Genomic DNA, 72,089 nt, shown 5'->3' with positions numbered 1-72,089 from the left:
AGGAAGGTACTGGAAACAGACAGGAGGGGTATGTAAATTATAATGGGAGGTCAAAGAAAGCCTACCAGAAGCGATATATGAACTGAGCTTTGAAGAATGAACAGACATTAGCTAGTTAACAAGGAAAAGACATTCCAGGTAGAGAAAATAGCATATTAGAATGGGGGAAAGAAATGTGAAGTGGCATTATACATTCAGGGATTCCTTAGGACTCAGTATGTCTGGGGGAGAATGTATGCGACAATAAATAACTGAAGGTAACGTTACAGACATGCACAGGAATCACATCATCAAAGACTATGTCTGAACTTTATCTTGGAAGCAATGGGACTCTTCGGAGGTTCTAATCATGCTGTGATTTCTTTTCATCAAATTTCATCAGATTTTAGAAGCTTCTCTGTGAAGTAGGGTAGAGGCTAGGTTAGACTCAGTTCTGACAGTGCAGAGAGATGCCAACTACCAAGCCGGTTAAGAGCTTGGACACTGATGCATTTACTGATCCAACATGAAATCCTGCGTTTGCCACTTACTTGACAAACTTACTTGTGTTATCTTGGACCAAGTACATAACTTCTTTGAGGCTCAGCTTTTTTATTTTGGACAACAGAAATAGTAATAGTACCTACACCATAAGGTTATCATGAAACTTAAAGAAAATAATACATGTAAAGTTTTCCAAATACAGTTCTTGTTCACTAAATATCATTGTTATTATGAGAGTATTATTAATAATGTGAGCAGCAGGAAGACAGTGGCAGTGGGAATGGAACGAGATTAAGAATGTAGAATCAAAATGGCTTGGTGACCCTCTGGATTTGGTTGAATGGGGTTCAGGATTACCATCAGTGTTCTCTCTTGGGTAGTTGGTACAGCTCCACATCATTCACCAAGACAGGGAATACAAAGAGATGAGCAAGTTTAGAAGGAGAATAATAAGTTCAGTTTGGGATATGAGAAATTTGAGACACCAGAGGGATGATCATATGTAGATATTCAAAAAGCAGCTGAGTGGAGGTCTGCTGTTCTAGATTGCAGACATAAATATAGGACTCAGCATCAAGTAGCAAGTCACTAGGAGCATGAGTATTCCAAATGAGGCCACACAGGAAGAGTACATGGATTCAAAGGAGCATAATGCCAGGGACAGAGGCCACAAGAATACAGACACTTAAAAGGATGATTTTTGTAAAAGATACAAAGAATACTAAAAAGGAATTATGAGACAAGTATTATTTTAAAAAACAGTTACACAAAAGCTGAGGGGGAAGAGAGTTTCAATGAATTAGTAGTAAAATTTGCCAGCTGTCACAGAATGATCTGGTAAGAAAAGGATGAACACAAATGCACTGCCTTTGGCAGTGTGGAGGTGACTGATGATCTCCTTAGTGGGAAATAAATTGCTTTACAATATCCATTCTCACATTTGCTCCTCTATAAATTGAAAATTAAAAGTCCTATCTTACAAGTATTTTCCAAGGATCAGAATTTAACAATATATAAATCTGAACTCCTGCGAGACAGTTATTATACAAACAAAATAAATAAATGTATATTTACATCATTTAACAGCATTATTTATTTACTTCTAATTCACAGCCACCTTCCCAAAGGCATTATAAAAATGTCCCCATATTTTTCAAGGTGCAATTAAGCTTTAGCTTAGAGGTAGTTCTTTTAAAATTAGGAATGAGAGAAGCTTATATTTAGTCCATAAATCAAGATCACTGGTAATGAAAATCATTTAAATGCACTAATTTGACTCAACACAAAAAAGGCACCTTAACACAATACCATATTTTAAGCACAGTCTGTGAAGAATTGTGGGAAATTGCCTATTGATGACTTCATGTGTGGAACTGGAAAATCTCCCACTGTATCACCAGGAAACACATGCAGATTGATTTCCATTATCCCACTATTCAGCATGCACAAAAAGGATACACAGAAAATAACAAGAGTAAGATTTCAATTACAAACAAGATTTTTAAGCTTTTCTCTGTATCCTACCCACATATGTATACCTCTTTTAAATATTCCTCATGACTAAGTAGGAAGTATGTATAAGGCACTTCTACTACACACCAAAGTATAATGTTGGCCTTAAGAAAAAGTACCTGTGTGACTGTTTGAGTTGTGAACTGAATTATTGTTCTTTTCATGGAACAAATAGTAACAACAGTTATTCTGACTTCAGTATCTGGCAGACATCTTCTCAAAAGTGAACCAAGTAAACCTTCACTTCAAGAAAAACAACAGTATCAGGACTTCCCTGGTGGTCCAGGGGTTAACAATCCACGCTCCCAATGCAGGGGGACTGGGTTCAATCCCTGGTCAGGGAACTAGATCTCACATGCCGCAACTAAGAACCCGCACGCAGCAACGAAGATCCTACATGCTGCAACTAAGACCAGGTGCAGCCAAGAAAAACAACAGTATTTGTTATCAATAATAAAATACAGGATTTCAAGCGAAAGTTAGATTCCTAATAATCTGACAAGATTAGTAGTGATAGTAATAAATCAATTTTGGACATCTTATAATTAATAGATCAACATTTGGGAGACCCACATTTTTCGGGTCTCCGTGTACCAATATTTTGCAAGTGATCAATAAATTCTGTCACAAAATCACGCACTGGGCAAAAGACCAATTCTACGTGCAAGATAAATCAATGAATTTTAATAAAATAACGTACAAAATGTTCTTTAGTACGGTTTCATATTTCACAAAACAACTGACCTTTAAGAAACTACATTGTCAAGTTTTGGTACAGTATTAAAAGTAATATCAAAAATTATCTGAAAATACTATGCAAATACACCACCCTTTTGCAACTACATATCTGTGTGAAACCAGACTTTCTTCAGATGCTTCAACTAAACTGATATATGGCAGCATATTGAATGCAAAATGAAATCAAAGAATCCAGCTGTCTTTTATTAAGCCAAATATTAAATAAATTTGCAAAAATATAAAACAATGCTACTCTCAATAATTTTTATTTGTCTGTTTTGAAAATATAGTTACTTTTTGTTAAAATGCTAACATATAATTTATTTTTAAATGAACTAATAATTGTTTAAATTCCCATTTAAATTTCTAATATGGTAAGTACATATAAATAAAATAGAAACCACATAAACAAAAACTTTTTGGAGCCTTGAATATTTTTTAGAATGTAAAGCAATTGTGAGACCAAAGATGTGAGAACCACTGCTATAAATAAATTTAAGAGCCAGGTTAGAACTTGGAAAAAAGATATTTGTAATATCTGAAACTGACAAGAATTTACTGTTTAGAACAAACAAAGAATGCCTATAAATTGGCATTAACAGAAAACCCAACTAGAAAAAGTAGGCCAAATATACAAACTGGAAACTCACAGAAGGAAGGATTCAAAAAGTTAAGCAGACTATGAAAAGATAGTAACTAGGTATCAGAAAATGCAAATTAAAATGACAAAAGACATATTATACCCAACAAATGCAAAAAATTCAGTGGGAATCTTATGCTTATTTAGACATTTTTTTTTTAAGAAATGTAGTGGAATGTATTGAAGTTAAGCAATTTATTCACTGCAATTCCCAGATACACAGAGAAACCTTCACACAGATCCATTAAAGTGAGGAGTTGAGCAGTGACTCCCACTCTTATGCTAACTCTTCAAGTGCAGTGGTTAAAATTCCACCTTCACATGCCTGCTGTGCCACATGCAAAATGTCTCCTCCTGGGCAATTCCCCTCTATTTCCTCATTTGTAAAAATAATAATCACAGTATCTACCTCAGGTGCTTATGTTAAGATTAAGCCAAATAATTTGTACTAAGTACTTAGTGCAAGGTATGGTGCACTGAAAGTATTAATAGGAAATCCCAATTAATGTTCTAACTCCAATAAACAAAATGTAAATATTTGAAAGTAAGAAACAAGGTGGTCATTATTTGTATTTGAAACATAAATGAAAAACAACTAAGGTAAATTAAAAAACTGATACATACTCAACACACAAAAACTGATAGCTGCCTTCTATTCCATGAATAATACGCAATTAGAAAGGATCATGGGAAAAGCATTCCATGGCTAACCTCAATCAAAACTAAAGAATAACTAGGAAACCTGATTAGAATTGTATAAGATCTACCTAAATCAATCTATAAAACTTTACTTATGGTCAAAAAAGAAGGCCTCAATAAATAAAGCAGTATATTTATTGAATGGGAAAACTTTTCATTGTGAAGCTGTCAATTACTGTAACTGAATTTATCAATTCAATGTAATCTAATCAAAATTTCATCTTTCTTTTAGGTGAACATATGGTTGCCTGATATAAGAATATATATCCTTCCATTCTTCTGAAAATTAATCAAGTCAATTCCAAAATTTATGAAAAGAATATTCACAAGTCTAGCCAAAGACATATTGAGAAAGAATATTATGTGAATTTTATCTTACCAGATACCAAAAACAAAACAAAACAAAACATGCTGTAAGTATAAAGGATCTTAAACAGTATCAGATTTGGGAAGACATTTACAGAATTATGAATGTAACAGTATAGGAAGTTCAGAAACTACACCATATATATACACAGTAGAGTTTAGTATAATAAAACAATTCTTTTGTTTTGCTTTGTTTTGTTTTTAGTCATTACACACAGGCTAGAGTGTCAGCTTAGGTTTGACTGTAAGTGACAAAACCCAAAACAACAGTGGCTTTCATAAGATAAAATCTAATTTTTCTTACACATAAAAGGAATTTAGAGGCAGACAATCAGAAACTTACACAAGATCTTATCAAATCAGCAGAGATCCAGGCTTTTGTATCTTGCTGCTCTGGTGTGCTCAGCACATGTTTCTCACTTATGGCCCAAGACTGATACTAAAGCTCCAAAAACACATGCGCATTTCTGTCAGCACAAAAGAGGAATGAACAAAGAAGGGTGCATGCCTACTACTTTAAGTAAAAGTCTAAAGAATTTTAATCCAAAGACTGAGAACTGTAGTCTTACTCTAAGCAGCTATATATTCAACTAAAAATAACGCTCCTACTACTAAAGAAAAAAAGGGATAAAGAAATTAGAAAATAACTTGAAATGTCCACAAAAGACAGCTCTTCATTATAAGGTGTTGAGTCAATTGGCTCTCTATAGAAAAGAAAAGTTAAAATCACAACATTGAAAATTTGGTTTAAAGAGCTAAATGTAAACATAAAATTATAAAAGTGAGATTTGACTTTCATTTACGGAAAGATGGAGTAGATTTTCAGACAATCCACATTATTTGCCAATTCTCTATTTATGAATTGGCTTACTCTCTAAAATTTATTTGTAATCCCAAAATCAATACTCATGGTACTCTTGCAGTCATTTGCAGACATGTGCAGAGCAGCCAAAAATTTGAGCCACCCAGTGTGCACATTCCCAGCTGAGATCAAACAAGATGATGCTCTGCCTTCTTGTCTCAGCTCTCATACTATAAACAAATGCCTTTCTCACAGACTATTTAGTGACACTCTTTTTGCATTTTTATGCTTTTTGTTGATTATTTTACTACTTAAAATGGCCACCGGGTATAGTGCTGGTACTATCTAGTGCTCCTAAGTTCAAGGAAGCCATGATGTGCCCCTTATGGAGAAAACACATGTGTTAGATAAGCTCTATTCAGACCTGAGTTATAGTGCTGTTGGCCCTGAGCTGAATGTTAAGAATCAATAATATGTATTAAGTAATCTGACTTTAAACACCAAACTAGTTTGTGTATAGATCACTTGATGAAAATAATGAGACCAGAGGCTCACAGGATCCTAACCCTGAATTTCCTGTAGGTACAATGGTTGAGTATTTTCTATTTCAGTGTTCATGGTGACTTAATAGAAATAACCACCACAAATAACAAGAAACAACTGTACTTTTTTCTATTCCTCCCACTATTAACAGCTATATCCCCTGGACATAATGTATAAAACAAACATGAGATGGGGAAAGGTGAAAAGAAGACAGATGGGTTAGGGGCCTCAGGACCCAAAAAGAGACATGGCAGTGACTTTCCTGGGTTTTGTTCTCTTTTGTGTCTCATATATCCCAGACTGAGGAACCTGGAAACACCAGCAGGCATAGATTAAAAGAGCCCCAGAAAAGCCACTCTCTCTTGCTGAAAGGCCAGGAAAGGGGCAGCTGAGCAAGATAGAAAAATTTTAGCCAATACCCACTCTATAATGTTGGCCTCAACAAGAATATACAATGGGGAAAAGACAGTCTCTTCACCAAGTGGTGTTGGGAAAGTTAGACAGCCACATGTAAATCAATGAAGTTAGAACACACCCTCACACCATACACAAAAATAAACTCAAAATGGCTTAAAGACATAAACATAAGACATGACACCATAAAACTCCTAGAAGAGAACACAGGCAAAACATTCTCTGACATAAATCATACCAATGTTTTCTTAGGTCAGTCTCCAAGGGAACAGAAATAAAAACGAAAATTTAAAAATGGGACCTAATCAAACTTACAAGCTTTTGCACAGCAAAGGAAACCATAAACAAAATGAAAAGACAACATACAGGATGGGAGAAAATATTTGCAAATGATGCAACCAACAAGTGCTTAATTTCTAAAATATACAAACAGCTCATACAACTCAACAACCAAAAAATAAACCCAATCCAAAAATGGGCAGAAGACCTAAATAGACGTTTCTCCAAAGAAGACATACAGATGGCCAATAGGTATATGAAAAGATGCTCAACATTGCTAATTGTAAGAGAAATGCAAATCAAAACTACAATGAGGTATCACCTCGCACTGGTCAGAAGGGCCATCATTAAAAAGTCTACAAATAAGGAATGCTGGAGAGGGTGTGAAGAAAAGGGAACCCTTCTACATTGTTGGTGGGAATGTAAGTTCGTGCAGCCACTCTGGAAAACAGTATGGAGGTTCTTCAGAAAACTAAAAATAGAATTACCATATGATCCAGCAATCCCACTCCTGGGTATATATCCAGACGAAACTATAATTCAAAAAGATACATGCACACCTATGTAAATAGCAGCTCTATTCACAATATCCAAGACACGGAAACAACCTAAGCGTTCATCAACAGATGAATGGATAAAGAAGATGTGGTACATTTGTACAATGGAATACTACTCAGCCATAAAAAAGAATGAAATAATGCCATTGCAGCACCATGGATGCAACTAGAGATTATCATACTAAGTGAAGTAAGTCAGAAAGAGAAAGGCAAACACCATATGATATCACTTATATGTGGAATCTAAAATATGACACAAATGAACCTATCTATGAAACAGAAACAGAATCATGGACATAGAGAACAGACTGATAGCTGCCAAGGGGGAGGGGGTTGGGGGAGGAATGGAGTGGGAGGTTGGGGTTAGCAGATGTAAGCGCTTACATATAGAATGGATGAACAACCAGGTCCTACTGTAGAGCACAGGGAACTATATTCAATATCCTATAATAAACCATAATGGAAAAGAATATAAAAAAAGAATGTATATATATATATATATATATATACATACACAAAATATATATGTATAACTGAATCACTTTGCTGTATAGCAGCAATTAACACAACATTGTAAATCAACTATACTTCAATAAACAATATAATGTTGGCCTCGAGAAAAAGCACTTGTGTGACTGAGCTGTGAGCTGAATTATTGTTCTTTTCATGGAACAAATAGTAACTATAGTTATTCTGACTTCAGAGAACAAGAATGCTCATCTTTTCGTTTGAAAATGCTGCTTTTAATAATTATACATAAGAACACACCTTCAAGCCAAGGTGGGTGGGTGGGGATTGTGACAATAAATATTTCATTTCATATAGTCAAATTTTAGGAAGATTTTCAAGTGCATCCCCCCCCCAAAAAAAACTACCTAAGGTCAATCACAATTACTCAAAAAGATTGAAATTTGTGCCAAATATCTGTGATGTAACAAAAGACAGAGGAAGATGGTCCAAAATTACTTCAAAACGCCGGATACTTTGAGGTATGAACTATCGGTGATATAGGACTTAGGTTAACTAAGGATTTTACTAAAATTTTCACAGCTATGAGCTATATATGTTTCAAGGGACTGGAACAGGTGATGTATACCTCTTCTTTTCTAAGGGACTGAGAAAGTTCAAAGGTGAGCAGTTGATGAGAGGTAGGCTATGATGACACTTTTGAAATTAGAGATCAGTTTGCTTTAACTTCAATATCTTTCCTGATATTGGAACAAATCCCCCAGCAAGCAATTTGCAAAGCTCTAGAAAGTACAGGAGGCAGAGTAATAACCAACATGACTTGGTGGACAACAAATCATGTCAGTCCAATTGAATTCCCTTTTACCCAGTGACAGCCTTATAAATGTGGGGGAACAAATGAAGTCATATATCTTGGCTTCACAAGGCTTTGGACTGTAATGCTCAGAGGATACTCATACACAGGGTAGTAAACTACGGTTTACAGCATAATCTTGGAGGAGTAATTAGTTTTTGCTCATTTTTCAGAGATTACTCTTTGCAGTGATGTATATCAAGGAAATTACCCAGGTATATCCCTAGGAAATATTTTTATTAATGACTTAAATATTAAAATACATGGCATTTTCATAAAATTCACATGTTAAAAAGCAGCATGTATAAAGAAAAATTCAAGTTATTACATTTAGAATACTTGTAAGAAGTCATTTCCATCTGGTGCCCCTTAGAGCCTATTTCTGAATCATTCGCATGGGATATAATATTCATAGAATGTGCAGGTTTTCCCATTTTCCATTCTATCTCCATTGCAGTTATACTACGTAGTGAAATTCAAGATAAAGGCACTGTTCTTGGATCAGTGGGAAGCTGTGGAATTGCCTTCTGGGAAAGATCATTTTCCCTTTGTTTTTACATTTCCCTTTTGTGTTATGTCTTCAAGTGCCATACTTTTATCATGAATTGACCATAGCTACTGTTAAGAAGGGCACCGCAAAATATCAAGGTGGATTACATTTCAGAAATGTAAGCAGATGATCTTAAAACTGGAAATCTACTTAATACAGAATAATAAGAAAATAAAATAAGACTGACATAACCTAGATAGAGGAGAGAAAGTGTAACATTTGGTACTGGCAATTCATTTAAATGTAAAGTTGAACATAATTTGAAAATATTTCATTTAGGACACTTGTGGCTACATTCATAAAACAGTCTATCATTGTTATATGATATCAGCTTTGAACAGCCGGATTATGGTAACATAACATAAATTAAGTGGCTTTGTGAATGGATTATCTGTTTTCTATAATAACTCACTAATAAAATCATCTGATTCCATAGTCTTTTTGGAAGTAATATTTTAGTAACTTCAAATTTCACAATTATTAGTCTAAGTTCTCCTTTCCTCTTGAATTGATTTTGGCAATATAAATAATCCAAGAACATTTCTCAATTCACCAAGAATTTTAGAGTATTTTTGTTAAATTACACATAATAAAATATGGGTTCTGTTGCCATGACATACATGAGTAACTACACTTCTTTTTGCCTCATAATCTTCATTATTCATGAAATAAGCATTAAAATGGTGCTTACTTTATACTGTTTTTTTAAAAGGCAAAAAGAGTTAAAACACACAAAACTCTTAGAACAGCAAGCACAGTATGCACTTAAACTTTTTTATTATTATTGCTATTATTATCCTTTCCTAAGATACAAATGCCTCTGCATTTATCATATCACCTTTACTATTTTTCTCATTTTTTGTTGATTTACATTATGGTTGATTAGTTGGTTGGTTGATTGATTGATCGATTGATTTTCCCTTAAGTAGCCATAACTATGCCCAACCTTTTATTTCAACCTTTTCGGGTCATTTTTTAAAGCTGTGTCTATCTATTAGAATGCTTTCTCGGGGCTTCCCTGGTGGCACAGTGGTTGAGAATCTGCCTGCCAATGCAGGGGACACGGGTTCGAGCCCTGGTCTGGGAAGACCCCACATGCCATGGAGCAACTAGGCCCGTGAGCCACAACTACTGAGCCTGCGCGTCTGGAGCTTGTGCTCTACAACAAGAGAGGCCGTGACAGTGAGAGGCCCGTGCACCACGATGAAGAGTGGCCCCCGCTTGCCGCAACTAGAGAAAGCCCTCACACAGAAACGAAGACCCAACACAGCCAAAACTAAATAAATAAAAAAATAAATAAAATTTTTTTTGTAATTTATTTATTTATTTTTTTTACACACACACACACACACACACACACACACACACACTGTATTTTATTTTTACAAGAGATAAATAGACTGACACCAAGCATTGTACATGGATGACCACAACAAAAGCAACAATGATTGCAATTACCAAACATGAAACACACTCATACTATGTCATAATATTGACATTCAGTCCAGTAATCCTCCACTGTAACAGCTCCTTTACTTTGCAGTGAAAATTGATTTGTATGTTCTTTTCCTCTGAGTCCTTGTGGGATTTTTTTTTTTTTAATTCAGACACAAAGTCACAAAAATTATACTCATCATCATCAGTTCACTCAGTCCCATGTAATTTTTTTTTTTTTCATCTTGATCTTTTGTTAGCACTTTTATGAGTTCATCAGTTTTTCATTAGAGTTCTGAAAATGCTTATTCATTCAGTTCAGCAGTACAGCCAGTTACCAGAAACCTGTACTTGTCAGAGTCTTTTCCATGAATTTCTTGAAGATGAAACACTTTTATAGGAACATATTTGCAAAAGCATCAGAGTACACCCAGAACTGTCTGTCAATGACAAAAGACTTCAAAATGACCACAGTTAAAGATTTGATGAAAGTTCATAATAATGCAGTTGACAAGAAAATTAGTTATTTCTGAGATATACATTTTAAAGTAATAACTAGGATTATGACTTATAACATTATACCAGAACATATAAGATTTTTAGAAATTTCATGTAATGTCTGAAACATTTATATTAACATATTTCCATACAAATAACCCAATGAAAGATTAGTATTAGTTGTTTTGTTTGTTTGTTTTTTTTATACTGCATGTTCTTATTAGGCATCAATTTTATACACATCAGTGTATACATGTCAATCCCAATCGCCCAATTCAGCACACCACCATCCCCAGCTCACCGCAGTTTTCCCCCCTTGGTGTCCATATGTCTGTTCTCTACATCTGTGTCTCAACTTCTGCCCTGCAAACCGGCTCATCTGTACCATTTTTCTAGGTTCCACATACATGCGTTAATATACGATATTTGTTTTTCTCTTTCTGACTTACTTCACTCTGTATGACAGTCTCTAGATCCATCCACGTCTCAACAAATGACTCAATTTCGTTCCCTTTTATGGCTGAGTAATATTCCATTGTATATATGTACCACAACTTCTTTAGCCATTCGTCTGTTGATGGGCATTTAGGTTGCTTCCATGACCTGGCTATTGTAAATAGTGCTGCAATGAACATTCGGGTGCATGTGTCTTTTTGAATTATGGTTTTCTCTGGGTAAATGCCCAGTAGTGGGATTGCTGGGTCATATGGTAATTCTATTTTTAGCTTTTTAAGGAACCTCCATATTGTTCTCCATAGTGGCTGTATCAATTTACATTCCCACCAACAGTGCAAGAGGGTTCCCTTTTCTCCACACCCTCTCCAGCATTTGCTGTTTGTAGATTTTCTGATGATGCCCATTCTAACTGGTGTGAGGTGACACCTCATTGTAGTTTTGATTTGCATTTCTCTAATAATTAGTGATGTTGAGCATCTTTTCATGTGCTTCGTGGCCCTCTATATGTCTTCTTTGGAGAAATGTCTGTTTAGGTCTTCTGCCCATTTTTGGATTGGGGTGTTTGTTTCTTTAATATTGAGCTGCATGAGATGTTTATATATTTTGGAGATTAATCCTTTGTCCGTTGATTCGTTTGCAAATATTTTCCCCCATTCTGAGGGTTGTCTTTTCGTCTTGTTTATGGTTTCCTTTGCTGTGCAAAAGCTTTTAAGTTTCATTAGGTCCCATTTGTTTATTTTTGTTTTTATTTCCATTACTCTAGGAGGTGGATCAAAAAAGATCTTGCTGTGATTTATGTCAAAGAGTGTTCTTCCTATGTTTTCCTCTAAGAGTTTTATAGTGTCCAGTCTTACATTTAGGTCTCTAATCCATTTTGAGTTTATTTTTGTGTACGGTGTTAGGGAGTATTCTAATTTCATTCTTTTACATGTAGCTGTCCAGTTTTCCCAGCACCACTTATTGAAGAGACTGTCTTTTCTCCATTGTATATCTTTGCCTCCTTTGTCATAGATTAGTTGACCATAGGTGCATGGGTTTATCTCTGGGCTTTCTATCTTGTTCCATTGATCTATGTTTCTGTTTTTGTGCCACTACCATATTGTCTTGATTACTGTAGCTTTGTAGTATAGTCTGAAGTCAGGGAGTCTGATTCCTCCAGCTCCGTTTTTTTCCCTCAAGACTGCTTTGGCTATTCGGGGCCTTTTGTGTCTCCATACAAATTTTAAGATGATTTGTTCTAGCTCCATAAAAAATGCCATTGGTAATTTGATAGGGATTGCATTGAATCTGTAGATTGCTTTGGGTAGTATACTCATTTTCACAATGTTGATTCTTCCAATCCAAGAACATGGTATATCTCTCCATCTGTTGGTATCATCTTTAATTTCTTTCATCAGTGTCTTATAGTTTTCTGCATACAGGTCTTTTGTCTCCCTAGGTAGGTTTATTCCTAGGTATTTTATTCTTTTTGTTGCAATGGTAAATGGGAGTGTTTCCATAATTTCTCTTTCAGATTTTTCATCATTAGTGTATAGGAATGCAAGAGATTTCTGTGCATTAATTTTGTATCCTGCTACTTTACCATATTAATTAATTAGCTCTAGCAGTTTTCTGGTGGCAGTTTTAGGATTCTCTATGTAAAGTATCATGTCATCTGCAAACAGTGACAGTTTTACTTCTTCTTTTCCAATTTGTATTCCTTTTATTTCTTTTTCTTCTCTGATTGCCATGGCTAGGACTTCCAGAACTATGTTGAATAATAGTGGTGAGAGTGGACATCCTTGTCTCGTTCCTGATCTTAGAGGAAATGCTTTCAGTTTTTCACCATTGAGAATGATGTTTGCTGTGGGTTTGTCATATATGGCCTTTATTATGTTGAGGTAGGTTCCCTCTAAGCCCACTTTCTGGAGAGTTTTTATCAGAAATGGGTGTTGAATTTTGTCAAAAGCTTTTTCTGCATCTATTGAGATGATCATATGGTTTTTATTCTTCAATTTGTTAATATGGTGTATCACATTGATTGATTTGCATATATTGAAGAATCCTTGCATCCCTGGGATAAATCCCACTTGATCGTGGTGTATGATCCTTTTAATGTGTTGTTGGATTCTGTTTGCTAGTATTTTGTTGAGGATTTTTGCATCTATATTCATCAGTGATATTGGTCTGTAATTTTCTTTTTTTGTAGCGTCTTTGTCTGGTTTCGGTATCAGGGTGATGGTAGCCTCATAGAATGAGTTTGGGAGTGTTCCTTCCTCTGCAATTGTTTGGAAGAGTTTGAGAAGGATAGGTGTTAGCTCTTCTCTAAATGTTTGATAGAATTCACCTGTGAAGCCATCAGGTCCTGGACTTTTGTTTGTTGGAAGATTTTTAATCACAGTTTCAATTTCATTACTTGTGATTGGTCTGTTCATATTTTCTGTTTCTTCCTGGTTCAGTCTTGGAAGGTTATACCTTTCTAAGAATTTGTCCATTTCTTCCAGGTTGTCCATTTTATTGGCATAAAGTTGCTTGTAGTAGTCTCTTAGGATGCTTTGTATTTCTGCGGTGTCTGTTGTAACTTCTCCTTTTTCATTTCTGATTTTATTGATTTGAGTCCTCTCCCTCTTTTTCTTGATGAGTCTGGCTAATGGCTTATCAATTTTGTTTATCTTCTCAAAGAACCAGCTTTTAGTTTTATTGATCTTTGCTATTGTTTTCTTTGTTTCTATTTCATTTATTTCCGCTCTGATCTTTATGATTTCTTTCCTTCTGTTAACTTTGGGTTTTGTTTGTTCTTCTTTCTCTAGTTTCTTTAGGTGTAAGGTTAGATTGTTTACTTGAGATTTTTCTTGTTTCTTTAGGTAGGCTTGTATAGCTATAAACTTCCCTCTTAGAACTGCTTTTGCTGCATCCCATAGGTTTTGGGTCATCGTGTTTTCATTGTCATTTGTCTCTAGGTATTTTTTGATTTCCTCTTTGATTTCTTCAGTGATCTCTTGGTTATTTAGTAACGTATTGTTTAGCCTCCATGTGTTTGTGCTTCTTACGTTTTTTTCCCTGTAATTGATTTCTAATCTCATAGCATTATGGTCAGAAAAGATGCTTGATATGATTTCAATTTTCTTAAATTTACTGAGGCTTGATTTGTGACCCAAGATGTGATCTATCCTGGAGAATGTTCCATGCGCACTTGAGAAGAACGTGTAATCTGCTGTTTTTGGATGGAATGTCCTATAAATATCAATTAAATCTATCTGGTCTACTGTGTCATTTAAAGCTTCTGTTTCCTTATTTATTTTCATTTTGGATGATCTGTCCATTGGTGTTAAGTGAGGTGTTAAAGTCCCCCACTCTTATTGTGTTACTGTCAATTTCCTCTTTTATAGCTGTTAGCAGTTGCCTTATGTATTGAGGTGCTCCTATGTTGGGTGCATATACATTTATAATTGTTATATCTTCTTCTTGGATTGATCCCTTGATCATTATGTAGTGTCCTTCCTTGTCTCTTGTAACATTCTTTATTTTAAAGTCTATTTTATCTGATATGAGTATAGCTACTCCAGCTTTCTTTTGATTTCCATTTGCATGGAATATCTTTTTCCATCCCCTCACTTTCAGTCTGTATGTGTCCCTAGGTCTAAAGTGGGTCTCCTGTAGACAGCATATATATGGGTCTTGTTTCTGTATCCATTCAGCAAGCCTGTGTCTTTTGGTTGCAGCATTTAATCCATTCACGTTTAAGGTAATTATCGATATGTATGTTCCTATGACCATTTTCTCAATTGTTTTGTGTTTGTTTTTGTAGGTCCTTTTCTTCTCTTGTGTTTCCCACTTAGAGAAGTTCCTTTAGCATTTGTTGTAGAGCTGGTTTGGTGGTGCTGAATTCTCTTAGCTTTTGCTTGTCTGTAAAGCTTTTGATTTCTCCATCAAATCTAAATGAGATCCTTGCCGGGTAGAGTAATCTTGGTTGTAGGTTCTTCCCTTTCATCACTTTAAGTATATCATGCCACTCCCTTCTGGCTTGTAGAGTTTCTGCTGAGAAATCAGCTGTTAACCTTATGGGAGTTCCCTTGTATGTTGTTTGTCGTTTTTCCCTTGCTGCTTTCAATAATTTTTCTTTGTCTTTAATTTTTGCCACTTTGATTACTATGTGTCTCAGCGTGTTTCTCCTTGGGTTTATCCTGTATGGGACTCTCTGCGCTTCCTGGACTTGGGTGGCTATTTCCTTTCCCATGTTAGGAAGCTTTCGACTATAATCTCTTCAAATATTTTCTCTGGTCCTTTCTCTCTCTCTTCTCCTTCTGGGACCCCTATAATGCCAATGTTGTTGCGTTTAATGTTGTCCCAGAGGTCTCTTAGGCTGTCTTCATTTCTTTTCATTCTTTTTCTTTAGTCTGTTCCACAGCAGTGAATTCTACCATTCTGTCTTCCAGGTCACTTATCCGTTCTTCTGCCTCAGTTATTCTGCTATTGATTCCTTCTAGTGTAGTTTTCATTTCAGTTATTGTATTGTTCATCTCTGTTTGTTTGTTCTTTAATTCTTCTAGATCCTTGTTAAACATTTCTTGCATCTTCTCCATCTTTGCCTCCATTCTTTTTCCAAGGTCCTGGATCATCTTCACTATCATTATTCTGAATTCTTTTTCTGGAAGATTGCCTATCTCCACTTCATTTAGTTGTTTTTCTGGGGTTTTATCTTGTTCCTTCATCTGGTATATAGCCCTCTGCCTTTTCATCTTGTCTATCTTTCTGTGAATGTGGTTTTTGTTCCACAGGCTGCAGGACTGTAGTTCTTCTTGCTTCTGCTGTCTGCCCTCTGGTGGATGAGGCTATCTAAGAGGCTTATGCAAGTTTCCTGATGGGAGGGACTGGTGGTGGGTAGAGCTGACCGTTGCTCTGGTGGGCAGAGCTCAGTAAAACTTTAATCCGCTAGAGTGTTGATGGGTGAGGCCGGGTTCCCTCCCTATCGGTTGTTTGGCCTGAGGCAACCCACCACTGGAGCCTACCTGAGCTCTTTGGTGGGGCTAATGGCAGACTCTGGGAGGGCTCACGCCAAGGAGTACTTCCCAGAACTTCTGCTGAAAAAAAGAATGCTTTCTCTTGCAAGTGTCAGAAAATCTAACCCACACTAGTTTAAACAAATGAGTGGGTTTAGTGGCTCATTTTTGTTCCTGAAATGTTTAGAGATAGGGGAGATTCAGGCAATGTTTGATCAGGGCTCCAGCTTCATTTCTCTGTAGTTCCTTCAGCTCTACACTTGTCTCTTGTTTGGCTCCCTACTTAGACTGGCTTCCCTAGTGACTGAGATGTTTAGGATCACCAAACAAAGGCTCCAAAGAAAGGTATAGCAGATTGTTTCCTACAACCATCAAATAAAAGTACTCAGAGTCACTTTTATTAAACCATCCCTCAACTAGTCACCATGATCAATGGGGAAGCCATGAACTAACTGGCTCAGGCTTAAACCAATCACTGGCAAGGGAGAAAGGCCCTCCCAGGAAGCCAGGAGTGGGATCAAGCCACCAAATTCGTAGAATTACTATACAGGCAGGGAGAAAGTAGTTAGCATAGATTGCCAAGCATGTGAGTGAACCATCTTCAATGTTCAAGCCCAGTCAAGCCCCTAGATGGAGTCAGCCCCAGACAACACACAGGGTGCAGAGTCTAGTCAACAATAGATCACAAGAAATAATAAAATTGTGGTTTTTTAAGTTACTAAGCTTTGGGAGTGGTTTGTTATACAGCAATACATAACCAAACCAGTTGTCAGTACATTTTTATGTGCCCTTGAATGAGGAGACTTCCATTTATATTCAGGGTTTGCTAATGAAGAGTGTGCACATTGTCTCTGGCCCTAATCATTGATAATTTGAGGTATGGTTGAATCCTACTTCACAAATCTACAGCAGGATGACAGATTGATATGCTCAGCTTTCAACCTAAGTCCCACTATCTCTTGGAGTATTCACCGAGAGTGGTGATGTAGCTCTAAACTGGGATCATCTCTTATACCCACCTACCGGTTATCCAGTACTTAGAATAAACAGGGCATATACAAAGACACAATTCCAAACCTCAGCTCCCACCTACACCACATTACTTGAGGAGACTTCATCTCCAGTAAGTCTACAAATCACTGCTGCTCTCACATATCCCAATTTCCTATAGTCTTTCTTGAAACTTTGGTGTCTCTGACAAGATGTAGATTTTTTTTAAAGCATTAATATCAAATGGGGCACCACAGTTTTTAGTTCTCTATCTCAGAAAAATAACATTCATGCAGGAGAAAGAAGTTTTCATTTAATATAAACTTTGGATTTTTCTACCAGTATCAGAAAAAGCATAGTGCCACTTTCCTTTGAACTGGCAGATTTGCTCTGTCCTGGCAGTAAAATACAGATAAGATGGACAAATTCCACTAGTCATGCCATTAATGACAATTGTTCCCAAAATCTTGTCATAGGTTTACTGTAAATTTTGGTTTTTCTTTGTATAATGTTTAGTATTATCTGCGACTTCTTAAGTTCTTTCATTGAAGTTGTGAATATTAGACAATTGATCAGATAAAATTTCATCACAGCCTTTACAGATCCATGGCATTTTTAAATTTCCAATTGTCTCTATTCCCTTTTTGTATTTGGCAAAATTAAAAAATAATACATTAATAGAAAAAAAAGTATATGGAAGGAAGGGCAGACAAGAGGAAGAGGGAAGAGGAGGGAAGGAGGAAGAAAAGAAAAGATAACAGGTAAAAAGGAAGAGAGTTTTGAAAAAAACAAAGGATTCCTATTATCATGAGTACCAAAATTTCATATTTCCTTGTCTTCACTATAGTCACCCCTCTATAAGTTACTACTTTAATCTTTCATCAGGCTTGGTTCTGGAAACAAATCTGTAATAGATCTGTTTTCAATAATTTATGGTATTTTTATCTTCCACTCTTCTTTTCAGTTTTCCTGAATCTCTGGAATTATCCTCCTCACTCAACCATCTTCAACTCCACAATATATGGTACTGGCCCCATCTTAAGTTTCTGACATTCACTCCACCTCCCTTGACTGCCTCCTAGGAAAACCCTGACCTCTCAGAAATGGGAACTAGTGAGCCTGTCGTTCTGTTTTGTTCATGCTAGCACATTAACTAGCTAATCCTGAACATGCAGCTAATGAAATTACATTTATAAGAATGTACTTTAAAATGATAAGCATATGTAATTTAATATAAACCAATTAATGGTTTAATACAAACCATTTCCTTTTGATGAAATATAAGGAAAAGTTATCTTCTTTGAACTTTATCACATATTTTTTATTAATAATTTCTAAATTATAAGATACTTATAAGACATTTAAGATGTTTTTAATAAGTTCTAAATCATAAGATACTTATGAGAGTTTTAAGCAACTTGGAGGGACTGAGGAAGAAGATATTTGAGGTTAAAATAGGCATTTCAATATTCTTCCTATAATTGGATACTCCATTATACTTGAGGCCAGTTCTAACTGCAGGTGTCAATGACAGAAAAATGAAACTGAAACTGTGATATTCTTCATATTTCTTTACTCTTCTTCTTGTTTTTACTCCTTTCTATTTCACATGTGTGGATACATATATATATATGTATATCAGTACTGAATACATGTGTATATATTTATGAGTATATGGACACATATACAAAATTTTGTAAAGGTTTAAAGAAAATATATTTTGCCAGTAATACACATCACTCTTTCTCACAGAGAAGAAATAAAAATATCTACAGTCCCATCTAATGAGTCAAATACTCCAAAAACAGAACAACTAAGGATAAAATAGTCAGTATCAAAAGAAGTCTACTATTAGAACAAAATCTGAAAGGTGAATAATAAGCAGGGTCTAGAGAAACGAATCCATATATGTATACATAATCTTGAAAAGTAATAAAGTCAGTTTTATTATTTCAGAAATCAAGATAGTTGTCCCCTCCATTCTGGCACTTGCCTGAGACAGAAATATGGCGGGGGCAACAAAATGTCAAGTGATACTTTATCTTTGGTGACTGTTGGCCCTTCAGAGACAGTCATTTTTCAACTTGCCAAAGGCAGGAAGAAGCCTTGAGTCAGATAATGAAAAAAATTTTTTTGCAAAGAGAGCCAACAAAACGTCTCATTTTTAAATTATTCTACTAAATAATATTCAAAATAAAAAACACCTGAAAAGAGAAATACCAAAACTTTATAGTTTAAATATCTTAGTGTGGGTTTCCAAAAGCAGATCCTTAGATAGGATTTAAGTTGCAAATGGTTTCTTTGGGAAATGATCCCAATGAACAAGGTACAGGAATGGGCAAGTGAGAAAGACAAAGGAGAAAGTTAATAAAGAATGTTAGTTGCTAATGTGACAACTGGGGCTCAGTTCCTGTAGGGACCTCTCTGAGGGCCATGTAGAATGCACCTCAGAATTTGCCTACTGAGATGCTGAGGCTTTTATTCACCAATTCCCATTCCTCTTTGACTACAGTAACTCCTTATCATGACAACTCCCACCTCCTGGGGAGAAGAATGCAGGAAGCAGCAGTATTTAGCATGTTTGTTTCCCTGTGAAATCTCAGGTGGGCTGAAGGGCTTTGAGCAGGGCACTGACAATTTCTGCTACAAATAGGCTTAATTCATTATGGCTTAAAATAGACCTGTTCTAGAAGATATGCATTCTCTATAATATAACAGAGATTTTCAATTTTGACAATGACTATTTGAATATTTGAATATTAGTGTATTACCAATGTTTCAAACAGGTCTCAGCACATACTAAATATTTTTAGATAGTTGCTGGATGAATAATGCATCTTTTGATGGAGAGCACGACTTGAATGAAGAATGCCACAATAAATAGAAAAAAAATGGATTTATATTTTTTAAATAGAAGCCAAAAAAACATATCCAGAATGTTGGCTGAAGAGGGGCCTTTGCAGCAATCCTCTCAAGAGTTTAAAAAAAAAAGGTGCCATGCACTAAATAGCTCAAAGGAAGCACACAAAATGTTGAATTCCATAAGAAGCAACACACAAACAAACAATTAGATAATCCAGCAGAAATAAATATTGCAAAATACTAAAAGAGGAAAAAAGAGAATAGAGTTAGAATTTGTTTTTATACTTCAACTTTGGGTGAGCCAAGTGTGACTAAGCTCAAATAGAACATAAACATGCTGCCCTACAAACAAATAACATCCTCTTCAGATTCATACATTTTGAAATAATATATGCCCATGATGCCAAGGCACTTTAAGCTGTATGAATCAAAGGAATCTCTCCCTCCTTCCCTCTCCCCCACTCCCTCCCTGCCTCCCTACCCTCCCTCTCTCTCTCCCTCTTTATCTCCCTCTCGTTCTCCCTCTCCTCTCTCAATCTCTCTCATCAATTAAAGAAATCTGGTTTCATAATCAAAAAGCACTTATTTCTCTTGGTTTTGAAAGAGGTTTCATTATATTCCCTTCAAATGACTAAGACTCCCAGTTTTAAAATATCGTACCTGTTAAATGTACACATTAAATGTAAGGTCTAAAACATCCCTAATAGACTTCATTATTATTTTGGGAAGGTTGTATACAACATATGGAAATCTAAGTTCTAATCTAAACCATTAAAAACTTGAACAGTACAAGAAATGAATGGAGCTCTGTTTTTCTAACCTCATGTGCATTATGATGCCAACAAACTGGGACCAGTTCCTCCCCTCCAAATAAGAAGATGGCCCAGAAATCTCTTGTTCCCATGAAAATTTATGAAAGAGCAGAATACAACTGGATTCTTATTTTGTATCAGTATCTATAACTGTGAGGAGAAAAAATTCTTTTAAAGAATTCCAGGACTTCCTTGGTGGTCCAGTGGCTAACACTCTGTGCTCCCAATGCAGGAGGCCCAGGTTCGATCCCTGGTCAGGGAACTAGATCCTACATGCTGTAACTAAAGATCCCGCATGCCGCAACTAAGACCTGGCACAGCCAAATAAATAAATACGTGTATTTAAAAAAAAAAAAGAGGGGGGGGAATGTTTTGTCCAGCGACATTGAAGGGACTTCCCTGGTGGCGCAGTGGTTAAGAATCCGCCTGCCAATGCAGGGGACACGGGTTTGATCCCTGGTCCAGGAAGATCCCACATGCCGCAGAACAACCAAGCTCGTGCGCCACAACTACTGTGCCTGTGTGTCACAATTACTGAAGCCCACATGCCTAGAGCCCATGCTCCACAACAAAGAGAAGCCACTACAATGAGAAGCCCACACACTGCAATGAAGAGTAGGCCCCGCTCACCACAACTAGAGAAAGCCTGTGCACAGCAACAAAGACCAAACACAGCCAAAAATAAATAAATAAATTTAATAAATTAGGAGGAAGCCATTTGATGCCTAAAAAAAAAAAAAGGTAAATTAAAAAAAAGAATTCCAATTTGTGTCTGTGGTGTGTGGTCTGCCATCAAAACTTGATCTAAGATAGGACTAACTGCAAGTGGTTTATTCAGGAAGAGATCTCAGTTAGCAAAGAATAGGAATGGTGAAGTGAGAAAGAGAAAGGAGAAAAGCTAATAAAGCATCAGTTAAACAAAAGAAACATTTTAGAAGTGACAATCCTAGTTTCCCTTTCCATGTTTCTTACCTCTCATGATTCATTATCCTCTCACTTCTTTGCATAATCCATGTCTGTTTCTTTTCTTTTTTGTTGTTTTTTTTTTAAACTAAGCTGAAATGTTGCTTTGTTCTGCTGAGAACAAAGCAGAAAGCATTCTTTTTTCTTCAATTTTGAAACATTTTCTTTAAGCTAATTGGAGTTTATTCATTTTGCTGGTTATAGATGATAGATGATAGATAATCTCCCTCAGCATAAAAAAATTGGCCATATTTGAAAATGCAAACTGACACAGCACAAAAACACATATGCACAAGGTTACTCTACTGCAACATTGTTTGACAGTGTGAAATACTGGAAACATACATAGGAGAGTGAATAAGCGGGATGCTATTTTTTGAATCCTAAACACTCCCTTGACTTGACTTTGCTTTTCACCCCAGCTACCACCATTTTTCTGCTCCCTTAAAAGCACAGTTCTTGGAAATATTTGTCTATATTGCCATCTCAAATTCTTATTTTCCATCTTCTTTTAAAACAACTCCAATAACTTTCTACCCGACCAGCCACTGAAATTCAATTCAAAGACGCTGGTGATTCCCCATATGGCTAATTCAATTATCAGTTCCCAGTTCCCTTCTTCCTTGACCTGTGAGCATCATTTGACAGTTAATCACTCCCTCCTCCTGTAAATACTTTATTCATTTGGATTCCGGGTCTTCACACTCCCCTATGTTCCTCTACATCACTAGATGCTCTTCTCCATATCTACTGTGCCTTCATTCTCTTCTCTCTCTTCTTTACATTACAGTCTCCGGGCTCAGTTCTTGGAGCTCTTCCCTATTTCCTTTCATTGCCTTATGATTTCATTTAGTTTCGTAGCTTCAGATCCTGCCTAAACCCCAACAACTTTTAAGCTAGATATCTTCTGTTTACACTTCCAGATTCACTCTATACTTTTCTTGCTTTTTCTGTGCCCTAGAAAGCTGATATTTCCTTTTAACCCCCATCAGGGAATCCTCCTCATAAAACCCTTTCTCCAGGTTCTAGTAACCACTCCCCCCTGGTACCTTTAAAGGCTCACTGCTGCTACTAGCTTCAGGATACTGTACCATACATTGTTGCTTTCTCTAAACCATAAATATTTTCTTTATTACATGTTCCTTAATTATCCAGCCTGAGTGTGGCATCTGTCTAAAGCATAATAATAAAACCCATATTACCTTGAAATGCAAGAGGTAAAGAATGGGAAATAAATCTAGCATCCTCATTACTATTAGCCACATGTGTACCAAACCCAGTGGTTAGAGGCATATGATACAAGGTAAATAGATTCCTGATATAGAAATCCCAGAATCAAACCTTCAAAATCGCCCCTATTTACGGAAATGTAACATAAGCACGAATAGATGCTCTGGTAGGACCTAGAGAATATATTTAAATTTCCAAATATATCAGACTGGTTAAATACTAGAAGAAAAGACACTGATATACTAGAGATGGAGTCCATATTTGTAGAAGTGAATAAACAGTAAGACAAAATAATGATCCAAAAATGAGCCAAATACCCATGATGCCAAAGGATGAGCACCCTAAAGATGCTACTTGAGGGCTTCCTTGGTGGCGCAGTGGTTGAGAATCTGCCTACCAATGCAGGGGACACGGGTTCGAGCCCTGGTCTGGGAAGATCCCACATGCCGCCTGCGCGTCTGGAGCCTGTGCTCGCGGAGCGACTAGGCCCGTGAGTCACAATTGCTGAGCCTGCGCATCTGGAGCCTATGCTCCGCAACAAGAGAGGCCGCGACAGTGAGAGGCCCGCGCACCGCGATGAAGAGTGGCCCCCGCTTGCGGCAACTGGAGAAAGCCCTCGCACAGAAATGAAGACCCAACACAGCCCTAAATAAATAAATAAATAAATAAATAAATGCTACTTGAGTAACTTGGTACATCTTATCTTAGTTGCTATATCTCTGCATGCATTGCTCTGCATGGTTGCCAGAGAATTCCATCTTCATTCCTTTCAAATACAGTTAATTTGAAGACTCCTTAAGTCACAGGGTTCCCTCCTCAATCTGCAACTAGAGGGGAAAAATGCAGAAGGCATAATATTTGATCTTTTGCCTTCATTCAACCAACAACAAATTCTACTTAACATCCATCCACCTACCCCACTACCCAAGAAGACATACATTTAATAGTACAACATAAAATCAATTATGGAAGAATAGCCTACCACTTAGGACTTAACATTTTATAAGTGACAAAACTCAAATCGAGCTGGCTTAAACAATAAGGGACAAATTTTAATTCACATGAATAAAGCTCCAGTAGCAGGTCTGGATTCAGGCTAGTCATGATCCAGTGGCTCAAACAATGTTACCATAAAACCATAAAACCAGTTCCTCTTTCACTCTCTACTCAGCCCTCACTGGTATCCTTAATCCTGAAGCCACACACTGCCTCTTATCACCCACCAACACAAGCTTCAAATTATTCACTTATGATTGATAATGGCTGCCACTGGTCCAGCCCTCACATACTAACAATTCATCATCCAGGGAAATGGAGTCTCTTTTCCTCCCATACAAGGTCCTGGAATTCACTGCCCCTTAATATCCCTAATTATGTCCAATCCAACCACTGTGCCTAATGGAATAGGATTTAACAATAGGGTAAAGCCAACAGAGACCCACCCTTGAATCAACCCACATAAATGAAAATGAAGGTAGTATGAACTCTTCAAAGGAAAATTGGGGCACTACTGGTGAGAAAGAAGGGAATGAGTCCTGGGAAAGAACAAATACATTTCTCCTACAAAGCATAAAATATGAGAATATGGAAAGAGGTGTATGGGAGGATAAAGTCCTTTTCCATCTACACTTCTAAGTTCTCAGCTGGAGCCCCTGTGATGAAAGACTGATTAAAGAGAAAAACAAATGCACATGTGCATCTTACATATTCCTAGGAGAAACCAGTGAATGAGCAACTCAAAGAGGTGGTTTAGTACTCCAGAGATAATAGTATCTTCAACAAAGAAGAATACATTTGTACAGAAATGACAGAACAAAGGAAAGTGGTTTTAGGCTTCCGAGGGTGGCAAACTGTGAGAAGGTAAATGTAAGAGAGGAAACTAATGGAGTAAGATTTGTTTGCAGGCTCCTCTGGTGCCTATCTGGGCTGATAAGAGTCTAGAGTCATTCTGCCTTTAGGTAAAAAAGAGGAAGGTAGAGAGAGCTTTTCCTGCATTTGCTACTTCTTAATTACTTTCAGCTCAAAATAATTTTTAGGTCAAAGAGGTATATTTTAGGGTGACATATTCTGGTTTCCTTCAAGTTCTAAGTGAAGTAACTAGCCAGTTATAACCAGAGTAATCAATTAGCTTATCACCCAGACCAGAGTGCCTTTGAGAGTGAAAGTAGATGCTATTAATAATTAGGCTAGCCGAACAGCTGTAAATCAGGACAGTCTCTTTCTGGCCTCTTCCTGGAGTCTGGTGGTTGCCAGGAGCCTTGGTGAGTCTCGGTTTGCAACTTCAGCACTTCAGGCTCTGTCTCCATTGTCACATAACATTTTCCCTCAGGTGACTCTTCTCCTCTTCTTATTATGGCACCAGTAACATTGGATTAAGGGCTCATACTATTCCAGAATGACCTCCTCTTAACAACTAATTATGCCTGCAATGACCCTATTCCCAAAAAGGTCCTTTTATGAGATACTGGAATCAGGACTTTGTATATCTTTTGGGGGAACAAAACTTAAACCAGAACACATGCTGTATGTCCTTCAGCCAAGACTCTTTGTACAAGCTGTTCCCTCCACAGGAAACATTCCTGCCTCCTGTTTGCTTAGTTGATTCTTATTCATCATTCAACGTCAACTCAAATGTCACGTCCTTGGGGAAGATTTTCCTGGCACAGACTATCAGTCAACTTCCCCTATGACGCACTCTATACCACCAATCTTTTCTTCATAAGAATTATCACATTTATACTTTTACTAATTACTTACCATTTTAAAAAAAATTTTATTGGAGTATAGTTGATTTACAATGTTGTGTTAGTTTCAGGTGTACAGCAAAGTGAATCAGTTATACATACACATATATCCACCTTTTTTTAGATTCTATTCCCATATAGGTCATTACAGAGTACTGAGTAGAGTTCCCTGTGCTATACAGCAGGTTCTTGTTAGTTATCTATTTTATATATAGTAGTGTGTATATGTCAGTCCCAATCTCCCAATGTATCCCTCCCCCGCCACCAACCTTATCCCCTGGTAACCATAAGTTTATTTTCTACATCCATGACTCTACTTCTGTTTTGGAACTTATTTACTTAGAATTTATTATTTATTACTTAACCCATGGCCTAGCAGAGTACCTGGCACAAAGTAGGAACTCAGTATATTTATCTATCAATTTAATTAATGAAGGAATGAACAAAAATGAGGACTTGCAATTTCTCTGACAATATAAATTAGCCTAGAAAAATTTACATTTTGACACCTTGTAGCTTATCAGTCCTGAACACAGGAATTAGTAAACTCTGGAGTTATTTTAAGTTCCAAATTTTAACCATATTTTTGGAGCTTTTATTCTTATTCTGCTCCTCTTAACTAATTTCTTAGTACCAGTTGCATGATTAACACTCCAGAGTCTCGATCCTGTGCTCTCTTTTATAACATGATTTTATTTTAGTTTTACATATTTCGGACAGGAGATTAAAAAAAAAGATAATGGATATTTGTAACCCTTTTGTAAAATGTATACCCATGAAGTGTCAAAATCAACTAAAAATCTGAGATTATATGAAGAAAGAACTACCAAAACAATTTGATTTCAATCTATGATTTGCATTTAGTATATTATCACTTTCCTCCCTTGTGCTTAGACTTTATTTTGCCAAGATTCTATTGTCAATACAACTGAGTAATGCAGAGCACATCAGATTGTCTACTGAAAGTACCCAGTAAACATTCATCTTCATAGTCTTGCATTACCTCAGCATGTAACAGGACAATTCTACTTATACTAGAATATACCAGCTTTCAGCTTTAGGTTGTCCTATGTATCATTCAAATATTTTACTAGGGATCTTAAGTTGTAGCTCCAAAAATTATCGGCTGAAATTCTTGCCAAATTCTTTTTGTTTTTGTATTAGTGACAACTGACATGAACAATTCAGCTTACTGTAGCAAGATATTTAATATAGGAGAGGAGGCTCAGAAAACCAGGTGGAAGATAGGTAATATATTCTGAAAACCTAAGCCATAATGAAGTGTTTGGACTTAGCTGACACTAAATACTCTACTTCTTCCTAATTTGTTTTCTATATATTCTTTTATTCCTTTCAATTATTTTCTAACAAAACACTCTGCTCTCATTCCTTAACTTTCCTACAATGAGACTAACAATAAATTCATAAATATTACTTGAATAATAAAGGACAAGTATATATGTATTCATATGTATAATATATATAATGTACTTTATATAATAAGGGAAAAATTAATTCTTATATTTATACATTTTCATGGGAATCAACCTGAGATATCAAAGAAAATGTGCCATTTCTTTCAAAGCTCTATTTCAGCTCCATATTATTATTTTTTTAATAAATTTATGTATGTATTTTTATTTTTGGCTGCTTTGGGTCTTCGTTGCTGCGTGCGGGCTTTCTCTAGTTGTGTTGAGCGGGGGCTACTCTTCGACGCAGTGAGCAGGCTTCTCATTGCCGTGGCTTCTCCTGTTGAAGAGCACGGGTTCTAGGTGCACAGGCTTCAGTAGTTGTGGCACGCAGGCTCAGTAGTTGTGGTGCATGGGCTTAGTTGCTCCAGGGCATGTGGGATCTTCCCAGACCAGGGATCGAACCCGTGTCCCCTGCATTGGCAGGTGGATTCTTAACCACTGTGCCACCAGAGGAGTCCCTCAGCTCCATATTAAATGATAAAGGGTACTTCTGTCATGTCAAGGTAACACAGGCTTATAAATCACAAGAGGGAGGAGATACAGGGATAAATGTACATGTATAGCTGATTCACTTTGTTATAAAGCAGAAACTAACACACCACTGTAAAGCAATTATACTCCAATAAAGATGTTAAAATAAAATTTTAAAAAAAAATCTGCTGATTTTGTCCCCAGATCTCGATGTGTCTGAAGTTTCTTTACAGTGTCAATTTCAGCATGCTGAAGAGATATCACATCTACCATCATCATGTCTATAACATACTTCAATATTTTATTCTGAAAACTGAACACATCAACACATGTCTATCTTGTTCATCTCTTTCTATCATATTCTGAAAGTAAAACTTTCACCAATCTCTGGACATTTTTCTTTTTCTTATTTTAGAATTCTTTTATCTTAACTTTGTAACATATATGGTTTTAAAAATTCTAATGCTCAACCTTGAATAAATATGTTTTTCATTTTTAATGAATAACTCATCTAGAGGCATTACCCTTAAGTTCAAGCATACAGAATGTGCCAGAAAAAATGATTCAACATTAAACATCTCCAGGCATATTTTAAATTTAGGTTTATATAATATCACATATATTGCACAAAAGTAGTTAATTTCCAAATTTTTCCTTTTATACCAATGGTTTTATTTTCTTAGGGAAATAGGTTTCAGTAATTTCTGATAGCCGACCAAGTTAAAGACAAACACCTCTGGCTGTTTCAGAGCTCTATGTATACTCAGCCTACTCCAAGCAGATATGGAAGACTAGCAAAGAAGAAACTAAAATGTACTGAGTACCTGTGATCAGGTCTTGAGTACCTGATGTACATGTGTCTTCGCTATGTCACTAAATACTGCTTTGTATCACTATGATTTCATGTGATCTTTAGCTCTTTTACTGTTCCCCACCCCCAAATGCCTGAAGGGTCAAAGTCAGGTATATTCCTTAAAGACACTACAAAGCACTTCGCAGTTAAAAAGAATTTGTATTAAATAAATACCATTTGTGCCTTTAAGCTGGAGAGTTATCAGAAAATAACAGTAGGGAAATGACAAGAAGAACAATAAAACTGCAGTGGTGGTTGGCAACTGTAATGCTTCTTCCCTCTAGCAATCACTTCCCAGTGCCCTGTTCTCAGTAGGAATGGCAAAGCCCTACTTCCAAACCAGGGGAGTGCTGTGCCAGGGGTGGAGAGAAGTGGCAACATGTGGTGCACCAGTTGTGCTAGGCAAGTCTGCGTTTAGACTCCTGGAGCCTTGCCATGAGCTCTTTATTCAGAGTGTGTGCGTGTGTGTGTTCTTTTCTGCAGATGCACTCTGGATTAGTTTTTCCAATGTCATTATGCTTGGCCTGAAAGTAAAATGGACATTTCAAGTGTTAGCTCAGCCAACAGGAAATAGAATAGGTCATAAGATTCTATACATTGTGAGAGCTCTATAGTACCTGCACAAAAGGTCAGTAAAGCATCTGTTTGCAGTCCTTTGGTAGAGGAGGGTGTTGTCATTTATGATGTTCTAAGTCTCCCTTTGTTGTCTAGAGTGAAAATGGAGCAATTTATGTGAATATTAGATTCCATCACCTAGGGGGCTTATTTACTTTATGAGCATCTAGTAATTATTTTTTGAAAGCCAATAGTATACCTGTGGATGTTCCACAGGATGTCATAAAGCCCTTGATAACATAAGATATGCATACTTAAATGCAGAAGCTAATACACATATTAAATGTAAGGAAGCTAGAACTATTTATCCCCAGCACTGGCATAAGAGGTAGTACATATTAGGTGCTCAAAAAACAATGAGTGAATGAATTAGTGAATGAATGGATGCTTGGGTTTTGCATTATGTGTCTGACTCATATCTTCTCAACATGGGAGCTTTTTAGGACATTGTTTTTATGATACCATAGGGTTTGAGAAAACAGCTATCCCAACATGTTCCTCTTATGCAGACTCATGGGGGAAGGAAATTTTGTTCATTTCACTTACCTTTCTCAAGTCAACATTTTGCTCTCTAAAATCAGGACAAAAATATTTAAAGCTAAGATCATAATCTTGCCCTAGGTGACAATCAAACCCCTAAATGAATGACATTTTGGAGAAAATATACATATATCATATATATAAATACATATATTTCACATATGTATTATATAGGCAGTCTCATGTTTTAAAGATAGCTATAGATACATTTTACATAACATATTTTTAAAATATATATACATATATCTTTAAAAACATGAGAATGCCTTTATGATAAATGTTATGACCAAATAAAATTGCTTTCTTCCTGTCAGTAATGATCCTGGCATCCCTGATGTGTAACTTACATTTAACTGGCAACATTCTGGGTTACTTATATTAACTGCAACAGTCTGAACAGCTTGAACTTCAATAAAATGTGCATTAAGTGACTGAGTTAATTTAACCTCATTAATCCTCAACCCATAGAACCATCTGAAGCCTTCCAAGCAGCCTGTGCTTCATCTACAACATAAACATGCCCCTGTAGGAAATCAACACCCAGAATGTGCTGAAGCTCTAGCTTCCAAGTTGTCACTGAGGGGTAAATGGCTGCATAATTGCCAGGACCAGGCTCCAATTGCATTCTATGATTCACTCTTTTCATTATTCTTGTTAACAGTGAGATGAGTTCTCTAAAAATAAATTTCTCTCTGAACTTTTTCTTGGAACTGCCTCTGGACTAAATGCTCTAATTCATCGAAGAGTAGGATTCTCGTTCAAGATACTTTTTCGCCTTGTAACTTAAGAAACATATTTATGGCAAACAAAGGACGGTGTTCAATTAAAAGGAAACTCTGACCCATCTGCCTCCATCTTCCCCATTTAGGATTAATTACAGAACCAGTAATAGCAGTTAATTCTCAAATTTTACTCATAAAGGGCTGAAACTTCAAACTAGGAAAGGTTATCAACACAATTTCAAGTCAAATGTTTGCTGCTATACCCAAAACATTTTAATTTTATGTAATAGGGTGGGACTTTTATGAAACTTGATCAACTTAAAAATGAGTCTTAAATTAATATATGATTTGTACTGCATTGCTCTTTCCACTATTTAATGACATTAAAAACATCTTTTACTTTGGGGAGTTCTTAGTTCATTTTTTATTTACATTATTCTCAAGCCAAGAAAATAAGTAGTACTTTACCTGAATGTGCCTTCATTCCTTGTTAAGAGACAGTGACCTCTAGGAAAAGAGTACTGCATCTGAACCCAAGACACTGGATTTGCTCCAGTTTTATGAACCCAAATTTGTGGATAGACTAGTTAATTGTTCCTTTTTCAGCTTGTGGGAACATACTGCCCACCACCTCAATAAGTTTTTATAATGATCAAATCATATAATTTATTCAAACAATTTTACTTACTATAATGTCTACAAATACAGCTATTTTTATTTCTTCATAAGCACAAGTTGGTAGTAATAATATATACATCAAAAGGTGGGTGAAACAGAACTCAAAATAGACTATATTCATAGATTATAGGTTATATTCCTCACCAGCTCTCCACAGTATTTCTAAAAAGCTCCTGAGTTTTGAAAATAATTTCATAACTTCATTACCAAAAAATATACTAAAATATAGCAGAGACAATATATGAAAAAAATATTATCTAAATTTTTAAACACCTGTATGATCCAATACTTCTCAAAGTCGAATCATAAATGTTTCCACTTGGTAAAAACATGTTTTCTTTAGTCAAATAATTTCATTAAATGTCCTCAATACATTAGTTATAGAAATGGATTCTTTATTTTCTGACTTTGTTATATACAGGTAACAATAAAAGCAAAAACACTATATCATTATTTTACCACCTTTGTTAAGATGGCAGTCTCCAGAGTATTATATTTGGGGTTTTCCTGACTTAAAAAGAAAATCAATTAATGTATAATTTCAACAAGTTGGTACATTTGTCCTTCCCAATTTTCATCAGTTATAGGGAATTAAATGGACCAAAACTCCATAGGGTTATAAAGCAAGCAAGTGACTCAAACTTTGGAGAAGGCAACATAGAAAAGAAATATTCCTAAAAGAGCAAAACACATTTTTGTAGCTGTAATGTAATATAAATTAAAACACCTTCCTGCTTGGCTAGTTCCAATATTTTTCTTACCAGGTAAGCTCTCTACTGGCAAGCAGTTTAAACAGTTATTTCATTTAGAACTGCCAGTTTCAGAAATATGATAGTCCTCAAGTAAAACACACTTTAAAAAATATGTCATGCCAGCACAGTTCTGTTATAGTCTTGGAAGACAGATTTTAAATTACTATTTAACCAAGTACAATTTTACCCCAAGAAACAATTTATGAAAATAACATAAATCAGATGTGATAAAATCAGTCATAAATATTGTGAATGAAAGATTTTTGAAAAGATAAGCTCTCTTTAGAGAAGACAGAACAATTTACAATTCCAAACCACAGTGCATAACATCCTTTAATCACATCCAAGATGTTGAAAAATATAAATATATGCACATCCCTGGTATTAGAGCCAGAATATATCTCTTGATAGATGCCTACCCTTACACATGTGTGCATGCTTTTACAGAAGTCTGTCTCCCTTTTTTAAATATATTTTTGCAATGTATTTATAAAGTAAAACAAAATTGCAACATATTCTTAGAACTACCTTAAATGTAACATACTTGCTATTTTCAAATTGTGACTTTTGCTATTTATAGAAAATAAATTACTTTTTCTGGATAACAATTTTAAAAATATATTTTCAAGCCATGATAATTTCCTGATGAAATAGAATAGTGAAAATGACCATCCAGGACATTTCAAGTTACCCCATCAGCACCTTTAATATGTTCCCCACATCTGTTTTATTGCTCTAATGACCTTCCCTCCAGACTCAGTGCCATTCCTAAATGAACACATATTCCTCATCATGTTGTGGCATTCCTAACGTCTGCCCAAGGCTCACTTCAAAAATTGGTGCCCTGTACTTTCAAGATTTGTTACAGAAAACAAGCTACTTTTCTGTAGCTTATTTATAATGAAACAAAAACAATCTTTTTAATCTCTCAGGCATGATTGCCACCATAAATTTACCAAACAGTAATATAACAGTAAAGTATTAAAAGTCATAGATCCTAGTAAAACTTTATTTCATGTCCATATTATCGCATATTTCTTACCAAGGAAGTATTCAAAATAAGCATCAGAACAAAGTGTGATTGCAAGACAAAACTGAATTATGTATGTTTATTAGCACATGGATTGGTTAGGCAAGGAAAAGAGATCCACTTTATTTCAACTAAAGGGAATTTGTTGTAATGATACAGGAACTGGCCCAGAATCAGCTTTAAGGGCTGGCTAACCTCTCTCTCCATCAATAGCTAAATTAGCTTTCTTAGTGTCACTGTTCTCTCTCCTTACCTACATCATTCATCTTTGCTATGTGGTTTCCTGTTTATCCAGTTTTTGCTCCCTCATAACTTCAGTTTGTACATGACTTCGATGCAGCAACTACCTAAAAGCATCCTTTCGGCTGCTATGCCTATTGCTAACAGACTTTGTGCTTTCCAGTTCAAATTCCCAAGAGTGAGAATCTGATTGACCTAATGCACCTGTTTACAGCAGAACAAGTCACAGGCTGCTATTAAGCCAATCTATTGGCTGTACTTTTCTTACCATCAATTCTCATTCCTAGTCCACTTAACTGTAGCCAAGAGATAGGATCTTGAGGTATAAAAATGGCCACCAAGGAAGAAGGGACTGTGTGAATATGTTTTAGCTAGAAATATGTGAGCAAATATTAACTGACATCCTTATTGTGCCATATATAAATACATTTACTCTGAATGACTATTTTAATACGGCATTCCATAACAAAACTTGTCTAGGAATGAATTCAAGTGAGTTTTTGCAATAACAATTCAAATCTTGCAAATCTGACTGAGCAATCAACTTTGAATTTGGATATGTGAGTATCAGGAAAACGTACTGTAACTTTCCCAAACTTATCATTTAAGAAAAGAGAGAGACTATTTCTCCATTGACACTGGCATAGTATTTCCACCTGGAATTAAATCTGTAGTGCTGTCTAAATAGTGGTAGAGCAATTAGAGCTAAGAAATCAGAAGACAATCTCTTTAAACATTTGAAGCTATTTTAGCAGAAGTCCAGGATCGACTGAGTTTAGTGAGCAATTTTAGTATGTCTTCATAGAGTTTTATGCCACTTAAGATGATCAGACTATCATATTTTGGTAAAGTATTTCAAACTTAATCTAGCTGACCACCAACAATAACAGGTGCATGCAGTATTCTAATGAATATAATTTCACTATTTTCAACATAATGTACAAGGTTTCCACTTTTTAGTTGAATATTGAAATTGAATCCTCATCAATAATAAACATACCCAACATTTATGTAATGTTAAGTTGAAACATGTTTTCACACAGAGTACCTTATATATCATGTATCACAGCACTTATTTTGGAAAGAAGGAAACCCGGACTTAAGAGGTTTAAATAACATAGCTTGTAAAGGGCAGAGCCAGGACTCAAACCAATGACCATTTGTGAATGACTACCACAGTACTCCTCCACTAGAGAGGCATGCTTGCATCAGTGGAGTAAGCAAGAAGAAGAGGGCAAAGCACATAAAGTCTAACATCCAAAGTATCTGAGGCTGAGATCATAAGGATAAAATCCAGACGCAGGAAAGAGAAGGCATACTAAAGTGACTGATCTCAAAGGAAGTGATCTTAATTTCTTTTGAACTTTGTCTCTTTAGCTTGGACTAAGACCAAATTCATTTTCATTTTATACACAAACTTCAAAAAATTGGGACTAGATTCTTGAACACTTGGTGGAAAAGAATTCTGAGGTCACATTTAAGCCCAGTGAGAAAGAGTGCCAAGGTGGATTAGCAATGTCTGCCATGGGTGCAGGAGTCGAGAATGGAAGCATGGTTGCTGCATAATTGCCAACCCTGACTTGGACTACTGTTTGGTTGATATATATACATAGCTCTCCTGGCATGAAGTACTGCCTGGTGCGTAGGACTAGAAGCCATTAGGATCCAAGAGACCAACTGACAAATCATCAGCAAATGTTTGGAGATGTCTGCAAGTGGTAAAGTAGCCCCTCCATTCTATAACTTGGTCAGAGGATCATCATGAAATAAGTTATTGAGAGTAACATAAAGTCAAATATTACAATCAACTCTGTAGCCACTATGTTTCTAGCATGGAAAATTGCCACGAAGACATGTCATCAATTCTTCGTGAAATCTCTTGCCAGTAAATACTACCCTTTATCTTTGCTGAGGTTGGAGTCTGGTGGAGGAAGATATGGATGGGAAGGTAAGAGGAAATAGCAACTCAGAAATACTTTCCAGATGTTTCCAAGTGGTATAATTTTAACATACACTTTTGCTTCTTCTCAAACACACTCTACTAACTCTTCAAAAGGAACATCCCTAGAGAAGGCTGAAGTGATTGGACCTTGGTCACCAGTCCATTGCCCACCCATGGGCCCCCAAACAGGAAACCAGAATATCCTGGATAATTTCACAGTTTTCTCTGTGGATCCCTGGAATTCCCAATCAATGGGGGGATGCACAGGTAGCATAATTTGCTGTTCACTCTCAGCTCTGAATTTTTCATCCCCCTCAAGAGCTCAAGTCTTCAGTAAAGTGAAAAGTAGTTCCTCTGCACAAAAATATAGAGACATCCTTGTTCAAATTGTAGAATTCTGTCAGTGCTCACATATCTAATGATTTTTTACTAATCCATAGTATCATAATTTCACCAAATTGTAATTCATACATTTCACCAAAAACAGCACAGTTTTAGTAAGATCTCATAATGTTAAGATAATAAGTTTTAAATATTCACATACAGTAGTTTGTTATTAAACAAATTCATAAATGATTAAAATTAAAATATGCTTGTCAAAATAAGAGATAAATTAGAGGATCAGAGACAAAATTTATTGCCATTCCTTTTACTCATTAGGGTGTAACATTTCTATAACTAACAAGAGTTTTATGGATATGGCTATGTAATCAGATTCTATAATGTGAACTATTTTATTGCCCTCTATAGAATTCATTACTACCTATAATTCAAAAAACTATGAAATCAAATTACAGAATATTATGTATGGTGTTATCCTTTAATATTAAAGTAAACAAATTCATACATAGATCTTTTATATGGATAAAACTTCTGGAAGGAAAGGTTCCACACTGCAAATAATCATCCATATTGTTGGAATTTTTATAAGAATGCATTAATTTTATTATTGGCAGAAATAATAAAGATAATCTGAGGAAATAAAAAGGACTTTTGGTCACCTGTATATTTTGAAATATACTGCAACTAGTCTCACTTCTCCATAGCTTTAGTCCATGAAAATAAAATATTTTAAACTAGTAATACTTTCTTATAAAATTTCTGCATAAAAAATGTAATTTTTAAGATATTTTCCTACCTAGTATACACAATAGTCACATAATCCTCAGAAAGAGTTTACATATGAATGCAGTTTGGCTTTTGTTTTTCCAAGTACAAAAGCCACATACATAAATATATATATATTTATTTATTTATTTATATCTCCTTAATATGACTAATATAATATGATGTTTAGAAGGACATAAAGTTAGAATAGTATATATTTTCAAAATGAATCTAACCTAATGCCATACTTTAGAGACATTTAGTAACTTATCCAATGTCTTATTGTTTATGGCAATCTTTATGACTTTCAATCTAATACTCCTTTAGAGCAGATTAAGTGTTATGATTTGAAGCATTCAGATAATAATTCTGGACTAGCAGAACAATAATATGCCTATTTTGAGAATAACTCCTCAAATACTATTTAAAGATCCATTATTTTACATTAACAATGTGCTATCCATAATCTATTAAACGGGTAAATTATATTATGATTCAGAATCCATAATTCATGAGGAAGGACACCAAAGAATGATAGAGAGAAAATATCCAGAACATGAAACCCTGAGTCATAAAGTAGAGGAGAAGCTTTTTAGGCAAAGGTGGAACTTCAAGGATACGTCAAGGCATGCTATCTTTGTTTGGAATTAGGATAATGAAAACAAATTTCATCTATTTCCCAAGTTTACTTCAGGCTGGCCATACGTAATTCCATGACAGAAAGGTGTGTATTTCTCTAATTCATTTTATTATGAATATAAATATTTCAAAGGATAAATTCAGACAATAGAAATGGGAGGAATGAAGCTTTTCTCAAGGATCCTTTTAATAACAAATTAGCAACTGGCAAAATCCAAAGTCAAATAATAAATCATCATGATTGTCCCTCAGCAAACATTTTGAAGTATTATTCCAGAAATTACTTATATAAGTACATTTAAATTCCTTTACCATTTCAGGTTGGATATAATAAAAATTTGATTTGTTATTATGTCTGATGGCCACAACATAATTCAAGAAAATACTTTATCATGGTCTACTTTCTAATTAAATTTCAATTTCAAACATGTTCTCCTTTTTATCCTCACAAATATTATTCCAAATGCTTTTTTAAAAGCCCAAAGTACAAACTCCATCTTCACTAAAGCCAAGAAAGGAACCCCAAATATAGACATAAAATTGGAGAATAAATGAAAAAAGTTGAACATGACTTAGAACAGGAATTGAAAATCTAGCTTCCTACAGAGAAGGACACTGACAAAAAGCTAGTCAATTTACCCACAGAAGACTGGAAAGACTCAGGGATCTGAGCCATGGAAGGCAGGAGTGAGAAATGGGGCAGGAAACATAAGGATTATTTGAAAGTCTCTAGAGAGAAAACTAGATTATCTTCTCTCTTCTATCCATAGGAAATGTGGTATTTATTATTCCCCTGCTATTTATTCAGAATGTTCTATGAGGACCAGCAGCATCAACATCACTCAAAAGCTTAACAGAAATATAGGCTCTCCAGCCCAACTTTAAACCTAATAAATCTGAACTTGCATTTTCGTAAGATCCCCAGGTATCTCACATGCACATTAGTTTGAGAAACACTGTTATCAAGAAATTTACCTACAGGAGCATAGGATTGTGGAATATCAAGCAGGAGAGGGTAAAGGTGAGACACTAAGGGAGGATCTCTGTATTAAATGGTACAACCCTCAGCTACCTTCCCCTACCCAGCTCTAGAACACCAGCAGACTGATTTCCTGCTTTATCCTCAACTCCTGCTAAAAATTTGGAGAAACCAGCTCTAAAGAAAATGAACCCCTAAAAGTAATGTTCTCAGACAAGGATCAGCAAACTACAGCCTTCAGGCCAAATTTAGCTCACTACTTTTTTTATAAATAAAGTTTTACTGGAATACAACCACACCCATTCATTTACATATTGCCTGTGGCTCTTTTCACTCACTATAAGGGCAGAGTTGAGTACAGATCTTCCTCAACTTACAATGGGTCACTTCCCAATAACACCATCATAAGCTGAAAATATTGCAAGTCAAAAATGCATTTAATATACCTAACCTACCGAACATCATAGCTTAGCCTAGCCTACCTTAAATGTGCTCAGAATAACTTACATTAGCCTACAGTTGGGCAAAATCATCTAACACAAAGCCTATTTTATAATTAAGTGCTGAACATCTCATGTAATTTATTAAATACTGCACTGAAAGTGAAAAACAATGGTTGTATGGGTACAGAATGGTTGTCAGTGTATGGATTGCTTACCCTCATGATCGTGTGACTGACTGGGAGCTGTGGCTGTCTGCCGCTGCCCAGGATCACAGGAGAGTATCATACTGCATATCATAGCTCCAGAAAAGATCAAAATTCAAAATTTGAAGTATGGGTTCTACTAAATGCATATCACTTTCACACTGTCATAAAGTCAAAAAATCATAAGTTAAACATCATAATGTGGGGACCATCTGCAGTTGTGATGATGACTGTAAAGCCTCCATAAAGTCTAAAATATGTACTGGTCCTTTATAGAAAAAACTAGTCGATCCCTGGTTTTATATACCGACATTTGAAGGTCAAGAGTTTTAGAAAAAAAAGAATATTGATTGGTTACCTGATGATCCTCGAGAAAAACCCATGATTTAAACATGCCCACCAGTGTATTGGGTTAGCCAAAAAGTTCGTTCAGGTTTTTCCATAAGATCTTAAGGAAAAACCCGAACGAACTTTTTGGCCAAACCAATACATAACTTCCACTAGTGTTTTAGTGACTCATTCTAAAATGAATGGAAAGACAAGAAATACGAAACATACAAGCAAAATCTCCATATGGAAATACATACCAAATCAACAAGAAGAAAACACAGAAATTCAGATGACACAGACAATGGCGGGAACAGAAGAAACTTTTAAACTATGAATAATATTCTCAGTGACATAAAAAATGACAATGCATCTATTAAAGAAAAAATACTACGAGGATCAGAATGAATATTTATAGAGCAAGATAAAGTTCTCAGGTATTAAAAATATGGCAGATGAAGTTTGTTTTTTTTTTTCATGAGTAAAGAAAGGTTAGGTGATAAAGTCAAATATATCTCCCAGAGTGTATTGAGAAAGAAAATGATGGTCAGAAAGAGAAGAAAGGCAGGAAGACAGGAAGGGACGGAGGCAAGAGAGAGAAAGAGAGAGAGAACAAGCGGAAAAGAGGGAATGGGAGGAGCAGGAAGGGAAGAGGATGGGAGAGAAAATAAAGAAAAGAATGAAGGAATTATGGGATGGCACAAGGAATCCCAAAGGTGAATTAAAAAATTTCCAGAAATTCTATTGTGGTAATGTTTCACAATATATACATATGTCAAATTTATCACGTTGTACACAAACTTACACAAAGACGTATGTCAATTATATCTCAATTAAGCTGGGGGGAGGAAGCACTCCTGGGAAAAAGGAACAGAGAAAGTGGAAGAAAGGAAATAATTTTAAACAAAAACTACAAGAAGATTTCCTAGAACAGAAGGAAATGAGTCTCCTTTGAACAGTGCCCAGCAAAATGGATGTAAAAAGATCTACACCAAGGCACACCCTTATACAATTTGAGAACAACAGGAAAAAAGAGATGATCCTAGAAGGATTAGGTCACACAAAAAGAATGAGAAATAACATTATCAATCTGTCTAAAAGCCACACCAACATGAAGGTTAGAAGGCAGTGGAACATGACTTTCTTATTTCTAGGGCCAAATTATTTCTGACCTAATGTGTATATCAATCCAAATTATTAGTCAAAAAATAGGGTAGAGAAAAAAACATTTTCTGACATTAAGCATATCAAAATTTTACCTCTCATGAATTCAGTATCATGAAGCTACCAGAGGAAATACAGCAAGGAAGAGAAAGACATGGAATTTGGAAAACTAGAGATCCAAGGGGAGAGGAAAAAGGAATTCCCAAAATAGCATTTCTGCAGATCTTAGCAAGCAACTATAGCTGAGGAGACCGGAATTGTGTCAGATTTATGAGCAATTTACCAAAGACAAACAAAACTGGAGCAGATATAGTAATTGATAAGACTGACTCTGTGGAAAACTGTAATGAAAGGCATTTTATCGAGCTCTTGGAGAGGATAAAAGAACCAAGATGTCATAGACTAAAGAAAATTAAGCAAATGAAAGAAAAATATATAAACAAAAGGAAAAGAAAATTAGGTAATTCTCAAAGCAGAAAAAATATGATTCTTAGCTGAAAAACAAAACGTTGTACAAGAACAGAAATGTAAACAAGGCACACTACTTGGCTTGGCAGTTAACCTTTTTTACGTAATCATACTATGGAAAGAGTGACTGTGGCTTTAACAGAAAATTTTAATATCACCATACACAGTTAAAGAAGCAGAAAAGGGGGACATAAAAGAGGTAAAATCTACAATCACTGCAGGAGGAAGTCAATAAGTAATGTTCAATAATGACAAAGCAAAATAATGCAGTATTTAATTGGTTAGATACATGGAAGTAAATGCCAGAAGTAATAACCGAAACACTGTAAGATAGTGTTGGGGAGGTGGCAGGCATGACCATTTTTAATAATGTTTAGCATTATTGGACATTTTAAACCATGATTATTTATTTATTTAATTTAAAATATTTTTAAATTATAAAGGTAAATGTAACACCCCTACAGGAAACTCAGCACTGTTATATGAACAACTCTCCACAACTTATATTTTTAAAAAAGACTACTCATCTCTCGAGAACTGTGATGACAGATACAGCCCTGGAGGCCTTTGAGAATTTGTGAAAATACAGACTAAAATAAAATTCAGAAAACTCTTTCATATATTCCCTTTAATGAGCTCCTGTGCTATAACTAATTCTATCATTTGAGACTCCCAGATTATCTTGATGGCAACATTTAGAATTTTTTGTATTGCAAAAAAAGTGGAGACTGCTATGTTTAGATATCAAAAAGTCCCACGTGTGTTGAAACCCAGAGTTTCATTTTACATTGCTTCTTGGCCCTTTTAATTCAATTTTGTGACTCAAAATGCCTCAAGATTTGATCTGTGTGTGGTCCAAATGCTGTCGGTAGCCTAGTGAAAGATTTGATATTTTTATTGTCAAATATGTCTCCAAAAGTTTTAACCTCCTTAATCTCTCCATTACTCCTTCGTAAAGCAGGCTAATGCAATATTGGCGTCACAGTGAGTCAATGAAGAAGCAACTCAAAATACGAGGAAGGAAACTTGTCAGTTGTTGGAGGCTTAGCAGGATATCTTAACTACTTTTCCAAACTCTTAAGGATAGTAAGTTTGTTGGCTGTAGGGTTGTTACTTAGGTTTTTTAAAAAAACACGTGTAAACCAGATTCTTGTATGGGAATTTATTTACTGTGTCTAATTTGTCGGAGCTTAAATTTTACTTTTCAAGTAATTAGAAAAAAGAACTAGTAATTAAGGAACTGAGATCCTAGTCCCAGTTCTATCAATCATTCAATATATTCAACAAACACTTAATGAACACCTCAGAGCCCTGTGCTAAGATATTACAGATGTGTTAAGTGGATAGCAAACAAGATCACTCCCTAGGAAGAAAGATCAAATTATCTACACTACAAGCTTACAGGTTTTCCACATAATTTTAAACCCTTGATGATAAGGTGATGTCAGACCTTTAGAAACTCCCTTTCAGGAAAATGACTCACATTTAGAGGATGATTATTGCAAAGTACAGACTCTAGTTCATCTCAAGCCTTGATTTTAACTATTACACATAACCACAGTGTCCCTGAGAAATGCAGGGAAACAAAGCAATTAGTGTTCCACAGGGTTAGAGCTGACCTTAGCTACCTGAGTTTTATAAAGTAAACATTTGGAATGTTAACTCCTATTTTGCTATTGCAGGAGGGAGAGGTGTTGATAAGCCAACAAAGCCTGCTTTGACACACTTTCATATTAAAAGGAAAGGATTTTGTTTGTATATCTAACCCTCATGGGCATCTTCCTATACTAATTCCTTGACTAGTCCCTTACTCCTTGGTCTCTACATCATTACATACCTCGTAAGGCATTTCTCTAAGTATTTCAAATGGTATTGAGTACGAAAATAGTAAAAGAAATAAATATGCCAAGAAAGCAGGAACTTTAAGGTCTATGAGGAAAATCACCTAATATAGCTCTCTTTGTATCTATTAATAAACACACTGAGAACAAGGAAACAAGTCATCTATTCATTAGCTCCTGGATATCCCTGAGACATTTTTATTCTAGTCTGTGAAATTTTGCTCAGTTGAGGAGCATTGTGAAAGCTATTAAGGTTTAAAAACTCTGACATTCATAGTAAGTAGGGATGGGTGAATTCAGTTGCTTAATTACAGACATTTGAGTTAGGGAAATGGATAGCATCACAGTGGTTACTGTTATTTAAGACAGAAATTATAGTGCACAAGAATTCAGTTCAACTCTTCTGGTATAATCTCTCCCCAACCCTGCTAAAATAATTACTCTGCTTTGCATCCATTAGAGCAGCCATTAAGTCTTGAATGTTCCTTTTATGTGAAAAGAGTGTGCTTTTCTCTCAAATTTAAATCACTCAATATCTTTCTAATGTTTTTTGCATGTGTATTGAATCCACAGTAATCAATAATCACTCATTCGATTCTACCAAGATTTTCATTCCTAACAGTCAAATATACTTTTCCTATATTTTACCTCTTTTCACAATTAGTTTTCTCAAAGCCCACTTCACATTTTCTTCTGCCCACCAGTCCAAACACCAGCACTCAATGGCATAACCATTGCAGGCAAAATGTGAATTTTATTTCTTCCCTCACTGAAGCTTATCTAGTCCCATTTCTCCCCAAGTTGTTCTAGAGATTCAGCCCAATTCCAAATAAAACCCCAGCAGGCTTTTATATAAAAATTGTCAAGCTGATTCTAAAATTCATATGGAAATGGAAAAGACCTACAATAGGCAAAACAATCTTGATAAAAAACAAAATTGAAAGACTAACACCCCCTGATTTCAATATCTAATGTAATGTTGCAATGTGGTATCAAGATCAACAAATAGATCAATGGAATAGAGAATCCAGAAATGAACCCATACATATATGGATAATTACTTTTTACAAAGGTACAAAGAAAATTCAGTGTAGAAATGATGGTCTTTTCAAAGAGTTCTTAGATAAAACAGCAAAAGTATGATTCTATAAAAAACAAAACGATAAACTGGACATCATCAGGATCAAAAAACTTTTCTTCTGCAAAAGATATTGACAAGAGAAGGAAAAGCTATTTAGGGTGGGGAAAAATACTTTGCAAATCACATATCCAACAAAGGACTTATATCCAAAATATATAAAGAACTCTCAAAACTCAGCAGTAAAAAATAAATAACCCCATTTTTTAAGTGGGCAAAATATTTGAACAAATACTTCACCAAAGACGACATGCAGAAGATGTATAACTAATAAGCATATGAAAAAAAGTCCCAAACTTATTAGCTATTAGGGAAATGCAAATTAAAACACTGAGATAGTACTAGACACACCTAATAATATGGGAAAAAAATTTAAGGCTAAGAACTGACACCACCCAGTGCTTGTCAAGATCGTGGATAAACTGGAACTCACGTATTTTGCTGGAGGAAATGCGAAATGGTACAGCTATTCTCAAAAACAGTTTAGCAGTGTTTTTTACTGAGTGAAATATATACGCACCAACGATGCCACATTCCTCCTAAATCTTCAATCACTCTTTCTCAGTTACCCTCACCCGCAACTGGTGTTCTACCCAGACTACACTGATATCTCTAAAGCCTCAGTTATTGTCCCTCTTCTCTTTTTATACTCTACTTTCCTATACTGTGCTTTCTACCCAGGCAATCTAATCTACATCTATGACTTCAATAAACATCCAATCACTGATAAGTCCAAATTTTATATCATTATTTTTGACCTGTTCTACAGCTTCAGATCTACATATCTGAAGATCTCCTGGATGTATCAAATGGATCAAAGTTGCCTCAAACTCAACATGTCCAGAAGTTCTTTCCTCCTAAGCTAGTTTACTTCGATGTTTCCTTGTTCATTGAATGGTACAACCATATATTCAGTTCCTCAAGACTGAACAAGAATCAACACTGACAAGTCTCTCATTTTTACCACCCCTTGCTCTATGCGCTATTAATCACCAGTCTAATGATGTTTTCTTTAACTGTGTGTGAATTCCATCCTTTCTTTTCATCTCAACCTTATTAGAAGCTACCATCATATTTCCCCAGGACCATACCTAGACCCACCCAGCTTATGCCATTCTCCTTTCATCTACACTGTCTCCCTTCCCTTCTCCATTCATCTACACTGTCTCCCTTCCCTTCTCCATTCTCAAAACAGTACATGAGCTGACCTTTTAAAAATACAAATCTGATTTTATCATTTTTCTGCTTTAACCTTTTTTCATATTGCTTTTAAGATGAAATTTCAAATTCTTATATGGCCAAGTCCCTCTATAATCTCCATCTCTAGCCTCGAGTCACACCATTATCACTCTTTTATCTAAAGTCAGTTCCTTGAAAGTGCTGGCCCTTTGCACATGCTGTTTCCTGTTAGTAAAATGAATTTTTTTTCCTTCCTTGCTCCTACCATTTTACAAAGTATCTATATTCATTACTCCAATCTCAAATCAAACATAACTTCTTTGGAGAAAACTTCACTCACTATTCAATCTAAATTAGGCTCTCATATTATGATCTTTCATAGTTCACAATACTGTCCTTCACAACACTTTCCCAATTTGAAATAATAGATTTATTCGTGGATATTCTTAATGCATCTCCTCTCTATGCTCTAAGCTCCATTAAATCAATAACCATAGCTGTTTTGCTGGGCACTGTAACCCTAGCACTTATTCTGTGTCTGGTACATAATAAAGGCTTAATAAATATTTAACGTAGAAATACATCCCTATATTATAGATATAGAAACTGTAACTTAGAAAGATAATAAAACTTGCTTCTAAGTCACACTGCAATAAGGAGGAAGAAGCAGAATTCGAATCCAAGTATGTAGAATTCTAACGGCGATTCACTTATTCAACTGAACCACTCCCTTTATTTTAACTGTCTCAGCTAATCAGATACACAGAGAAACTTATGACAGGTTTGCCCATCCTTTCCCTTTAGTTTAAATAGCTTTGATGAACAGTTTCAAACAGCAATTATTATCTCAGCACAGTGCCAACTGCCTGAGCCTACAGTACCCACTCCACTTATGCAGTAGCAAATTCTAGATGACCAATGAGAATGACAACCAGTCTATATGACTGACATGTAAGCATAACTAGTGAATCAAAATGTTTTTTAGGAGTTAAATTTATCCTCCATTTTGTCCAGCAGCTGGCAAAGCTATAATTGGCAACTATGAGGATACTGTTTGCCACATGCAGGTGGTAGAAGAGAATTAAATTACAAACACATGAAAATGTGTTTTTCAGCTGTTCCACAGTGCTACTTTGTTGCCCAAGAAATAAGTGGAATTTCTACTGGCTTGAATTTCCTAAGATTTTATATTTGAGTCAAATGAGTTCAAATTAAGGGCAAGACTTCCCAAACAACAACAACAACAACAAAAACACGTGGCTTTTCCTTTTGTGTCTCTATTTCATATCTAGCCTAAGTTGGAATTACTGAGTTATAATGCTGGCTGACTTGGCTAACGTTAACTGCTGACATTGACAGTTTTTTCTCTATTATTAAATGATTGTCTAATACAGTTTAATAACTTTCTTTTGAAATTCCCCTCATAAATTTTGACAGAAGTTTTGTCAGAATTTTGAAAATTAAAAAAAAAAGCTGAAGTGGTATCTTCTATCACCCAACTGGCAGGAAAATCTGTTTCTTATAAATACAGAAAATTATTATGTCTGTAAATAAGGAAAAGTTGATGTTTAATATGATAGGTTCCTCTGATAAAAATGTGGGGGGTTTTTTGTCTTCCTTTTCTGTTACTTTTCATTTCCTATATTTATATTATCAGATTTTGGATAGTGTTTGTTCAGTAACTTTCGTTAAAAATCTATCATTGCTCTTCCTGTTCACTCTCACCCTGTGTTGCTGAAAAGAGAAAAATCCATTTAAAAAAAACAGAATTGAACAAGAAGAGGTAATATATATCAAACTGCAAGGTAATATATATGATATAATACAATTAATAAAACATAATACAAATGAAATGTATGAAAGATATGAAGGTACAATTTCTCTAGGTGGTGTGTGGTTACAGGTATTCCCTTAACTGTAAGAATTCAGAGAAAACAGAAGAAGCTTATCCAAATCTATCCCAACCAAGTCACAAAGATTTAATGAAATTATCCATCTTAAAACAATGCTTTAAAGAACAACTCCAACTTCCCCTTGCCCCCAAGTCTCTCACTCTTCATTATGTCAGAGCATTCTCTTGTGGTATTTCCTACCTTAAATTGAATACTACATTAAAATAATGAAATAATAGTGATTCCTCTGAGATCGTGACTGCCTGTTCCTGGGGCCTAGCTTCTCTTGCTTCTGCAGGAGGTGGAACCCAAAGAGTTGGATCAGGCATCAGCCTGATAATCCAAACAATATATACACCCCTTCACCAAGACTCATCCAACCCTAGTGATGCCCCTCTCCTGCCACCAAAATCTGGGGTCTAATTCTATGAGACACCCAAGATTGTTACATCAAGTAAGGTTTTCCCCTCTCCGATAGCCATGGACATATTCGGCACTTGATGTTTTCTCTAACAGGTTTCCTACCATCAGCTTCTTCCTTCCCTTCTAGTAAATTCTATTCATTCAGTAAACATTTACAGAACACCTACTCTTTTCCAGGCTCAGAGCCAGGCATGTCTCTGACAATGAACAAGACAGAGACCGTCCCTCTTCTGGCAGAGATTAGACAACTAATATGAACATCAACATGAGTAACTACAAATTTGATGTTATGGTCTCTCCCTTATCATTCACAACTCACATGCATGATTCCCCCACATGGACTTCCTCAAAACAATATTTCAATAACTAGATTTTTTAAGTTTCTTTAAAGGAACAATAACTTTTAGAGGTACATATAGCTGATATTTTTACAACACCTCCTGGAATGCCACAAAATGAAGAAAAACAGTAATTCTCTATTAGTATTAGTATGATTCAGAGAAAAGAGTCCACAATTTCCTCCCGTTCTGGTTTTAAAATAATGAAGCTTAGACGGGGCGAGGTGCATCGTAGTTAAATTTCAGTATTTTTGGTTTGGTTCCCCATTAATGCCTGTTGTTTTATAACAGATGATATAAAGCAGTTAATCTAGTAGTTTTTGCTCCTCACTAAAAAATGACAGGAAAGAGTTTTGTGGACAAGTTGTGTAATATTGTGGTTCTCAGCCCTCATGAGATCACCAGAATCACTTGGAGAGCAAAATAAACCAAGACAAGACAAACCTTGTCCAGGCACCTCATTGGTGCTGGTGTTTTTTTTAGAAGTACTCCAAGTAATTCTCATGTGCAGTCAGAATTAAGTTGTAACCTGCAAATCCAACATAACCATTTGCTTATGGATTTCTGCACTCTCTGCCAGAGTCTCCTTCCCAACTTTTTTTTTTTTTTTAATTTTATTTATTTATTTATTCATTTATTTATTTCTTGGCTGTGTTGGGTCTTCGTTTCTGTGGGAGGGCTTCCTCTAGCAGCGGCAAGCGGGGGCCACTCCTCATCGCGGTGCGCGGACCTCTCACCATCGCGGCCTCTCCTGTTGCGGATCACAGGTTCCAGACGCGCAGGCTCAGTAACTGTGGCTCACGGGCCTAGTTGCTCCGCGGCATGTGGGATCTTCCCAGACCAGGGCTCGAACCCGTGTCCCCTGCATTGGCAGGCAGACTCTCAACCACTGCGCCACCAGGGAAGCCCCTCCTTCCCAACTTTTTATTCACTGCCCCATGTCCAGAGTTTCATGTAGATTTTTTTATTGATAGAGTATACATTATTTGATCATTTCAATTTGCCCTCTGCAGCATGCTTACAGAGATACTTTTCATTTTTGCTGACTGTCAGGTAACTGATTTCTCAGTTTTTCCCATTGTAGTACCCAAACTGCCTAAAAAGTCCTACCTAGATCATTCCGACTTTTGCAACAAAGCGTATCATTGCTGCCTTAACTTACAAAATGTTATGCCAGAGCCTACTGAAAAGCATTACAGGTTTCATTTCAATGATTTCTAGCAATCTTAAGGAAATTGTTTCGACTGATGCAACACTATTGCTCACAGATTTTTCCATAGCTCACGACAAATGGCAGCACATTTTCTGTCAGGAAGAAAACAACTAGCCATTCTTAGTAGTATCAAACATACAGATAGGGAAAGTATTTTTCTACAGAAAATCATTGTAAGGATTTTTTTCAGGGACACATATAAAAGCACATTTACTTATGTGTTTTTCATGTACATAATGAAAGCATGAAACTCTCATTTATTTTTAGTTAAGTAAATAAAAATCTCTAAATGTCTACTTAAGTTTCATATTATGATCAGTAGAGCAGAGGTAATGGTAAAAAGAAAAAGATAGTAGAACAGAAAAAGAATAAGAAAGGGAAGAAAAAAGAAAGAATAAGAGGAGAAAAGAAAGATACCTCAAGAGATTAAAGGAAGGGAAGACATGTGCAACAAGAGGAGTTTAGAGCCACCTCATCTCATCAGGTGGTGCAGGATGTGCCTCTAGAGAGTGGGGACTGGAGATGAACCCCAGATTTACTCACTTGTCTCCTGCATCTTGGTACAGGGTTACATACTTCCAGGAAAGGACATCTTTTTTAAAAATTTGTACAAAGTTACCTATGGGTTTGCAGAAGTCTAGAGGAAGGCACTAGAGAGAAAAGAAATTGAATAGCAAAGCATATGCCAGAGAGAAAGGGGGAGAGGAAAGAAGAGCATGAATGAGAAGGAAAAGGAGAAGAAAAATGAGAAGAGAGATGGGCAAAATAATACCAGTGTGCCTTTGCAATGCCTTTCCTGTTAACTGGAATGACCTTAGACCCCTCGTTCAACTTGTGAACACTTTCATGAAGTTAAACACCATCTCTGATGGGAAGCCATTTGTGAATCTCCAGGCAGAATTGATCACTTCTGTACACACACACACATATACATGCACATACACAGACACATACACATATACTACATATACAGATACACAGATACATATATATACTACACTAATTTGTCAATATCCCCCACATACTTGTCATATTCTTCCACATACTATGAGTTCCTTAACAATAGAAACAAAGCTATGTTTGAGACCCCAATGCCTGATACACTTAAATTTAGCTAATGATTGCTTGATGGATAATTGAATATATGAAACACTATGAATATTTGTAAACACTATGGCATAAGCTATAAAGCAGTGTGTGTAGAAAAAGGAGCCTGGGTTTCTGTCAGGTCTAGATCGAATGACTTCTTCACCATATCCAAGATGTGATCTTGAGTGTATCAGTTAATCAATTAATCCTAGGTTTCCTCATCTCTAAAATGGTGAAAATGACTACTTACATCATAAGATTACCAAAAATGATATAAATATGGTTTGAGAAACTTCCTCAGATAAAACAGCTCTATAATAAATATCATTCTCATTACCAATAAAAGAATGTTGTAATCTATAGAGATGGAAAGTAGGTTAGTGGCTGCAGAGGGCTCAGGGTGGGAAAGAGAGTAAAGGAAAATGGTACAAGGAATCTCTTTGGTGTGATTAAAAATGTTCTACAACTGGGTGTGGTGATATTTGTACAACTCTGTAAACTTACTAAAAGATACTGAATTTTACACTAAAAATTGTTATGATTATGATTCAGTAAAGCTGTTTTGCTTTTAGCGTTCCAGAGGGTTAAAGAAGGGAGTAGGTGGAAATTAAATGAAACATTAGCCATAATTGCTTAGACTGGGTTTTGGGCCTAAGGGGTTTATTAAACAATTGTCTTTAATTTTGCATATATTTCAGAATTTCCATAATGAAAAATAATTTGAAAAAAGAATGTTGTAATTAATGACAATTAAGTTTTATAATTTTAACGTTGTTAAATTTACCTAGTTCATTAAACTAGATACAAGGTCTCATTTCTTAACAAATATAATGCTAGTAAAAAATAAGAATAAAGGATGACTGGAAGACATGAGCCAAAATCTTTCCAGCTGTCACTGAGAAGCATAGGTTAGTTGGAGATTATTCTTAGACTGTTGCAATTATTACTTATATTATCATAGATATCATTTGTCTTTGCTAAATTGTAAAGATGAAATTTCCGCTTTTAGTGAAAATTCAACATAAATTTAAAGCAAGTAGTAGAGGGTTCTGAAACACAAAGCATCGAGAATCAGAACATTTACACTCAATGTATTCAAAACTAACGTTTGCCAACCCACTCACACCAGTTTTCTACCAATGTCTAATCCTTTATTTGGATTTCTCTGCATATCAGTGTACAATCAATCACACACAAAAACAGTTGTAACTATCTACCTCCCCTTCTCTTCTTCATTTTCCACATCCTATTGCTGAGCATTTTCTATTAATTATACCACTTGACATTTTCATAGGCATCCCCAAATTTCCATCCACAAAAACGATTCCTTAGTTCAGGTCACATCATCCTTCGTGAAGAAAACTGAGATCTCCAGCTGGTATTCCTACTTGCCTCTCTACACTCTCTACATTAGTCACTCTCAATCTGCTTTTCTTCTGAGAAGTGTAATGAAATGTAATGAAAGATGTTGACAAGTATACAACCAGGTTTTAATGAAACTGCAAAAAAAGCATGTACGAATAGTAGTAATTTATTCATGGTCATAACTATCAATAGTACCTCAATAATGGTCACTTTCAAAGGTCCGAGTAGTTAAAAGACAGGCCAGGGGTATTGTGTAATTCCAAGCCAAGGGCACTGCTCTTTCTTCTCCAGTAAGGCAAATCAATCAACAAATAAATAGCATTATTAATAAAGAACATCTCGCAATACAATGACCAAATCACTTTCAACTTAAATTTTTCTATGGTTCCTTATTGTCTACAGAATAGAGTATGCATTCTTTAATGAAGTATGTAAGTTCCTCCTCCCCATAACCTGACTCCCTTAACGGGGCCCTGCCCATAGCTTCAACCTTGACTCTTGCCATATTCCTAATCTATGTTCCAGCCATACTGAACCACTTGAACTTCTCTGAATTCTTGACAGTCTCTCCTATTTTAGAACCCCAAGAGTAGTTGTAAATGTATAGGTTTTAAAATGAGGGCACTAAAATTGATACAGTGCAAGCCACTGGTGAAAAAAGAACATTCTCTGCAAGATACTGTAACAAAACAATGGAATTCAGAGGCCTCGTGCTCATCCACCTTATCCTAATCTTAGTTATCTTTACCACAGCTAATATTTTGTATTTCTGCTCCTAATTCCCAAATTTGCTGCTGGATCTGGAATCTGTACCTTCTTAACTTTATCACACATTAAACTGTCTCATCCATAAGAACAATGAAATAACTATAAAATTAATATTACACCATATCATGTTGAGTATATGATACACTAACTAGTCGTAGTTACTGAGCAAGTAGTTACATTTTTAAAGAAACTCACATGATTTTATTTGTATTTCACTTCAAAACTCTGAATTTCAGAATATTTTAAAAGTACTTAAAATACAAATATCTTTATAGAATTATTTGTATAAGAAAAAGTAAAATAAATAAGATGAAGAAAAAGAAGTAGAGGAGGAAAAGGAAGAAGAAAAAGAAGAACAGTTGCACTTATTAATTTTCTAATTGCTAGATCTAGATATTTGGTTTTGACAATAATTTATGAAAAAAATGAGAATTATTTTATTTTAAAAACTTATGTAATAGAAAGAAAATAATGCTATTTATGGCATTTCTTTCTACATATAAATGAAAGACACCATTCTTCTGAGCTTCTTCATGAGTTTGCATATGCAGTGTTCTGAGTTTAGGAGCTGGAAAGACATGAATTTATTCCTCTGCAAAAATTGAGAATAAGTTGGGGTTACTTGGGGCAAGAGAGGAAAAGCGGATAAGGTAAAAAAAATAGGAAAATGACAAGAGGAAAAGAATTTAGCAAACTAGTTTGAGGCAAAAGTGCTGTATGAGGTGAGATGCCCATTAATAATCCCCTGTTGTAGGGTAGCCAAAGAACTTTTAAGACAGAAATTTCTGATTATAAGTTGGTTACGCTGTAAGAATGTTAAACCCCCAAACTCATTCAGTCACACACCTCTCTCCTAAACTTAGGCAGGCTTATGGCTTGAGTAACAGTTTTGTTTGCTTGTTTGTTTGTTCACTTGATGTAAGTCACAGAACAGAGATGAATTCCAAGTCTGAGCCAACCTTTAGAGGAGGTGAGATAATCTATAACCTGAACCAAGTCAACAGAACCAGAGGCTCAAAGCAAGAGATTACTGAAGAATGAAAGTCCTAAGGGAATTTACACAAGTGCTGAAGAGGGCTGTGAACCTCTAAAGGGTCTGAAATGGAGGCTCAAGCTAAACATACCTACTTCTGAAGCAGCAGGGAGACCCCAGCTGATAATCAGACTACCTTAGCTTTCCAAAAATTTCTCACAGCTACCAAATGCTAATTGGCCCAAGTGGGTATTTGATACATATCAAAAAAGGATACATCATTTGATATTTATCTAAGGGGAGCCACAGTGGGAATAGAATTTGATGGCTTACGGGCAAAATCCCATGGATTTGATGGTGATTACCAGCCCACTCAAAGCAGAAATATATAAAGAGTTCTGTTATACACAAATGAACCTATCTATGAGACAGAAACAGAATCATGGACATAGAGAACAGACTGGTTGTTGCCAAGGAGGAGGGGGAGGGGGAGGGGGAGGGCTGGAGTGGGAGGTTGGGGTTAGCAGATGTAAGCTTTAATATACAGAATGGATAAACAACCAGGTCCTACTGTATAGCACAGGGAACTATATTCAATATCCTATGACAAACCATAATGGAAAAGAATATAAAAAAGAATGTATATATATGTATAACTGAATCACTTTGCTGTAGAGCAGTAATTAACACAACATTGTAAATCAACTATACTTCAATAAAAAAAAGAATTCTGTCATAAAGTGCCATAATTATCAAGTTATTCATATTACAATTCTAAAAATCTATGCCCACTATTAATAGATTAAAGAAATATGGCAATATTCATACTTCATTTATAAGGATATTGAAAAGAAACACCAAGCATTAACATTATTTTCTCTGGATAGTAAGACTGTGAGAAATGTTTTGCCTTCCTTCTCCCCATCCATATGGAATTTTTTTCAGAATATTTTTATTTTGTACTAGAAAACAAATTATAATTTTTAATTGCTCATGAACATCTTAATTATATGGATGTAGTTGGAGATAAATGCGTATCTACAATAGTTCCATGATTATTCTAATTACTAAGGCTATGCTCCTGTGAGATTTCCAAATAAGAATCAGTATATATCAGTCTTCTTATTAGTTTTACATTTTCTTACAACTAGAAAGAGACTTTCAAAAGATAATCTGTTGACAATACAGTTTAACTTTCTCCCAGACTAAAGCTACTTTAGTCTTCCACTGAAAATGTTATTGCTTTTTAGCTGAATCCATTGAAATTGGATATTCCTTACCGTAGGTGATTCACAGTTTTAAATGCTTAAGTCTACCAGGCTGCTGCCGTATTTATCCTCACATCCGTGTCAGCAACAGCCTGGGCGTCAGCATTTATTTGTAATTGTGTTGTTAAGGATGAAGATAAGTGAAAATAGGAGAAAACTGCAGCTGCTCTGCTGGATGAAGTCTACACTCTAACCCTTTAGGGCTGTCCAATAAAGACCAAATTATTTTGTTCAGTAGAAACAGTGGAAAAAATAGAGGTGTCATTTCTCAGTAATTTAGGAGCCTGAAACATATCTTTTCTCAGGTAACCTGTGTGTGTGTGGGGGGGGGGGGTGTGTGTAAAATTGAGAGACAGAGCGAGAGAGAGAAAGAGAGTTGTCAAAACTACAGGACTTATTTTTTTTTAATAAGACATTCTGCTTCGAAACTTTAATATCAATTATTTTTTCTTTCTCAGCTATACAATGCTCTCATAAACCTTTAGAATATCACCCACTAATTCTTCACCCTGAATGCCAACCCTCACTTTAGCAGTTAAAAAAATTTTACTCATTCTAGAACATTTAGTGCAAACTCTACCTTTTCTGTATCTTCATAAACTACTTAGGCAGACTCATACATTTCTATTCAACCAGATTACCCCTATAAAACAATTATCTTTAATTGAAACAAACTGTACTGTTCTTGAGGATAAAGACACAATAGTTCCATCGTTGTATTCCAAGGACCAAGAAAATTAAATATTCTTGAAAAACAGATCTTCAGAGTATGGCTGTCTGATTCTAATACTCCAACACTTACTGATTTGGGGACATAGGAAAAAAGTGAAACTTTCTAAGTCTCCATTTCTTTTTTTTTTTTTTAAATTAGGATGTTACTAGAGCTAATCAATGAATTTGGTAAAGTAACAGGATACAAAATTAAGGCACAGAAATCTCTTGCATTACTATATACTAATGATGAAAAATCTGAAAGTGAAATTAAGAAAACACTCCCGTTTACCACTGCAACAAAAAGAATAAAATATCTAGGAATAAACCTACCTAAGGAGACAAAAGACCTGTATGCAGAAAATTATAAGACACTGATGAAAGAAATTAAAGATGATACAAATAGATGGAGAGATATACCATGTTCTTGGATTGGAAAAATCAACATTGTGATAATGACTCTACTACCCAAAGCAATCTACAGATTCAATGCAATCCCTATCAAACTACCACTGGCATTTTTCACAGAACTAGAACAAAAAATTTCACAATTTGTATGGAAACACAAAAGACCCCGAATAGCCAAAGCAATCTTGAGAACGAAAAATGGAGCTGGAGGAATCATGCTCCCTGATTTCAGACTATATTACAAAGCTACAGTAATCAAGACAGAATGGTACTGGCACAAAAACAGAAACATAGATCAATGGAACAAGATAGAAAGCCCAGAGATAAACCCACGCACATATGGTCACCTTATCTTTGATAAAGGAGGCAATAATATACAGTGGAGAAAAGACAGCCTCTTCAATAAGTGGTGCTGGGAAAACTGGAAAGGTACATGCAAAAGTATGAAATTAGAACACTCCCTAACCCCATACACAAAAATAAACTCAAAATGGATTAAAGACCTAAATGTAAGGCCAGACACTATCAAACTCTTAGAGGAAAACATACGCAGAACCCTCTATGACATAAATCACAGCAAGATCCTTTTTGACCCACCTCCTAGAGAAATGGAAATATAAACAAAAATAAACAAATGGGACCTAATGAAACTTAAAAGCTTTTGCACAGCAAAGGAAACCATAAACAAGACCAAAAGACAACCCTCAGAATGGGAGAAAATATTTGCAAATGAAGCAACTGACAAAGGATTAATCTCCAAGATTTACAAGCAGCTCATGCAGCTCAATAACAAAAAAACGAACAACCCAATCCTAAAATGGACAGAAGACCTAAATAGACATTTCTCCAAAGAAGATATGCAGATTGCCAACAGACACATGAAAGAATGCTCAACATCATTAATCATTAGAGAAATGCAAATCAAAACTACAATGAGGTATCATCTCACACCGGTCAGAATGGCCATCCTCAAAAAATCTAGAAACAATAAATGCTGGAGAGGGTGTGGAGAAAAGGGAACCCTCTTGCACTGTTGGTGGGAATGTAAATTGATACAGCCACTATGGAGAACAGTATGGAGGTTCCTTAAAAAACTAAAAATAGAACCACCATACGACCCAGCAATCCCACTACTGGGCATATACCCTGAGAAAATCATAATTCAAAAAGAGTCATGTACCAAAATGTTCATTGCAGCTCTATTTACAATAGCCAGGACATGGAAGCAACCTAAGTGTCCATCATCGGATGAATGGATAAAGAAGATGTGGCACATATATACAATGGAATATTACTCAGCCATGAAAAGAAATGAAATGGAGGTATTTGTAGTGAGGTGGATGGAGTTAGAGTCTGTTATACAGAGTGAAGTAAGTCAGAAAGAGAAAAACAAATACAGTATGCTAACACATATATATGGAATCTAAGGAAGAAAAAAAAAAAAGGTCATGAAGAACCTAGTGGCAAGACGGGAATAAAGACACAGACCTACTAGAGAATGGACTTGAGGATATGGGGAGGGGGAGGGGTAAGATGTGACAGGGTGAGAGAGTGGCATGGACATATATACACTACCAAATGTAAAATAGATAGCTAGTGGGAAGCAGCCGCATAGCACAGGGAGATCAGCTCTGTGCTTTGTGACCACCTAGAGGGGTGGGATAGGGAGGGTGGGAGGGAGGGAGATGCAAGAGGGAAGAGATATGGGAACATATATATATGTATAGCTGATTCACTTTGTTATAAAGCAGAAACTAACACACCATTGTAAAGCAATTATACTCCAATAAAGATGTTAAAAAAAAAAAAAAATGAGATACCACTACACATCTATTTGAATTGCTGAAAACAAAGCCCTGAGCCCAAGTACTGGAATTCTCACACAGTACTGATGGGCATGTAAAATGGTACAACCACACTGGAAAACAGTTTGGGAATTCCTGGTACAATTAACATTATACCATACAACCCAGCTGTCTCACTCCTGGTATTTAACCAAAAAAAAATGAAAATATATGTTCACAACAAAACATACTATTTGATTCCATTTCTGTGATACTCGAAAAGACAAAACTATAGGACGTAAAACATAACTGGTGGCAAGGTCTAGGAGTAGGGTTATGGGTTGACTATAAAGAGACACAAGGGAACTTTCTGGGATGATGGAAATGTTTTTTATCTTGATTGTGGTGATAGTTACACAACTGTATGTGTTTGTCAAAAATCATTGAACTGTATACTTAAAAGAGTGAATGTTATTGTGTATAAATCATATCTCAGTAAATCTGACTTCTAAGAAAGAAAAATAAATAAATAAATAAATAAATAAATAAGTTAGGATGTTATCTTTTTTTTTTTTTAAAGTCTTTATTGAATTTGTTACAGTATTGCTTCTGTTTTTTATGTTTTGGTGTTTTGGCCACGAGGCATGTGGGATCTTAGCTCCCCGACCAGGGATTGAACCCACACCCCCTGCATTGGAAGGCAGAGTCTTAACCACTGGACTGCCAGGGAAGTCCCTAAGTCTCCACTTCTTTATCCTAACACTGGAATGATGATGAATCCTACCTCATAGAAATGTTGTGAGGATTAACTCAGATAATATTTATACAACTCCTAGGACAGGGCCTGGCACATAATAAACACTCAGTAAATACTAGCTCTTGTTCTTGACAACTGAAAGAAAACATACAATGTAAGTTCAATGAGTTTCAGTTTTATGTGGGGACCTTAATGAGGACTACAGCTCGGGAAACAGCCTCTCAGCTCTGAGCAACAGCTCTGAAGAGGTAGGGGACAAGCCAATATATATATATACAGTTTTTGGCTGTGAAATACATGTAGTCAAACATAAAAAGATTACTGCTATTCACAAAGAACAGATATCTCAAGTTAATGATTTTAGTGCTTTTCTATGTATGCACAAATCTGGGGTCATTGAAATTTTCCTTAGATATGCAATTTAATTATCTAGGTACCCAAATGTCCAAAACACAGAATGCTTCATCCTGTTTTTTCCATCCTGGATTCCCCTCAGGGCACACTGTTGGTGGGTTGGGACATAACCTTTTGTACAAGGGGATGATGAGCAACACTCTTTGTTCTTTTTGTTTACATTTTAATAACTAATAATAGCTTTGCTTTGTGTATAAATAATCTCATTTATTTAAAAATAAAAGAGAAAATTCAACACACATTTTATATTAGCATTATCATTTATCGTACTCATTCCATACCATTTGGGTTAAATGGAAAATCATTTTTATCAAGAAACTTTTATATTATGAATAAACTGTATTTCATTTACTTTTTGTCATTTTATGAATATCCTTTCTTTAAAAACTAATTGAAAAAAACTATATCTCATCATATTTCTGATGAGAAAACATAGACATGACACATTCTTAAGTTTTCCTTCTTCACTATCAAACATTTTACCTGAGATTTCCATTTGATATAAGAAAGTTCTTTTCTGGACTAGAAAAATTTAGGTTCCTAGTAAATTCCTCCAAGAGGTGATTAAAGTCACTGTCACAGATGACTGGATTTGTAGGTCTTTAATTTGACTTTTAAGTTACCAGTGGATCATTAGAGGCTACACAGGCCATTCTTTTAAGTGTAGTCAATCTAGCTGAAATCCAAGTCATTAAATAGTAGCCCAAGTGGGATGAATTTAGGCTGTGTTTACATCAAGAAAATTGTTTCCAAACATTTTGATACAATTATTTCTTAAAGCTACAAAATAAAAGTGCTAAAGTAATACAGATAATTTATGACCTTAAAATATATGTGATGCATGTAGGAAATTTGGAAGTAGATCGAAGAAGTAGTAATCATTAAAAGACTGAAAAATAAATCCTTTGAGAACAGCACAGCACTTATATACCTTCTAAATCCTGTAGATGCTATTCGCCTGACCAAAATTCAATTTAGTGGTTTTAAGAAGATACTTGAGTGAATTAAGCCACTTAGGACTATTTCCTCCACCTCTAAGCTATCATTAAATTAAGGAAAGAAAAGTAAAAAAGATTTTTATCTGTTATCTACTATCTGTAGATAAAACACACACATGCATGTGCGCACGTGCACCCACACACACATGCATGTGCGCAAGTGCACCCACACACACATATATACACAGCAAGGATTCACCTCAATCAACCACAGGATTTCAGGAATTTCAGGAATATTAGAGATGTAAGGGATTGATAGTTGGATGAATCAGCCTAAGATTCAACACAGGCAAAAGAGAAGAGTGCCTAGAAAACAATGGGTAGATTTCTCCCACTGAGCACCTTGGAAGTCCCAGAATCAGAGAAACAGAAACTGGGAACAATAGAGAGTAATTTGGATGCAAACAAAAACAAATTACTTAAGAGTGAGGTCACCAAGAGGGCAAAGTAGGAAACCCTCACCCCTGTCCCTCCGCAAGTACCAACAATTATACAGCTATCCATGGACAAAACAGCTCTGCGAGAGTTCTGAAGTCCACTTAAGAAACTTCAACAGAGAAGGAACTTGACAATAACCACACAAAAAGGGAAGAAAGAACAGCTTCATTTTGGCTGCATCAACCCATTCCCCAAGCCAGCATTCCTCAGAGCCAAGAGAAAACTCCCCAACTAGAAAGAATTTCCCTTCCTGGGAAAGGAAAAGCAAGACAAGGGACCAGCTTCCCCAGCCTTTCAGGGCACTATATGAAGGAACAGCTTTGGCTTCACCCTACCCAGAGACAAAGCTGAGATGTATAGAGAAGGTTAAGAACAAGGAAGAAGAGCCAGGACTACCAGTATCAGCCATGCAGTAGAAGCAACCATGGTTTCCAGCGGCCAGTTCTGAAGAGGGCCCCAACAGTTACACCACTGAAGAAATCAATGGCCAGTATAGACCCTGTGGACCTCCTGCAGACTCTACCAGTTTTCACCCTACAAGTCTTCATGTTTGCCAGCTGCCTGACTCCTCAACAATCACCTCGCCTACCTTGCCCCTGCCAGAGCCCAGGACCCACACCAGCAGCCAAACAAGCCCTCTACAGCTTCATGAGTACAAGACACCAGCCTCGACCTCCACTCTGACCCCCACCACTGTATGCATACCTGGAGCTAGGCTCTCAAGCTGTGCACTTGCACGGTGCTGACCTGATGCCTGTCAACAGCCTTCAAGATCCTGCAGCCACAGATGTGTTCAGCAAGAGCCAAAGTCCTCACAACTCCTTGTGAGCCCCAATTCGACCCATTCTCTTACCACTGGGCTCACTTGCAGCTAGCTCCCTGAGCTGTGCAACTGAATGGTCCCAGCCTGACTCCCATCAACAGTATTCACTGCCATGCACCCATAGCAAGACTCAGCACCCATGGTAGTGTACACTGACAGCCAGGGCCACTGCAACTGCTAGTGTGCCTGCATTTTACCCCAGCCTTTGCTGCTTGCACTAGATCCCACCATTATTTGTGTGTTTGCAACCAGCACTACCCCTACTGAGGCACTTGCAGCTGGCCCTCTCAGCTAAGTGTGTGTATACCACTGGCTCTGGCCACCACTGCTGTCTGCCCTGATCCCTAACCACTGAACCTGGGACTTACAGGACCCCATTAAGAAAAACAATCTATGTATCACTGGAGTCCGAAAAGATGAGAGAGAGAAAGGGACAGAAAGTTTACTTTAAAAAATAATGGCTGACTCTCACCCTTAATTCAACATAGTACTGGAAGTCATAGCCAGAGAAATTAAGCAAGAAAAAATAAAAGACATCCAAATTGGAAAGGAAAAAGTAAAACTGTCACTACTTGCAGATGATGGATATTATACAGAGAAAACACTAAAAACTCCACCAAAAAAAAACCTGTTTGAATTAATAAACATATTCGGTAAAGCTGCAGAATACAAAATCAATACACAAAAATCTGTTGCTTTTCTATACACTAATAACAAACTATCAGAAAGAGAAATTAAGAAAACAATTCCATTTACAACTACATCAAAAAGAATAAAATACCTAAGCAAGGAGGTATTTGCCCAAATGAATTGAATTTAATTGAAAATGAATTTCTGTCCACACAAAACCTGCACACAGATGTTTATAGCAGCTTTATTCATAATTGCCAAAACTTGGAAGCAACCAAGATGTCCTTCAGTAGGTGAATGGATAAATAAGCTGTGGTATATCCAGACAATGGAATATTATTCAGTGCAAAAAAGAAATGAGCTAATAAGCCATGAAAAAACATGGAAGAAACTTAAATGTATATAACTAAGTGAAAGAGGCCAATCTGAAAATGCTACATATGATTCCAACTATATGACATTCTGGAAAAGGCAAAGCTATGGAGACAGTAAAAAGATCGGGGCTTAAGGGGTGAAGTACAGGCGATGTTTAGGGCAGTGAAAATATTATTCTGTATGATACCATAATGATGGATACATGTAATTATACATTTGTCCAAACCCATAGAATGTACATCACCAAGCGTGAATCATAATGTAAACTTTGGGTGATTATGATGTGTCAGTGTAGGATCATGAGTTGTAAGAAATGTACCACTGTGGGGGATGGGGAATGTTGATAATGCGGGAGGCTGTGCATGTTTAGGGGCAGGAAGTATATGAGAAATCTCTGTACTTTCTTTTCAAATTTTGCTGTCAACCTAAAACTTCTCTAAAAAAATTGTCTTTTAAAAAAGACAAAGGCATTTAAATTTGTTAGAAATCTTGAAATGTATGTTCCTAACAGATGCATCTAAATTTTTACCAAAAATTGAAGTAAACAAATGGTCTGAGATATACTAAATAAAGCCTTATTAGAAACAGAAGAAAAGGAACGATGAGCATACATGAACTGAGTTCACAACATTAGGTGTATAAGAAATTTTTAAATGATTCCTTACTTTTTTGTATAAATTTATTTATTTTTAACCCCAAGCCTACATTCTACCAAGCTGGAATGAAATTCAGACATCAGCCATTCTTGGGATTCCTCTTTAGGGTTGAATTAAGGTCTTGGGGTCCTAGTCAATACTAGGATATTGGGGGGTGGACTACTTTAGTCATCATTTGTTTATACTGAATATCACTTAGTCTTCCATTAGTCCAGCCCACATGGACCTTTCAGATCTATTCTTCACTGTCTCACTTCTGTGGTTCACACTAGGTACCAAGTCTTTAATGAAGTTAGGATTTCCTGGACTAAAATCAGTTTCCCTGATGTACCTAGTGGCCATTCCCTCTGAGGACCTCCACATCTGAGGTTCATTACCAGGGAACAGGGAGTAGATTTCTGTGGTACATGAAACCCACAGATCTTTCCCTCCTATCCCCAGAAGAAAAGGAAATTCTTTGCAATCTGTGGGAAATCCCTCTCTGTAGGCTCTCTTTCACTGGACCCTATTCTTTTCAGTGGGCTGAAGCTTTTGGAAACAAAATCCAGGAAATAAGTCTGGTATACAACTGCTACTCCTACACGGCCAGAAAATGTCCAGTAGAAAAATTACAAAATTGATTGTCTGCTTGAGTAGGATGAGGAAAATGGGAAATTACCAAAAGAAAACACATATGAATGCGTCAAACATTTTTGTGCCACAATGATATACTGCTGAGGTTGCTGAGCAATGTGTATCAGAGAATCTTATTTCACAAAAGTATATGTGCACCTGCAGTTTCTATGGGGGTAACTTGGATAAGACATGACACATTTAAAAGAAACCACCCTGAATTTTTAATGAGAAAACCTAGGTGTAAAGGCTTTATTATTTTCATGGGTCTAGGAAAAGCACTTCATTTCTCTGAGCCCGCAATTTCCTCATTAGTGAAATAAAAATTCCTTATAGAAATATTGGGGAATCAGAAACATGTAGAGTAATAATCTTATTATGATTTCTTCTACACTCTCCAGCCTATAAATAGAATGTATTCGTTTATATCCTAAGAGAGTAAAGCTATAACTAGATGACCTTGCTCTTCAACATTTCTCCACTCTTTTCTCTTACCATAGAAAAGAAGGAAATTTGGTAAGTGTTAGAATTATTCCTGAGGGTCTTTTTAAAACTGGAGTGTGTTATACTCCTACTGAGTCACCTGCTTACAAAGTTCAGGAGTCCCCAAAACTAATATCATCTTGACACCAACACAAAATTCAGCAGTCCCCAAAACAACACTTACTTTTGACACCAATTGCAAGTTCCCAAGACCATCTTCAAGTTCCATAATCTACTAGAAAGATTCAGAGAATTCACCAAAAGCTGTTACATTTATGGTTATGGTTTCTTACAGTAGAAGGATACAAATTAAAATCAGCCAAGGGAAGAAGCACAAAGGACAGAGTCCAAGATAGTTCCACATCTGAAACTTCCAGCTGTCCTCTCCCAGTGGAGTTGTAGACAGTGCTAACTTCTCCAGGCAATGATGTGTGACAGTATTCATGGAATATTGCCAACCAGGGAAGTTCACCCAAGCCTTGGTATTCAGAGTCCTCATTGGGGTTTAGGCACATAGACATGGTTGACCATCCACATGACTGACCCTAAGTTTGCAGCCCCTCTGGAAGTTGAGCTGACACTGTTGGCCAAAAGCCCATACCATAAATCATAGTGTTAGATCACACAGTGTGGCCCAAGATCCCAGGTAAACAAAGACACTCTTATCAGGCAGATCAATCCAAGGGCTTAGAGGTATCTCCCAAGAACAAAGGCCAGATCTCTCTGTGAGTAATGTTAATTCTATACTACACAGCACTTTTCAAATGATAGAGTGTAAAACACAGAGTTATCAATGGTGTTGTTGACTGACAACTCCTCGAAAGACCACCAGAAAACAAACAAAGCTAAATTGTTTAGACCTACTGTAATAAGGCAGAACATCACCATCAACAAAGTCATAATAGTGTCTCAAAAAGAAGAGGACAAGACAGAATACTATTTATAGAGTTTGGGGGTCTAGGATAAAGTGGTTTAAGGCTGGTCTTTCAAGGCAGGAAACTAATTTGGATTGGGCAAAGTTCATGATATAGTAGTTTAGGATTGGTGGGCACATGAGGAGTGCATTGTGCTCTTTCTTCACAAGAAGATGAAACACATCTTCATAAGTGAACTGCTATTGATACATTTGCTATTTGCCCAGGTGAGCAACCTCTTCCTGGGTAAGAATTTCCTGAAACAAATATTTAGGCATGTTGACACAGGCAATCTCAGTTCTCACCCCTAATTGTTTAGTAATGTGGATGTAAGTGGTCTCAACTCTCAATGGTAAGAATAGAATTCTAAAGCTCATTTGGAAGTCTTACAAAAACAGAAAACTAGTACTACAAAAGATGGTGTTAGGCTGCAGGTTTCTATGAAGTATTTGAGTTCTTTCAGACAGTTGAGGGATTTTCCTAAAAATTTTGGCTCATCTATTAAAGAATAAACAATTAAAACCTTAAATCCTCCTGAGACTCGATCTCTCTATCTTTAACATGGAAATAGTACCTCCATTGAGGTACTGAGCAAGATCGAATAGCTACTAAATGAAAAAGGTGGGATACAAACCCAGTCTGATGACTTCCAAGCCTTCCACCATACCACCTTGCCTATTCTCATTCTTATGCTGCAGTAACTGAAAATTACGTAAAATAATATATGTGAAAGCACTTTATAGAACTTGGTGCATGGTGGATATCAGTAAATATTAATTTCCTTCCTTAATTTTTTAAGATTATTGCTCTCCATTTAAGCTCAATGACAAAGAGAAAAGGGTCTAAATAAAGGAAAGTAGTTAAGACACAACACACACCAAAAACTTTCTGAACATGTACAATAAAGTTCCTTCCCTGTTCCTTGTAAATGAAATAATATGCATCTATTTCTCTGGACTGAAGGTAGAAGGAGTAGAGAGGTGACAATGGCAGGTAAGGGGTAAGGATATAAAATGGTTTTTGGAATTGAGGGTCATAAAAGGAAGAATTTAAGAACTTCTGCACACATCTTTAATGTTTAAATGTTTGATAACCTGTGAATAGAGTTTTTGTGTTTGAAATAGTTGATTCTTTTTTCCTTTATCACCCACAGTCCCAAAAAGATTCTCCGTTGCCTGTAAATGAATTGTATTCTTTTTCAATCGATATGCAAGTCAAACTCAAAGTTCCATTTTAAAATAACAGTAAGAGCATTTGTCCTTGGACTTTTCATATTGGGTGACAGCAAGAGAGCATGGAAGGAGGACATAAAGTGAAACTGAAGACAAGCAGCATTGCTAATATCAAATGGATGGATACAGGCATTTTTATTTATATCAGTGGCAACAGCCCAATGTCTTTGCAATGCCATGCCTTCCACAGAAAAAGTTTGGAAAGGTTGCTGTTAATAGGGTTAGTCAGATTGTCTTTTAAACATGCATGTTTCTAAACAAACATTCCTAAACTCAACTACTAAACTCAGATCTTCTTGCAGCAATACCTCACAGTTTTGCCAACTCACTGTCAAGACTGGGAAAGTTGGAGCATTTTCTTCCCTTGAGAATATTAAAAGCATCATCCTCAATAAATTTGCTTAGCCTTCAGATAAATTCTATTCTTTCAAATATTGATTGTTCTTTTGAAATGGCAATCATATATATGGAAACCTCAAGTTCAGTCTGGTACCTGATGCTTCGCTAAAAATTTAGATAAAGTCAGTTAAGATTGCAGTCAGCTGCATTCAGCAGAAACCGTACCACAATGTGGTTCATATGCAACGAAAGGTCCATTGGTGAGCAATCCAGAACCCATAGGGCTGACAGAAGAATTATCTAGGACTCACTTTCCTTCTAACTTACTGTTGTGTCATCTTTAGGGTCTCATTCTCATGATTATATGACGGCTATTCCATCTTGAGACATTGTATCTGCATTATAAGCAGGAAGAAGCAGGAGGATGGAGGGCAGAAGGTACCTGCCAGCTGAGTTTGGCCTATTTCCAAATGTTCCCTGAAGTTCCTTTCAGCAATTTTTCCTTGCGCTCGTAGTTTCCAAACCATGTGCCAAACTACTTCATGGTGTCATAACAAATTCATTGGGGCATAACAGGATATTTTAAATTTTTGAGGAAAGCACAGTAATATTCAACATCTATCAGACACTGAGTGAACTACTAACTTGAGCAAATTCAGTTTCAACATTTATCATGCTATACTGAAATGACATATCTTTGAAAAGCTGGGAGTTTGACAATACTATTGTTTAAAAAAATATAAGTACCATACGAAAATCAATGTGGAACAGGAAATGAAGACAACCAGGTCCAATCTGATTCCAAAATTTGAAAAGTTGTGTAGCATTCAAGGCACAAGCCCCCTCATTAATATGTAATCTTGGTTGGTCAAGAACGGAATAAAAATAGTTTTTCTTTTAATTTATATGTATTATTTTTTCAAATAGGTATTACCTTGTTAGAACATAGATATTTACTAAGTTGTTTGGATGGAACCACTTAACAAAACTGTTAGGCGTTTCTTTTGGCTTCAGGGCAGTGTGGAAAAATTACTGAGGCCCAAGAGCTCAGTGACTAAGAAAGTTTGGTAATCTCTGCCTTAGGCCTTTATCCATCTCTAGCTGCAGAGGAATATGGGAAGATCTGAACTTTTGTTAGACACACAACCAGAGTTCTACTAGTAAAGAAAAAGGAGAGAGTAAACACTGAGCAGACAGCAAGAAGTTTCTGCCCCACAGACAGATCAAGAATTTTAGTCCTACTCCTAGTTCTTTTGCTTTTTGTAATTTTATTTTCAAGTCCAAGCAAAGGACAATGTAATAATTGGAAAAAATATGATAAATTACCAGTCAATACTCATGCTTACTAATTACATTCTTAGATATCATCTTTGTGGATTTTGTAAAACTCACATCACTTTATTAGTTCAAATTATTATATATTCATTCATATATCATAAATTTAAAGTTATGTTAAGTATGTTAATTGTCACTGTCAGTTATAAAGAATCTAATAACCACCAGGTATCTTATGAAGTTTCACTAACATTTACCAAAATGGTATTCCAACAGTTAAGAGAATTAGTTCAACCTTCTAAACCCAACAGAGGAAGTAATTTAGAAATTTTAGATTCAATATCTAGCAATGAAAAAACTTTTAAGCATTTACTAAAAGAGCTTCAAACTGGCATTCTATACATTAAACCCATTCCAAGTCAGTAACCTGGGGCTATATTGAATTAAAAGAAGCAATAATTATCAGAGAACAGTGTTCTCTAAGTCTCTGTTTTACCACATCATATATATTGTATGACGACAATTGTAATGCATGTACATAAAAGAGATGACCAAACAGTACTTAAGGAAGTAAAATACCCGTCTTAAACTTTACTTCGGCAAGTTGATATTCATTTAGATTATAGACCATTGGTATAATGTCTTTCCTAGTAATCACACCCAGAATCACTTAACCTTTAAAATACACAGTGTCTCCATCAGCCTGAAGATTAGAAGCACAAAATATAAGGAGCAATTGACATCTTTTTTAAAAGAAACACAATATCCTTGGTAAATTAGACAGACATTTTAATTCAAGCCAAAAATTGCCACCTGAGTCTATAGAAACTGGTTTAAGTGTAGTACATCTTATGATATGAATTGAGCCCACCCCTCTAAAAATAACAATAAAAGAAGCCAAAAAACATAAACTCAAATTGGAAGGCCTACATCTGGAAGCCTCTTCTGTCTACTGTATTGTCCCTACTGTAATCCATATATTTCAGTTCTATTAAGAGGCCATCTCATGTCTTTCAGGGAAGTTTATCAAACATCCATAATATAATAAAATTTTTTCAAAGAAAATAATATATATTAAATCCTTTTGTTGACAAATAATTTCATCAACATGAGACTTAAATACATCCACATAAGTTATACATGGCTAATCAAAAACAAATTTTAAAATTAATATTTAAAGTGAAAAACAATAGATTGGGGACTTCCCTGGTGGCGCAGTGGATAAGAATCCACCTGCCAGTGCAGGGGACACGGGTTCAACCCATGGTCCACGAAGATCCCACATGCTGCAGAGCAACTAAGCCCGTGCACCACAACCACTGAGCCTGCACTCTAGAGCCCACGTGCCACAACTACTGAGCCCACACGCCTAGAGCCCGTGCTCCGCAACAAGAGAAGCTCCCATTCGACTAGAGAAAGCCCATGCGCAGCAAGGAAGATCCAATGCAGCCAAAAATAAAACTTAAATTAAATCTTAAAAAAAAAACAACAATAGATTGATATATTAAACATTTTCTGAAGCTAAATGTCATTAATGGGTTTAGTTGTAAATAGATATTATTAAACTGACTTTGATTTTGAGCATAATGGGATTTCATTCAACATTAGTGTTATCATAGCTTTTTTTTGAACTTAAACCACTAAAGCATTATTTTGATAGGCTACTCTACTTAACAGTGGATACCAAAAAACATTAACATTAAAACAATCATTTAAAAATAATTTCTTATTATGTATTTTTTTAAACATTTACTACTAATGAATTGATTCAAGTCATTAAATATAAAGACAGAACCTTTGAGCAACATCTATCCACGATAAAATATAGTAAACACATACATACGCACATGAATACTATATAGTTGATTCTTTTGAATCTGGAATGCCATGATAAATTTATTCTCCCGAAACTTTTCTTTATTTGAACTACTGTGAAATGTTTAAATGAGATTGAGATGAAAATTGACCATCTCTTAAGAAACATCATTTCTACATTAACTTCTGCCAGTATTCTTTTCTCAGTACCGTAAAATAACTAAAGTAGCACATTTCTCCAATATTCCATGTTTTTTTCTTGTCAGTTTAAAGCTACAGTTTATTAAACAACTTAAAGAATTCTTGTATTAAAATGCCATGTGACTTGATTGCTTACTGCAAAACAATTTTTTTCTTAATAATGGCTAAAAATTCAACATGAGTACAAGAGCAGAAATGGGATAACTTGTGTTATTTTGACACTAGAACATATCACCTTAAGGGTCAGACATTTTTACCAGCACTCTGAAAGTCAAATAACATTAGATGTCATTTGATACAATGCAATTTTGGACACAAAAATCAGGCACGGAAACAGCATGACTTACAGGTGAGGTTCAGCTAATGCAGAATTTGCACTGATTAAAAAATTTCACCATCATAGACAATTTACAAACTGTCCTAGAGGATGCACAAACACTTGTGCTAATTCCTCCTAGTAATCTTAGGCAGCAAGTACTATTATTATTTCCACTTAAATATATACTAACAAAAATAAGTATAAACTCCTAATCAAAACAAAGTTAAAAATTAATATTAAAATTAAACTAAAAACATTAAATTTCAGTTCAAGTTAATATATAGAAATTTTTAAGATAAATTCTGAACATAAATTGATGAAGCAAATAACATTAAAACACCTAAAATAATGATTGCATGCACAAATACCAGTAACTATGTACTTTGTTCTTGGGGTGATCATATAATTTATCATCCTGATGGGACATTTTCAGAGTGAAGAGAATTGTTATTAATAATTATACTGAGGAGGGTGGAGTCAAGATGGCAGTGTGGGAAGACCCCGAGTTAGCATCTCCCCACAACGAGGGCGCCTGCCGGCCGCTGGTGAAGAACACTGACACCCAAGGAGATGGGAGGGACATGATGGGGGGACAGAGGGGAGGAGGAGGAGTGGAGGCCAGACAGAATCGGAGCCCCTGAGGCCGGGGAGATCAGGAGAGGTAGGCAGGAGGGGCAGGAGAGATAGGCAGGAGGGGCAGGAGAGGAGAGGAGGGCGTTTGCCCCACCCGCTCGAGCCCAGGAAGGCTGCTGGGCTCCCAGGTGAGGTCCCCTGCCCTCTGAGACCAGGTCTGGGCCCCTTCTGTTCCTTGAGCCTAAGCCCCTACCCCCACAGCCCCAAGGGGCTTTTCCAGCCCTGTGGGTCCTAAGCATAGGCTCTGCCCACCACCCAAACCTCGCTTTTGCTTAGGCCCCACCCTCCACAGTGAAGGCCTTTCCCCCCTTTTCTTTTTTCCCTTTTCCCTCCTCCTCTTTTTTACTATTATGGTACTGTTATAACTTCCAGTTGTTGAATCATCTATATTTTTATTTTTATATTCTTTCTAACATATCTGTTAGTTTCCTAGTCTAACTTTATTTTTACTTTGTCATTTTTTAAAAATTTATTTATTTTATTTATTTATTTTTGGCGGCATTGGGTCTTCATTGTTGTGTGTGGGCTTTTCTCTAGTTGCAGTGAGCGGGGGCTACTCTTCGTTGTGGTGCACAGGCTTCTCATTGTGGGTGGCTTCTCTTGATGCGGAGCATGGGCTCTAGGCACTCGGGCTTCAGTAGTTGTGGCTCACAGGCTCTAGAGCACAGGCTCAGTAGTTGTGGTGCACGGGCTTAGGTGCTCCGCGGCATGTGGGATCTTCCCAGACCAGGGCTCGAACCCGTGTCCCCCGCATTGGCAGGCGGATTCTTAACCACTGCACAACCAGGGAAGCACTTTACTTTGTTATTGTTCTCTCTTTTTTTTTTTTGTCACCCCACATGGCTTGCGGGATCTTGATTCACAAGCCAGGTGTCAAGCCGAAGCTCCTACGATGGGAGCTCCATGTCAGAACCACTGGACTAACAGAGAACCTCAGACCGCAGGGAATATTCATCAGAGTGAGGTCTCACAGAGGTCTTCATCTCAGCACCAAGACCCAGCCCTACCCAACAGCCTACAGACTTCAGTGTTGGAAGCCTCAGGCCAAACAACCAGTAAGACAGGAACATAATCTCACTCATTAAAAAAAAGAAAAAAAAAATGAGAGGGCAAAAAAATATGTCACAGATGAAGGAACAAGGCAAAAACCTACAAGACCAAATAAATGAAGAGGAAATAGGCAACCTACTTGGAAAAGAATTCAGATTAATGATAGTAAAGATGATCCAGAATCTCAGAAATAGCAGGCACAGATTAAGAAAATACAAGAAATGTTTAAAAAAGATCTAGAAGAACTAAAGAACAAACAAACAGAGATGAACAACACAATAACTGAAATGAAAAATACACAAGAAGGAATCAATAACAGAATAACTGAGGCAGAAGAACGAATAAGTGAGCTGGAAGACAAAATGGTGGAAATAACTGCTGAGGAGCAGAATAAAGAAAAAAGAATGAAAAGAACTGAAGACAATCTCAGAGACCTCTGGGAAAACACTAAATGCACCAACATTCGAATTATAGGGGTCCCAGAAGAAGAGAAAAAGAAACGGACTGAGAAAATATTTGAAGAGATTATACTCGAAAACTATCCTAACATGGGAAAGGAAATAATCACCCAAGTCCAGGAAGCACAGACAGTACCATATAGGATGAACCCTAGGAAAAACACACCAAGACATACATTAATCAAACTAAAAAAAATTAAATTCAAAGAAAATATTAAAAGCAGCAAGGGAAAAACAAAAATTAACGTACAAAGGAACCCACATAAGGTTATCAGCTGATTTTTCAGCAGAAACTCTGCAGGCCAGAATAGAGTGGCAGGATGTACTTAAAGTGATGAAAGAGATAAACCTACAATCAAGATTACTCTACCCAGCAAGGATCTCATTCAGATTCGATGGAGAAATCAAAAATTTTTCAGACAAGCAAAAGCTAAAAGAATTCAGCACCACCAAAGCAAATTTACAACAAATGTTAAAGAAACTTCTCTAGGTGGGAAACACAAGAGGAGAAAAAGACCCACAAAAACAAACCCAAAATAACTAAGAAAATGGTAATAGGAACATACATATCGATAATAACCTTGAATGTAAATGGATTAAATGCCCCAACCAAAAGACACAGACTGGCTGAATGGATACAAAAACAAGACCCATATATATGCTGTCTACAAGAGACCCACTTCAGACCTAGGAACATATACAGACTGAAGTTGAAGGGATGGCAAAAGGTATTCCAAGCAAATGGAAATCAAAAGAAAGC

Source organism: Eschrichtius robustus, chromosome 5, assembly GCF_028021215.1.
Source record: "Eschrichtius robustus isolate mEscRob2 chromosome 5, mEscRob2.pri, whole genome shotgun sequence".
NCBI classification, from domain to species: domain Eukaryota; kingdom Metazoa; phylum Chordata; class Mammalia; order Artiodactyla; family Eschrichtiidae; genus Eschrichtius; species Eschrichtius robustus.
Note: the sequence above shows the minus strand (reverse complement) of the source record.